Source organism: Salvelinus fontinalis, chromosome 20 (genome assembly GCF_029448725.1).
Source record: "Salvelinus fontinalis isolate EN_2023a chromosome 20, ASM2944872v1, whole genome shotgun sequence".
Taxonomy (NCBI): domain Eukaryota; kingdom Metazoa; phylum Chordata; class Actinopteri; order Salmoniformes; family Salmonidae; genus Salvelinus; species Salvelinus fontinalis.
The window spans coordinates 34,713,930-34,785,046 of NC_074684.1; the positions used below are offsets into that span (position 1 = coordinate 34,713,930).

General features: G+C 47.3%; 1 protein-coding gene across 1 annotated transcript; it reads left to right on the forward strand.

The window, feature by feature from the left end:
- Nucleotides 1-26,445: 26,445 nt before the first annotated feature.
- On the forward strand, nucleotides 26,446-47,429 carry LOC129817771 (thrombospondin-1-like). The gene is made up of 22 exons (XM_055873317.1): nucleotides 26,446-26,667; nucleotides 26,957-27,038; nucleotides 27,292-27,851; nucleotides 28,137-28,212; nucleotides 29,436-29,528; nucleotides 29,721-29,830; nucleotides 30,230-30,355; nucleotides 31,006-31,102; nucleotides 32,381-32,554; nucleotides 32,855-33,031; nucleotides 33,359-33,532; nucleotides 33,838-34,118; nucleotides 34,422-34,640; nucleotides 34,890-34,997; nucleotides 35,996-36,155; nucleotides 36,413-36,531; nucleotides 43,224-43,458; nucleotides 43,610-43,837; nucleotides 43,989-44,260; nucleotides 44,349-44,446; nucleotides 44,560-44,699; nucleotides 44,857-47,429. The coding sequence occupies exons 2-22, from the start codon at nucleotides 26,975-26,977 to the stop codon at nucleotides 44,862-44,864; spliced, it is 3,519 nt and encodes a 1,172-aa protein (XP_055729292.1). The 5' UTR covers nucleotides 26,446-26,667; nucleotides 26,957-26,974; the 3' UTR covers nucleotides 44,865-47,429.
- The last annotated feature ends 23,688 nt before the right edge of the window (nucleotides 47,430-71,117 follow it).

Consider the following 71,117-nt stretch of genomic DNA (forward strand, 5'->3'; position numbering starts at 1 on the left):
GGCTGTTAGAGGGGCCAGTTGTACTGTTAGAGGGGCCAGTTGTACTGTTAGAGGGGCCAGTTGTACTGTTAGAGAGGCCAGTTGTACTGTTAGAGGGGCTGTTAGAGGGGCCAGTTGTACTGTTAGAGGGGCCAGTTGTACTGTTAGAGGGGCTGTTAGAGGGGCCAGTTGTACTGTTAGAGTGGCCAGTTGTACTGTTAGAGGGGCCAGTTGTACTGTTAGAGAGGCCAGTTGTACTGTTAGAGAGGCCAGTTGTACTGTTAGAGGGGCCAGTTGTACTGTTAGAGAGGGGGCCAGTTGTACTGTTAGAGGGGGGGCCAGTTGTACTGTTAGAGGGGGGGGCAGTTGTACTGTTAGAGGGGGGGGGCAGTTGTACTGTTAGAGGGGCCAGTTGTACTGTTAGAGGGGCCAGTTGTACTGTTAGAGAGGCCAGTTGTACTGTTAGAGGGGCCAGTTGTACTGTTAGAGGGGCAGGTTGTACTGTTAGAGGGGCCAGTTGTACTGTTAGAGGGGCCAGTTGTACTGTTAGAGGGGCCAGTTGTACTGTTAGAGAGGCCAGTTGTACTGTTAGAGAGGCCAGTTGTACTGTTAGAGAGGCCAGTTGTACTGTTAGAGAGGCCAGTTGTACTGTTAGAGGGGCCAGTTGTACTGTTAGAGGGGCCAGTTGTACTGTTAGAGGGGCTGTTAGAGGGGCCAGTTGTTCTGTTAGAGGGGCCAGTTGTACTGTTAGAGAGGCCAGTTGTACTGTTAGAGGGGCTGTTACAGACGCCAGTTGTACTGTTAGAGGGGCCAGTTGTACTGTTAGAGGGGCCAGTTGTATTGTTAGAGAGGCCAGTTGTACTGTTAGAGGGGCCAGTTGTACTGTTAGAGGGGCCCAGTTGTACTGCTAGAGGGGCCCAGTTGTACTGTTAGAGAGGCCAGTTGTACTGTTAGAGAGGCCAGTTGTACTGTTAGAGGGGCCAGTTGTACTGTTAGAGGGGCTGTTAGAGAGCCCAGTTGTACTGTTAGAGGGGCCAGTTGTACTGTTAGAGGGGCCAGTTGTACTGTTAGAGAGGCCAGTTGTACTGTTAGAGGGGCCAGTTGTACTGTTAGAGGGGCCAGTTGTACTGTTAGAGGGGCCAGTTGTACTGTTAGAGGGGCCAGTTGTACTGTTAGAGGGGCCAGTTGTACTGTTAGAGGGGCCAGTTGTACTGTTAAAGGGGCTGTTAGAGGGGCCAGTTGTACTGTTAGAGGGGCTGTTAGAGAGGCCAGTTGTACTGTTAGAGGGGCCAGTTGTACTGTTAGAGAGGCCAGTTTTACTGTTAGAGGGGCCAGTTGTACTGTTAGAGGGGCCAGTTGTACTGTTAGAGGGGCCAGTTGAACTGTTAGAGGGGCCAGTTGTACTGTTAGAGGGGCTGTTAGAGGGGCTGTTAGAGGGGCTGTTAGAGAGGCCAGTTGTACTGTTAGAGGGGCCAGTTGTACTGTTAGATGTGCTGTTAGAGGGGCTGTTAGAGGGGCTGTTAGAGGGGCTGTTAGAGAGGCCAGTTGTACTGTTAGAGGGGCCAGTTGTACTGTTAGAGGGGCCAGTTGTACTGTTAGAGGGGCCAGTTGTATTGTTAGAGAGGCCAGTTGTACTGTTAGAGGGGCCAGTTGTACTTTTAGAGGGGCCAGTTGTACTGTTAGAGGGGCCAGTTGTACTGTTAGAGAGGCCAGTTGTACTGTTAGAGGGGCTGTTACAGAGGCCAGTTGTACTGTTAGAGGGGCCAGTTGTACTGTTAGAGGGGCCAGTTGTACTGTTAGAGGGGCCAGTTGTACTGTTAGAGGGGCCAGTTGTACTGTTAGAGGGGCCCAGTTGTACTGTTAGAGGGGCCCAGTTGTACTGTTAGAGAGGCCAGTTGTACTGTTAGAGAGGCCAGTTGTACTGTTAGATGGGCCAGTTGTACTGTTAGAGGGGCCAGTTGTACTGTTAGAGGGGCCAGTTGTACTGTTAGAGGGGCTGTTAGAGGGGCCGGTTGTACTGTTAGAGGGGCCAGTTGTACTGTTAGAGGGGCTGTTAGAGGGGCCCGTTGTACTGTTAGAGGGGCCAGTTGTACTGTTAGAGGGGCTGTTAGAGGGGCCAATTGTACTGTTAGAGGGGCCAGTTGTACTGTTAGAGAGGCCAGTTGTACTGTTAGAGGGGCTGTTAGAGGGGCCAGTTGTACTGTTAGAGGGGCCAGTTGTACTGCTAGAGGGGCCCGTTGTACTGTTAGAGGGGCCAGTTGTACTCTCAGAGGGGCCAGTTGTACTGTTAGAGGGGCTGTTAGAGGGGCCAGTTGTACTGTTAGAGGGGCCAGTTGTACTGTTAGAGGGGCCCGTTGTACTGTTAGAGGGGCCAGTTGTACTCTCAGAGGGGCCAGTTGTACTGTTAGAGGGGCTGTTAGAGGGGCCAGTTGTACTGTTAGAGGGGCCAGTTGTACTGTTAGAGGGGCTGTTAGAGGGGCCAGTTGTACTGTTAGAGGGGCCAGTTGTACTGTTAGAGGGGCCAGTTGTACTGTTAGAGGGGCCAGTTGTACTGTTAGAGGGGCCAGTTGTACTGTTAGAGAGGCCAGTTGTACTGTTAGATGGGCCAGTTGTACTGTTAGAGGGGCCAGTTGTACTGTTAGAGAGGCCAGTTGTACTGTTAGAGGGGCCAGTTGTACTGTTAGAGGGGCTGTTAGAGAGGCCAGTTGTACTGTTAGAGGGGCCAGTTGTACTGTTAGAGAGGCCAGTTGTACTGTTAGAGGGGCCAGTTGTACTGTTAGAGGGGCCAGTTGTACTGTTAGAGGGGCTGTTAGAGGGGCTGTTAGAGGGGCTGTTAGAGAGGCCAGTTGTACTGTTAGAGGGGCCAGTTGTACTGTTAGAGGGGCTGTTAGAGGGGCTGTTAGAGGGGCTGTTAGAGAGGCCAGTTGTACTGTTAGAGGGGCCAGTTGTACTGTTAGAGGGGCCAGTTGTACTGTTAGAGGGGCCAGTTGTATTGTTAGAGAGGCCAGTTGTACTGTTAGAGGGGCCAGTTGTACTGTTAGAGGGGCCAGTTGTACTGTTAGAGGGGCCAGTTGTACTGTTAGAGGGGCCCAGTTGTACTGTTAGAGGGGCCCAGTTGTACTGTTAGAGAGGCCAGTTGTACTGTTAGAGAGGCCAGTTGTACTGTTAGATGGGCCAGTTGTACTGTTAGAGGGGCCAGTTGTACTGTTAGAGGGGCCAGTTGTACTGTTAGAGGGGCCAGTTGTACTGTTAGAGGGGCTGTTAGAGGGGCCGGTTGTACTGTTAGAGGGGCCAGTTGTACTGTTAGAGGGGCTGTTAGAGGGGCCCGTTGTACTGTTAGAGGGGCCAGTTGTACTGTTAGAGGGGCTGTTAGAGGGGCCAATTGTACTGTTAGAGGGGCCAGTTGTACTGTTAGAGAGGCCAGTTGTACTGTTAGAGGGGCTGTTAGAGGGGCCAGTTGTACTGTTAGAGGGGCCAGTTGTACTCTCAGAGGGGCCAGTTGTACTGTTAGAGGGGCTGTTAGAGGGGCCAGTTGTACTGTTAGAGGGGCCAGTTGTACTGTTAGAGGGGCCCGTTGTAATGTTAGAGGGGCCAGTTGTACTCTCAGAGGGGCCAGTTGTACTGTTAGAGGGGCTGTTAGAGGGGCCAGTTGTACTGTTAGAGGGGCCAGTTGTACTGTTAGAGGGGCTGTTAGAGGGGCCAGTTGTACTGTTAGAGGGGCCAGTTGTACTGTTAGAGGGGCCAGTTGTACTGTTAGAGGGGCCAGTTGTACTGTTAGAGGGGCCAGTTGTACTGTTAGAGAGGCCAGTTGTACTGTTAGATGGGCCAGTTGTACTGTTAGAGGGGCCAGTTGTACTGTTAGAGAGGCCAGTTGTGCTGTTAGAGGGGCCAGTTGTACTGTTACAGAGGCCAGTTGTACTGTTAGAGGGGCTGTTAGAGGGGCCAGTTGTACTGTTAGAGGGGCCAGTTGTACTGTTAGAGGGGCCAGTTGTACTGTTAGAGAGGCCAGTTGTACTGTTAGAGGGGCTGTTAGAGGGGCCAGTTGTACTGTTAGAGGGGCCAGTTGTACTGTTAGAGGGGCCAGTTGTACTGTTAGAGGGGCCAGTTGTACTGTTAGAGGGGCCACTTGTACTGTTAGAGGGGCCAGTTGTACTGTTAGAGAGGACAGTTGTACTGTTAGAGGGGCCCGTTGTACTGTTAGAGGGGCCAGTTGTACTGTTAGAGGGGCCAGTTGTACTGTTAGAGGGGCCAGTTGTACTGTTAGAACGGCCAGTTGTACTGTTAGAGGGGCCAGTTGTACTGTTAGATGGGCCAGTTGTACTGTTAGAGGGGCCAGTTGTACTGTTAGAGGGGCCAGTTGTACTGTTAGAGGGGCCAGCTGTACTGTTAGAGGGGCTGTTAGAGGGGCCGGTTGTACTGTTAGAGGGGCCAGTTGTACTGTTAGAGGGGCTGTTAGAGGGGCCCGTTGTACTGTTAGAGGGGCCAGTTGTACTGTTAGAGGGGCTGTTAGAGGGGCCAATTGTACTGTTAGAGGGGCCAGTTGTACTGTTAGAGAGGCCAGTTGTACTGTTAGAGGGGCTGTTAGAGGGGCCAGTTGTACTGTTAGAGGGGCCAGTTGTACTCTCAGAGGGGCCAGTTGTACTGTTAGAGGGGCTGTTAGAGGGGCCAGTTGTACTGTTAGAGGGGCCAGTTGTACTGTTAGAGGGGCCCGTTGTAATGTTAGAGGGGCCAGTTGTACTCTCAGAGGGGCCAGTTGTACTGTTAGAGGGGCTGTTAGAGGGGCCAGTTGTACTGTTAGAGGGGCCAGTTGTACTGTTAGAGGGGCTGTTAGAGGGGCCAGTTGTACTGTTAGAGGGGCCAGTTGTACTGTTAGAGGGGCCAGTTGTACTGTTAGAGGGGCCAGTTGTACTGTTAGAGGGGCCAGTTGTACTGTTAGAGAGGCCAGTTGTACTGTTAGATGGGCCAGTTGTACTGTTAGAGGGGCCAGTTGTACTGTTAGAGAGGCCAGTTGTGCTGTTAGAGGGGCCAGTTGTACTGTTACAGAGGCCAGTTGTACTGTTAGAGGGGCTGTTAGAGGGGCCAGTTGTACTGTTAGAGGGGCCAGTTGTACTGTTAGAGGGGCCAGTTGTACTGTTAGAGAGGACAGTTGTACTGTTAGAGGGGCCCGTTGTACTGTTAGAGGGGCCAGTTGTACTGTTAGAGGGGCCAGTTGTACTGTTAGAGGGGCCAGTTGTACTGTTAGAACGGCCAGTTGTACTGTTAGAGGGGCCAGTTGTACTGTTAGATGGGCCAGTTGTACTGTTAGAGGGGCCAGTTGTACTGTTAGAGGGGCCAGTTGTACTGTTAGAGGGGCCAGCTGTACTGTTAGAGGGGCTGTTAGAGGGGCCGGTTGTACTGTTAGAGGGGCCAGTTGTACTGTTAGAGGGGCTGTTAGAGGGGCCCGTTGTACTGTTAGAGGGGCCAGTTGTACTGTTAGAGGGGCTGTTAGAGGGGCCAATTGTACTGTTAGAGGGGCCAGTTGTACTGTTAGAGAGGCCAGTTGTACTGTTAGAGGGGCTGTTAGAGGGGCCAGTTGTACTGTTAGAGGGGCCAGTTGTACTCTCAGAGGGGCCAGTTGTACTGTTAGAGGGGCTGTTAGAGGGGCCAGTTGTACTGTTAGAGGGGCCAGTTGTACTGTTAGAGGGGCCCGTTGTAATGTTAGAGGGGCCAGTTGTACTCTCAGGGGGCCAGTTGTACTGTTAGAGGGGCTGTTAGAGGGGCCAGTTGTACTGTTAGAGGGGCCAGTTGTACTGTTTGAGGGGCTGTTAGAGGGGCCAGTTGTACTGTTAGAGGGGCCAGTTGTACTGTTAGAGGGGCCAGTTGTACTGTTAGAGGGGCCAGTTGTACTGTTAGAGGGGCCAGTTGTACTGTTAGAGAGGCCAGTTGTACTGTTAGATGGGCCAGTTGTACTGTTAGAGGGGCCAGTTGTACTGTTAGAGAGGCCAGTTGTGCTGTTAGAGGGGCCAGTTGTACTGTTACAGAGGCCAGTTGTACTGTTAGAGGGGCTGTTAGAGGGGCCAGTTGTACTGTTAGAGGGGCCAGTTGTACTGTTAGAGGGGCCAGTTGTACTGTTAGAGAGGCCAGTTGTACTGTTAGAGGGGCTGTTAGAGGGGCCAGTTGTACTGTTAGAGGGGCCAGTTGTACTGTTAGAGGGGCCAGTTGTACTGTTAGAGGGGCCAGTTGTACTGTTAGAGGGGCCACTTGTACTGTTAGAGGGGCCAGTTGTACTGTTAGAGAGGACAGTTGTACTGTTAGAGGGGCCCGTTGTACTGTTAGAGGGGCCAGTTGTACTGTTAGAGGGGCCAGTTGTACTGTTAGAGGGGCCAGTTGTACTGTTAGAACGGCCAGTTGTACTGTTAGAGGGGCCAGTTGTACTGTTAGAGGGGCTGTTACAGGGGCCAGTTGTACTGTTAGAGAGGCCAGTTGTACTGTTAGAGGGGCTGTTAGAGGGGCCAGTTGTACTGTTAGAGAGGCCAGTTGTACTGTTAGAGGGGCCAGTTGTACTGTTAGAGGGGCTGTTAGAGGGGCCAGTTGTACTGTTAGAGGGGCCAGTTGTACTGTTAGAGGGGCCAGTTGTACTGTTAGAGAGGCCAGTTGTACTGTTAGAGAGGCCAGTTGTACTGTTAGAGGGGCCAGTTGTACTGTTAGAGAGGCCAGTTGTACTGTTAGAGGGGGGGCCAGTTGTAATGTTAGAGGGGGGGGCAGTTGTACTGTTAGAGGGGGGGCCAGTTGTACTGTTAGAGGGGCCAGTTGTACTGTTAGAGGGGCCCAGTTGTACTGTTAGAGAGGCCAGTTGTACTGTTAGAGGGGCCAGTTGTACTGTTAGAGAGGCCAGTTGTACTGTTAGAGGGGCCAGTTGTACTGTTAGAGGGGCAGGTTGTACTGTTAGAGGGGCCAGTTGTACTGTTAGAGGGGCCAGTTGTACTGTTAGAGGGGCCAGTTGTACTGTTAGAGAGGCCAGTTGTACTGTTAGAGAGGCCAGTTGTACTGTTAGAGAGGCCAGTTGTACTGTTAGAGGGGCCAGTTGTACTGTTAGAGGGGCCAGTTGTACTGTTAGAGGGGCCAGTTGTACTGTTAGAGGGGCTGTTAGAGGGGCTAGTTGTACTGTTAGAGGGGCCAGTTGTACTGTTAGAGGGGCCAGTTGTACTGTTAGAGGGGCCAGTTGTACTGTTAGAGGGGCCAGTTGTACTGTTAGAGGGGCCAGTTGTACTGTTAGAGGGGCTGTTAGAGGGGCCAATTGTACTGTTAGAGGGGCCAGTTGTACTGTTAGAGAGGCCAGTTGTACTGTTAGAGGGGCTGTTAGAGGGGCCAGTTGTACTGTTAGAGGGGCCAGTTGTACTGCTAGAGGGGCCCGTTGTACTGTTAGAGGGGCCAGTTGTACTCTCAGAGGGGCCAGTTGTACTGTTAGAGGGGCTGTTAGAGGGGCCAGTTGTACTGTTAGAGGGGCCAGTTGTACTGTTAGAGGGGCCCGTTGTACTGTTAGAGGGGCCAGTTGTACTCTCAGAGGGGCCAGTTGTACTGTTAGAGGGGCTGTTAGAGGGGCCAGTTGTACTGTTAGAGGGGCCAGTTGTACTGTTAGAGGGGCCAGTTGTACTGTTAGAGGGGCCAGTTGTACTGTTAGAGGGGCCAGTTGTACTGTTAGAGGGGCCAGTTGTACTGTTAGAGGGGCCAGTTGTACTGTTAGAGAGGCCAGTTGTACTGTTAGATGGGCCAGTTGTACTGTTAGAGGGGCCAGTTGTACTGTTAGAGAGGCCAGTTGTACTGTTAGAGGGGCCAGTTGTACTGTTAGAGGGGCTGTTAGAGAGGCCAGTTGTACTGTTAGAGGGGCCAGTTGTACTGTTAGAGAGGCCAGTTGTACTGTTAGAGGGGCCAGTTGTACTGTTAGAGGGGCCAGTTGTACTGTTAGAGGGGCCAGTTGAACTGTTAGAGGGGCCAGTTGAACTGTTAGAGGGGCCAGTTGTACTGTTAGAGGGGCTGTTAGAGGGGCTGTTAGAGGGGCTGTTAGAGAGGCCAGTTGTACTGTTAGAGGGGCCAGTTGTACTGTTAGAGGGGCTGTTAGAGGGGCTGTTAGAGGGGCTGTTAGAGAGGCCAGTTGTACTGTTAGAGGGGCCAGTTGTACTGTTAGAGGGGCCAGTTGTACTGTTAGAGGGGCCAGTTGTATTGTTAGAGAGGCCAGTTGTACTGTTAGAGGGGCCAGTTGTACTGTTAGAGGGGCCAGTTGTACTGTTAGAGGGGCCAGTTGTACTGTTAGAGGGGCCCAGTTGTACTGTTAGAGGGGCCCAGTTGTACTGTTAGAGAGGCCAGTTGTACTGTTAGAGAGGCCAGTTGTACTGTTAGATGGGCCAGTTGTACTGTTAGAGGGGCCAGTTGTACTGTTAGAGGGGCCAGTTGTACTGTTAGAGGGGCCAGTTGTACTGTTAGAGGGGCTGTTAGAGGGGCCGGTTGTACTGTTAGAGGGGCCAGTTGTACTGTTAGAGGGGCTGTTAGAGGGGCCCGTTGTACTGTTAGAGGGGCCAGTTGTACTGTTAGAGGGGCCAGTTGTACTGTTAGAGGGGCTGTTAGAGGGGCCAATTGTACTGTTAGAGGGGCCAGTTGTACTGTTAGAGAGGCCAGTTGTACTGTTAGAGGGGCTGTTAGAGGGGGCAGTTGTACTGTTAGAGGGGCCAGTTGTACTGCTAGAGGGGCCCGTTGTACTGTTAGAGGGGCCAGTTGTACTCTCAGAGGGGCCAGTTGTACTGTTAGAGGGGCTGTTAGAGGGGCCAGTTGTACTGTTAGAGGGGCCAGTTGTACTGTTAGAGGGGCCCATTGTAATGTTAGAGGGGCCAGTTGTACTCTCAGAGGGGCCAGTTGTACTGTTAGAGGGGCTGTTAGAGGGGCCAGTTGTACTGTTAGAGGGGCCAGTTGTACTGTTAGAGGGGCTGTTAGAGGGGCCAGTTGTACTGTTAGAGGGGCCAGTTGTACTGTTAGAGGGGCCAGTTGTACTGTTAGAGGGGCCAGTTGTACTGTTAGAGGGGCCAGTTGTACTGTTAGAGAGGCCAGTTGTACTGTTAGATGGGCCAGTTGTACTGTTAGAGGGGCCAGTTGTACTGTTAGAGAGGCCAGTTGTACTGTTAGAGGGGCCAGTTGTACTGTTACAGAGGCCAGTTGTACTGTTAGAGGGGCTGTTAGAGGGGCCAGTTGTACTGTTAGAGGGGCCAGTTGTACTGTTAGAGGGGCCAGTTGTACTGTTAGAGAGGCCAGTTGTACTGTTAGAGGGGCTGTTAGAGGGGCCAGTTGTACTGTTAGAGGGGCCAGTTGTACTGTTAGAGGGGCCAGTTGTACTGTTAGAGGGGCCAGTTGTACTGTTAGAGGGGCCACTTGTACTGTTAGAGGGGCCAGTTGTACTGTTAGAGAGGACAGTTGTACTGTTAGAGGGGCCCGTTGTACTGTTAGAGGGGCCAGTTGTACTGTTAGAGGGGCCAGTTGTACTGTTAGAGGGGCCAGTTGTACTGTTAGAACGGCCAGTTGTACTGTTAGAGGGGCCAGTTGTACTGTTAGAGGGGCTGTTACAGGGGCCAGTTGTACTGTTAGAGAGGCCAGTTGTACTGTTAGAGGGGCCAGTTGTACTGTTAGAGGGGCTGTTACAGGGGCCAGTTGTACTGTTAGAGAGGCCAGTTGTACTGTTAGAGGGGCCAGTTGTACTGTTAGAGGGGCTGTTAGAGGGGCCAGTTGTACTGTTAGAGGGGCCAGTTGTACTGTTAGAGGGGCCAGTTGTACTGTTAGAGAGGCCAGTTGTACTGTTAGAGAGGCCAGTTGTACTGTTAGAGGGGCCAGTTGTACTGTTAGAGAGGCCAGTTGTACTGTTAGAGGGGGGGCCAGTTGTACTGTTAGAGGGGGGGGCAGTTGTACTGTTAGAGGGGGGGCCAGTTGTACTGTTAGAGGGGCCAGTTGTACTGTTAGAGGGGCCCAGTTGTACTGTTAGAGAGGCCAGTTGTACTGTTAGAGGGGCCAGTTGTACTGTTAGAGAAGCCAGTTGTACTGTTAGAGGGGCCAGTTGTACTGTTAGAGGGGCAGGTTGTACTGTTAGAGGGGCCAGTTGTACTGTTAGAGGGGCCAGTTGTACTGTTAGAGGGGCCAGTTGTACTGTTAGAGAGGCCAGTTGTACTGTTAGAGAGGCCAGTTGTACTGTTAGAGGGGCCAGTTGTACTGTTCGAGGGGCCAGTTGTACTGTTAGAGGGGCCAGTTTTACTGTTAGAGGGGCCAGTTGTACTTTTAGAGGGGCCAGTTGTACTTTTAGAGGGGCCAGTTGTACTGTTAGAGGGGCTGTTAGAGGGGCCAGTTGTAATGTTAGAGGGGCCCAGTTGTACTGTTAGAGGGGCCCAGTTGTACTGTTAGAGGGGCCAGTTGTACTGTTAGAGGGGCCAGTTGTACTGTTAGAGAGGCCAGTTGTACTGTTAGAGGGGCCAGTTGTACTGTTAGAGGGGCCAGTTGTACTGTTAGAGGGGCCAGTTGTACTGTTAGAGAGGCCAGTTGTACTGTTAGATGGGCCAGTTGTACTGTTAGAGGGGCCAGTTGTACTGTTAGAGGGGCCAGTTGTACTGTTAGAGGGGCAAGTTGTACTGTTAGAGGGGCCAGTTGTACTGTTAGAGAGGCCAGTTGTACTGTTAGAGGGGCTGTTACAGAGGCCAGTTGTACTGTTAGAGGGGCCAGTTGTACTGTTAGAGGGGCCAGTTGTACTGTTAGAGGGGCCAGTTGTACTGTTAGAGGGGCCAGTTGTACTGTTAGAGGGGCCCAGTTGTACTGTTAGAGGGGCCCAGTTGTACTGTTAGAGAGGCCAGTTGTACTGTTAGAGAGGCCAGTTGTACTGTTAGAGGGGCCAGTTGTACTGTTAGAGGGGCTGTTAGAGGGGCCAGTTGTACTGTTAGAGGGGCTGTTAGAGAGGCCAGTTGTACTGTTAGAGGGGCCAGTTGTACTGTTAGAGGGGCCAGTTGTACTGTTAGAGAGGCCAGTTGTACTGTTAGAGGGGCCAGTTGTACTGTTAGAGGGGCCAGTTGTACTGTTAGAGGGGCCAGTTGTACTGTTAGAGGGGCCAGTTGTACTGTTAGAGAGGCCAGTTGTACTGTTAGAGAGGCCAGTTGTACTGTTAGAGGGGCCAGTTGTACTGTTAGAGGGGCCAGTTGTACTGTTAGAGGGGCCAGTTGTACTGTTAGAGGGGCCAGTTGTACTGTTAGAGGGGCTGTTAGAGGGGCCAGTTGTACTGTTAGAGGGGCTGGTAGAGAGGCCAGTTGTACTGTTAGAGGGGCCAGTTGTACTGTTAGAGAGGCCAGTTGTACTGTTAGAGGGGCCAGTTGTACTGTTAGAGGGGCCAGTTGTACTGTTAGAGGGGCCAGTTGAACTGTTAGAGGGGCCAGTTGTACTGTTAGAGGGGCTGTTAGAAGGGCTGTTAGAGGGGCTGTTAGAGAGGCCAGTTGTACTGTTAGAGGGGCTGTTAGAGGGGCTGTTAGAGGGGCTGTTAGAGAGGCCAGTTGTACTGTTAGAGGGGCCAGTTGTACTGTTAGAGGGGCCAGTTGTACTGTTAGAGGGGCCAGTTGTACTGTTAGAGAGGCCAGTTGTACTGTTAGAGGGGCCAGTTGTACTTTTAGAGGGGCCAGTTGTACTGTTAGAGGGGCCAGTTGTACTGTTAGAGAGGCCAGTTGTACTGTCAGAGGGGCCAGTTGTACTGTTCGAGGGGCCAGTTGTACTGTTAGAGAGGCCAGTTGTACTGTTAGAGGGGCCAGTTTTACTGTTAGAGGGGCCAGTTGTACTGTTAGAGGGGCCAGTTGTACTGTTAGAGGGGCTGTTAGAGGGGCCAGTTGTAATGTTAGAGGGGCCCAGTTGTACTGTTAGAGGGGCCCAGTTGTACTGTTAGAGGGGCCAGTTGTACTGTTAGAGGGGCCAGTTGTACTGTTAGAGAGGCCAGTTGTACTGTTAGAGGGGCCAGTTGTACTGTTAGAGGGGCCAGTTGTACTGTTAGAGGGGCCAGTTGTACTGTTAGAGGGGCCAGTTGTACTGTTAGAGAGGCCAGTTGTACTGTTAGATGGGCCAGTTGTACTGTTAGAGGGGCCAGTTGTACTGTTAGAGAGGCCAGTTGTACTGTTAGAGGGGCCAGTTGTACTGTTAGAGGGGCCAGGTGTACTGTTAGAAAGGCCAGTTGTACTGTTAGAGGGGCCAGTTGTACTGTTAGAGGGGCCAGTTGTACTGTTAGAGGGGCCAGTTGTACTGTTAGAGGGGCTGTTAGAGGGGCCAGTTGTACTGTTAGAGAGGCCAGTTGTACTGTTAGAGGGGCCAGTTGTACTGTTAGAGGGGCCAGTTGTACTGTTAGAGGGGCCAGTTGTACTGTTAGAGGGGCCAGTTGTACTGTTAGAGGGGGCAGTTGTACTGTTAGAGGGGCCAGTTGTACTGTTAGAGGGGCCAGTTGTACTGTTAGAGGGGCTGTTAGAGGGGCCAGTTGTACTGTTAGAGAGGCCAGTTGTACTGTTAGAGGGGCTGTTAGAGGGGCCAGTTGTACTGTTAGAGAGGCCAGTTGTACTGTTAGAGGGGCCAGTTGTACTGTTAGAGGGGCCAGTTGTACTGTTAGAGAGGCCAGTTATACTGTTAGAGAGGCCAGTTGTACTGTTAGAGAGGCCAGTTGTACTGTTAGAGAGGCCAGTTGTACTGTTAGAGGGGGGGCCAGTTGTACTGTTAGAGGGGGGGCCAGTTGTACTGTTAGAGGGGGGGGGGCAGTTGTACTGTTAGAGGGGCCAGTTGTACTGTTAGAGGGGCCCAGTTGTACTGTTAGAGAGGCCAGTTGTACTGTTAGAGGGGCCAGTTGTACTGTTAGAGAGGCCAGTTGTACTGTTAGAGGGGCCAGTTGTACTGTTAGAGGGGCCAGTTGTACTGCTAGAGGGGCCAGTTGTACTGTTAGAGAGGCCAGTTGTACTGTTAGAGGGGCCAGTTGTACTGTTAGAGAGGCCAGTTGTACTGTTAGAGAGGCCAGTTGTACTGTTAGAGAGGCCAGTTGTACTGTTAGAGGGGCCAATTGTACTGTAAAAGGGGCCAGTTGTACTGTTAGAGGGGCCAGTTGTACTGTTAGAGAGGCCAGTTGTACTGTTAGAGAGGCCAGTTGTACTGTTAGAGGGGCCAGTTGTACTGTTAGAGGGGCCAGTTGTACTGTTAGATGGGCCAGTTGTACTGTTAGAGGGGCTGTTAGAGGGGCCAGTTGTACTGTTAGAGGGGCCAGTTGTACTGTTAGAGGGGCTGTTAGAGGGGCCAGTTGTACTGTTAGAGGGGCCAGTTGTACTGTTAGAGGGGCCAGTTGTACTGTTAGAGAGGCCAGTTGTACTGTTAGAGGGGCAAGTTGTACTGTTAGAGGGGCCAGTTGTACTGTTAGAGAGGCCAGTTGTACTGTTAGAGGGGCTGTTACAGAGGCCAGTTGTACTGTTAGAGGGGCCAGTTGTACTGTTAGAGGGGCCAGTTGTACTGTTAGAGGGGCCAGTTGTACTGTTAGAGGGGCCAGTTGTACTGTTAGAGGGGCCCAGTTGTACTGTTAGAGGGGCCCAGTTGTACTGTTAGAGAGGCCAGTTGTACTGTTAGAGAGGCCAGTTGTACTGTTAGAGGGGCCAGTTGTACTGTTAGAGGGGCTGTTAGAGGGGCCAGTTGTACTGTTAGAGGGGCTGTTAGAGAGGCCAGTTGTACTGTTAGAGGGGCCAGTTGTACTGTTAGAGGGGCCAGTTGTACTGTTAGAGAGGCCAGTTGTACTGTTAGAGGGGCCAGTTGTACTGTTAGAGGGGCCAGTTGTACTGTTAGAGGGGCCAGTTGTACTGTTAGAGGGGCCAGTTGTACTGTTAGAGAGGCCAGTTGTACTGTTAGAGAGGCCAGTTGTACTGTTAGAGGGGCCAGTTGTACTGTTAGAGGGGCCAGTTGTACTGTTAGAGGGGCCAGTTGTACTGTTAGAGGGGCCAGTTGTACTGTTAGAGGGGCTGTTAGAGGGGCCAGTTGTACTGTTAGAGGGGCTGGTAGAGAGGCCAGTTGTACTGTTAGAGGGGCCAGTTGTACTGTTAGAGAGGCCAGTTGTACTGTTAGAGGGGCCAGTTGTACTGTTAGAGGGGCCAGTTGTACTGTTAGAGGGGCCAGTTGAACTGTTAGAGGGGCCAGTTGTACTGTTAGAGGGGCTGTTAGAAGGGCTGTTAGAGGGGCTGTTAGAGAGGCCAGTTGTACTGTTAGAGGGGCCAGTTGTACTGTTAGAGGGGCTGTTAGAGGGGCTGTTAGAGGGGCTGTTAGAGAGGCCAGTTGTACTGTTAGAGGGGCCAGTTGTACTGTTAGAGGGGCCAGTTGTACTGTTAGAGGGGCCAGTTGTACTGTTAGAGAGGCCAGTTGTACTGTTAGAGGGGCCAGTTGTACTTTTAGAGGGGCCAGTTGTACTGTTAGAGGGGCCAGTTGTACTGTTAGAGAGGCCAGTTGTACTGTCAGAGGGGCCAGTTGTACTGTTCGAGGGGCCAGTTGTACTGTTAGAGAGGCCAGTTGTACTGTTAGAGGGGCCAGTTTTACTGTTAGAGGGGCCAGTTGTACTGTTAGAGGGGCCAGTTGTACTGTTAGAGGGGCTGTTAGAGGGGCCAGTTGTAATGTTAGAGGGGCCCAGTTGTACTGTTAGAGGGGCCCAGTTGTACTGTTAGAGGGGCCAGTTGTACTGTTAGAGGGGCCAGTTGTACTGTTAGAGAGGCCAGTTGTACTGTTAGAGGGGCCAGTTGTACTGTTAGAGGGGCCAGTTGTACTGTTAGAGGGGCCAGTTGTACTGTTAGAGGGGCCAGTTGTACTGTTAGAGGGGCCAGTTGTACTGTTAGAGAGGCCAGTTGTACTGTTAGATGGGCCAGTTGTACTGTTAGAGGGGCCAGTTGTACTGTTAGAGAGGCCAGTTGTACTGTTAGAGGGGCCAGTTGTACTGTTAGAGGGGCCAGGTGTACTGTTAGAAAGGCCAGTTGTACTGTTAGAGGGGCCAGTTGTACTGTTAGAGGGGCCAGTTGTACTGTTAGAGGGGCCAGTTGTACTGTTAGAGGGGCTGTTAGAGGGGCCAGTTGTACTGTTAGAGAGGCCAGTTGTACTGTTAGAGGGGCCAGTTGTACTGTTAGAGGGGCCAGTTGTACTGTTAGAGGGGCCAGTTGTACTGTTAGAGGGGCCAGTTGTACTGTTAGAGGGGGCAGTTGTACTGTTAGAGGGGCCAGTTGTACTGTTAGAGGGGCCAGTTGTACTGTTAGAGGGGCTGTTAGAGGGGCCAGTTGTACTGTTAGAGAGGCCAGTTGTACTGTTAGAGGGGCTGTTAGAGGGGCCAGTTGTACTGTTAGAGAGGCCAGTTGTACTGTTAGAGGGGCCAGTTGTACTGTTAGAGGGGCCAGTTGTACTGTTAGAGAGGCCAGTTATACTGTTAGAGAGGCCAGTTGTACTGTTAGAGAGGCCAGTTGTACTGTTAGAGAGGCCAGTTGTACTGTTAGAGGGGGGGCCAGTTGTACTGTTAGAGGGGGGGCCAGTTGTACTGTTAGAGGGGGGGGGGCAGTTGTACTGTTAGAGGGGCCAGTTGTACTGTTAGAGGGGCCCAGTTGTACTGTTAGAGAGGCCAGTTGTACTGTTAGAGGGGCCAGTTGTACTGTTAGAGAGGCCAGTTGTACTGTTAGAGGGGCCAGTTGTACTGTTAGAGGGGCCAGTTGTACTGCTAGAGGGGCCAGGTGTACTGTTAGAGAGGCCAGTTGTACTGTTAGAGGGGCCAGTTGTACTGTTAGAGAGGCCAGTTGTACTGTTAGAGAGGCCAGTTGTACTGTTAGAGAGGCCAGTTGTACTGTTAGAGGGGCCAATTGTACTGTAAAAGGGGCCAGTTGTACTGTTAGAGGGGCCAGTTGTACTGTTAGAGAGGCCAGTTGTACTGTTAGAGAGGCCAGTTGTACTGTTAGAGAGGCCAGTTGTACTGTTAGAGGGGCCAGTTGTACTGTTAGAGGGGCCAGTTGTACTGTTAGATGGGCCAGTTGTACTGTTAGAGGGGCTGTTAGAGGGGCCAGTTGTACTGTTAGAGGGGCCAGTTGTACTGTTAGAGGGGCTGTTAGAGGGGCCAGTTGTACTGTTAGAGGGGCCAGTTGTACTGTTAGAGGGGCCAGTTGTACTGTTAGAGGGGCCAGTTGTACTGTTAGAGAGGCCAGTTGTACTGTTAGAGGGGCTTTTAGAGGGGCCAGTTGTACTGTTAGAGGGGCCAGTTGTACTGTTAGAGGGGCCAGTTGTACTGTTAGAGGGGCCAGTTGTACTGTTAGAGGGGCCAGTTGTACTGTTAGAGGGGCCCAGTTGTACTGTTAGAGGGGCCCAGTTGTACTGTTAGAGAGGCCAGTTGTACTGTTAGAGAGGCCAGTTGTACTGTTAGAGGGGCCAGTTGTACTGTTAGAGGGTCTGTTAGAGGGGCCAGTTGTACTGTTAGAGGGGCCAGTTTTACTGTTAGAGGGGCCAGTTGTACTGTTAGAGGGGCCAGTTGTACTGTTAGAGGGGCTGTTAGAGGGGCCAGTTGTAATGTTAGAGGGGCCCAGTTGTACTGTTAGAGGGGCCCAGTTGTACTGTTAGAGGGGCCAGTTGTACTGTTAGAGGGGCCAGTTGTACTGTTAGAGGGGCCAGCTGTACTGTTAGAGGGGCCAGTTGTACTGTTAGAGGGGCCAGTTGTACTGTTAGAGGGGCCAGTTGTACTGTTAGAGAGGCCAGTTGTACTGTTAGATGGGCCAGTTGTACTGTTAGAGAGGCCAGTTGTACTGTTAGAGAGGCCAGTTGTACTGTTAGAGGGGCTGTTAGAGGGGCCAGTTGTACTGTTAGAGAGGCCAGTTGTACTGTTAGAGGGGACAGTTGTACTGTTAGAGGGGCCAGTTGTACTGTTAGAGGGGCCAGTTGTACTGTTAGAGGGGCCAGTTGTACTGTTAGAGGGGCCAGTTGTACTGTTAGAGAGGCCAGTTGTACTGTTAGAGGGGCCAGTTTTACTGTTAGAGGGGCCAGTTGTACTGTTAGAGGGGCCAGTTGTACTGTTAGAGAGGCCAGTTGTACTGTTAGATGGGCCAGTTGTACTGTTAGAGAGGCCAGTTGTACTGTTAGAGAGGCCAGTTGTACTGTTAGAGGGGCTGTTAGAGGGGCCAGTTGTACTGTTAGAGAGGCCAGTTGTACTGTTAGAGGGGCCAGTTGTACTTTTAGAGGGGCCAGTTGTACTGTTAGAGAGGCCAGTTGTACTGTCAGAGGGGCCAGTTGTACTGTTAGAGGGGCCAGTTGTACTGTTAGAGAGGCCAGTTGTACTGTTAGAGGGGCCAGTTTTACTGTTAGAGGGGCCAGTTGTACTGTTAGAGGGGCCAGTTGTACTGTTAGAGGGGCTGTTAGAGGGGCCACTTGTAATGTTAGAGGGGCCCAGTTGTACTGTTAGAGGGGCCCAGTTGTACTGTTAGAGGGGCCAGTTGTACTGTTAGAGGGGCCAGTTGTACTGTTAGAGGGGCCAGCTGTACTGTTAGAGGGGCCAGTTGTACTGTTAGAGGGGCCAGTTGTACTGTTAGAGGGGCCAGTTGTACTGTTAGAGAGGCCAGTTGTACTGTTAGATGGGCCAGTTGTACTGTTAGAGAGGCCAGTTGTACTGTTAGAGAGGCCAGTTGTACTGTTAGAGGGGCTGTTAGAGGGGCCAGTTGTACTGTTAGAGAGGCCAGTTGTACTGTTAGAGGGGACAGTTGTACTGTTAGAGGGGCCAGTTGTACTGTTAGAGGGGCCAGTTGTACTGTTAGAGGGGCCAGTTGTACTGTTAGAGGGGCCAGTTGTACTGTTAGAGAGGCCAGTTGTACTGTTAGAGGGGCCAGTTGTACTGTTAGAGAGGCCAGTTGTACTGTTAGAGGGGCTGTTAGAGGGGCTGTTAGAGGGGCTGTTAGAGGGGCCAGTTGTACTGTTAGAGGGGCCAGTTGTACTGCTAGAGGGGCCAGTTACATTAATAACGGATGTAAAAAATAAAATAAAAAGAACGATAGCAAAAATTTGGTATGTACAAATTATTTCATGCTCCACATTTAGGGGGACCACAAGGGGTTCCAAAATTGTTGTCACAGGGGCACTGCCCCCCCCCCCCCTCCCCCCAGAACCGCTAGTGTTGAGACATGGATGGTGTATGTGTGCCATTCAGAAGGTGAATGGGAAAGACAAAATATTGATTTAAGTGCCTTTGAATGCACACCGGTTTGAGTGTGTCAAGAACTGAAACACTGCTGGGGTTTCCCGTGTATCAAGAATGGGGGGGTGGGGAGGGGGGGGGGCAACTCAATATTAGGAAGGTGTTGAAAACGACACATATTTCAGCTTGTGATTTTGATAACTGAGCTGGACGCTGTATAAAAACATGACTTTAGCCAAGACTCAGGGAGCAGTCTGGTGAAGGAGAGACTCAGGGAGCAGTCTGGTGAAGGAGAGCCAAGACTCAGGGAGCCGTCTGGTGAAGGAGAGACTCAGGGAGCCGTCTGGTGAAGGAGAGCCAAGACTCAGGGAGCAGTCTGGTGAAGGAGAGCCAAGACTCAGGGAGCAGTCTGGTGAAGGAGAGTCAAGACTCAGGGAGCAGTCTGGTGAAGGAGAGTCAAGACTCAGGGAGCAGTCTGGTGAAGGAGAGCCAAGACTCAGGGAGCAGTCTGGTGAAGGAGAGCCAAGACTCAGGGAGCAGTCTGGTGAAGGAGAGTCAAGACTCAGGGAGCAGTCTGGTGAAGGAGAGCCAAGACTCAGGGAGCAGTCTGGTGAAGGAGAGCCAAGACTCAGGGAGCCGTCTGGTGAAGGAGAGCCAAGACTCAGGGAGCAGTCTGGTGAAGGAGAGACTCAGGGAGCAGTCTGGTGAAGGAGAGCCAAGACTCAGGGAGCCGTCTGGTGAAGGAGAGACTCAGGGAGCCGTCTGGTGAAGGAGAGCCAAGACTCAGGGAGCAGTCTGGTGAAGGAGAGCCAAGACTCAGGGAGCAGTCTGGTGAAGGAGAGCCAAGACTCAGGGAGCCGTCTGGTGAAGGAGAGCCAAGACTCAGGGAGCAGTCTGGTGAAGGAGAGTCAAGACTCAGGGAGCAGTCTGGTGAAGGAGAGCCAAGACTCAGGGAGCAGTCTGGTGAAGGAGAGCCAAGACTCAGGGAGCAGTCTGGTGAAGGAGAGCCAAGACTCAGGGAGCAGTCTGGTGAAGGAGAGTCAAGACTCAGGGAGCAGTCTGGTGAAGGAGAGCCAAGACTCAGGGAGCAGTCTGGTGAAGGAGAACCAAGACTCAGGGAGCGGTCTGGTGAAGGAGAGCCAAGACTCAGGGAGCAGTCTGGTGAAGGAGAGCCAAGACTCAGGGAGCAGTCTGGTGAAGGAGAGTCAAGACTCAGGGAGCAGTCTGGTGAAGGAGAGCCAAGACTCAGGGAGCAGTCTGGTGAAGGAGAACCAAGACTCAGGGAGCAGTCTGGTGAAGGAGAGCCAAGATAATGAGACCTGGGGGCTAGTGAGGATGCCACACACAGACATGCACCAACATTAACAAACACACACACACACATGTTGCGAGTGTAACCGATGTGAAATGGCTAGCTAGTTAGCGGTGGTGCGCGCTAATAGCGTTTCAATCAGTGATGTCACTCGCTCTGAGACCTATAAGTAGTTGTTCCCCTTGCTCTGCAAGGGCCGTGGCTTTTGTGGTGCGATTTTTTAACGATGCTTCGAGGGTTAGGGTTAGGTAACCCTGTTAGATAACCCTAACCCATCTGGTTCAGACATGATGTGGTAGGGAGGAAGGGCTGGGTCAGACATGTGGTGGGAGGGAGGAAGGGCTGGGTCAGACATGTGGTGGGAGGGAGGAAGGGCTGGGTCAGACATGTGGTGGGAGGAAGGAAGGGCTGGGTCAGACATGTGGTGGTAGGAAGGGCTGGGTCAGACATGTGGTGGGAGGAAGGGCTGGGTCAGACATGTGGTGGGAGGAAGGGCTGGGTCAGACATGTGGTGGTAGGGAGGAAGGGCTGGGTCAGACATGTGGTGGAAGGAATGGCTGGGTCAGACATGTGGTGGGAGGAAGGGCTGGGTCAGACATGTGGTGGTAGGAAGGGCTGGGTCAGACATGTGGTGGAAGGAAGGGCTGGGTCAGACATGTGGTGGGAGGAAGGGCTGGGTCAGACATGTGGTGGGAGGAAGGGCTGGGTCAGACATGTGGTGGGAGGAAGGGCTGGGTCAGACATGTGGTGGGAGGAAGGGCTGGGTCAGACATGTGGTGGGAGGAAGGAAGGGCTGGGTCAGACATGTGGTGGGAGGAAGGAAGGGCTGGGTCAGACATGTGGTGGGAGGAAGGGCTGGGTCAGACATGTGGTGGGAGGAAGGAAGGGCTGGGTCAGACATGTGGTGGAAGGAAGGGCTGGGTCAGACATGTGGTGGGAGGAAGGAAGGGCTGGGTCAGACATGTGGTGGGAGGAAGGGCTGGGTCAGACATGTGGTGGAAGGAAGGGCTGGGTCAGACATGTGGTGGAAGGAAGGGCTGGGTCAGACATGTGGTGGGAGGAAGGAAGGGCTGGGTCAGACATGTGGTGGGAGGAAGGGCTGGGTCAGACATGTGGGGAGGAAGGAAGGGCTGGGTCAGACATGTGGTGGGAGGAAGGGCTGGGTCAGACATGTGGTGGGAGGAAGGGCTGCGTCAGACATGTGGTGGTAGGTAGGAAGGGCTGGGTCAGACATGTGGTGGGAGGAAGGAAGGGCTGGGTCAGACATGTGGTGGGAGGAAGGAAGGGCTGGGTCAGACATGTGGTGGGAGGAAGGGCTGGGTCAGACATGTGGTGGGAGGAAGGGCTGGGTCAGACATGTGGTGGGAGGAAGGGCTGGGTCAGACATGTGGGGAGGAAGGAAGGGCTGGGTCAGACATGTGGGGAGGAAGGAAGGGCTGGGTCAGACATGTGGTGGGAGGAAGGAAGGGCTGGGTCAGACATGTGGTGGGAGGAAGGGCTGGGTCAGACATGTGGTGGGAGGAAGGAAGAGCCTGGGTCAGACATGTGGTGGGAGGAAGGAAGGGCTGGGTCAGACATGTGGTGGGAGGAAGGGCTGGGTCAGACATGTGGTGGGAGGAAGGGCTGGGTCAGACATGTGGTGGGAGGAAGGGCTGGGTCAGACATGTGGTGGGAGGAAGGGCTGGGTCAGACATGTGGTGGGAGGAAGGGCTGGGTCAGACATGTGGTGGGAGGAAGGGCTGGGTCAGACATGTGGTGGGAGGAAGGGCTGGGTCAGACATGTGGTGGGAGGAAGGGCTGGGTCAGACATGTGGTGGGAGGAAGGGCTGGGTCAGACATGTGGTGGGAGGAAGGGCTGGGTCAGACATGTGGTGGGAGGAAGGGCTGGGTCAGACATGTGGTGGGAGGAAGGGCTGGGTCAGACATGTGGTGGTAGGGAGGAAGGGCTGGGTCAGACATGTGGTGGGAGGAAGGAAGGGCTGGGTCAGACATGTGGTGGGAGGAAGGGCTGGGTCAGACATGTGGTGGGTCGGAGGAAGGGCTGGGTCAGACATGTGGTGGTAGGGAGGAAGGGCTGGGTCAGACATGTGGTGGGAGGAAGGGCTGGGTCAGACATGTGGGGAGGAAGGGCTGGGTCAGACATGTGGGGAGGAAGGGCTGGGTCAGACATGTGGGGAGGAAGGGCTGGGTCAGACATGTGGTGGGAGGGAGGAAGGGCTGGGTCAGACATGTGGTGGGAGGTAGGAAGGGCTGGGTCAGACATGTGGTGGGAGGGAGGAAGGGCTGGGTCAGACATGTGGGGAGGAAGGGCTGGGTCAGACATGTGGTGGGAGGGAGGAAGGGCTGGGTCAGACATGTGGTGGGAGGAAGGGCTGGGTCAGACATGTGGGGAGGAAGGGCTGGGTCAGACATGTGGTGGGAGGGAGGAAGGGCTGGGTCAGACATGTGGGGAGGAAGGGCTGGGTCAGACATGTGGGGAGGAAGGGCTGGGTCAGACATGTGGGGAGGAAGGGCTGGGTCAGACATGTGGTGGGAGGGAGGAAGGGCTGGGTCAGACATGTGGGGAGGAAGGGCTGGGTCAGACATGTGGTGGTAGGGAGGAAGGGCTGGGTCAGACATGTGGTGGGAGAAAGGGCTGGGTCAGACATGTGGTGGGAGGAAGGGCTGCGTCAGACATGTGGTGGGAGGAAGGGCTGCGTCAGACATGTGGTGGGAGGAAGGGCTGGGTCAGACATGTGGTGGGAGGAAGGGCTGGGTCAGACATGTGGGGAGGAAGGGCTGGGTCAGACATGTGGTGGGAGGAAGGGCTGGGTCAGACATGTGGTGGGAGGAAGGAAGGGCTGGGTCAGACATGTGGTGGGAGGGAGGAAGGGCTTGGTCAGACATGTGGTGGGAGGAAGGGCTGGGTCAGACATGTGGTGGGAGGAAGGAAGGGCTGGGTCAGACATGTGGTGGGAGGGAGGAAGGGCTGGGTCAGACATGTGGTGGGAGGGAGGAAGGGCTGGGTCAGACATGTGGTGGTAGGGAGGAAGGGCTGGGTCAGACATGTGGTGGGAGGGAGGAAGGGCTGGGTCAGACATGTGGTGGGAGGGAGGAAGGGCTGGGTCAGACATGTGGTGGTAGGGAGGAAGGGCTGGGTCAGACATGTGGTGGGAGGAAGGGCTGGGTCAGACATGTGGGGAGGAAGGGCTGGGTCAGACATGTGGTGGTAGGAAGGGCTGGGTCAGACATGTGGTGGGAGGAAGGGCTGGGTCAGACATGTGGTGGGAGGAAGGGCTGGGTCAGACATGTGGTGGGAGGAAGGGCTGGGTCAGACATGTGGTGGTAGGGAGGAAGGGCTGGGTCAGACATGTGGTGGTAGGGAGGAAGGGCTGGGTCAGACATGTGGTGGGAGGAAGGGCTGGGTCAGACATGTGGGGAGGAAGGGCTGGGTCAGACATGTGGTGGTAGGAAGGGCTGGGTCAGACATGTGGTGGGAGGAAGGGCTGGGTCAGACATGTGGTGGGAGGAAGGGCTGGGTCAGACATGTGGTGGTAGGGAGGAAGGGCTGGGTCAGACATGTGGTGGGAGGAAGGGCTGGGTCAGACATGTGGTGGGAGGAAGGAAGGGCTGGGTCAGACATGTGGTGGGAGGAAGGGCTGGGTCAGACATGTGGTGGGAGGAAGGGCTGGGTCAGACATGTGGTGGTAGGGAGGAAGGGCTGGGTCAGACATGTGGTGGGAGGAAGGGCTGGGTCAGACATGTGGGGGGAGGAAGGGCTGGGTCAGACATGTGGTGGTAGGGAGGAAGGGCTGGGTCAGACATGTGGTGGGAGGAAGGGCTGGGTCAGACATGTGGGGGGAGGAAGGGCTGGGTCAGACATGTGGTGGTAGGGAGGAAGGGCTGGGTCAGACATGTGGTGGGAGGAAGGGCTGGGTCAGACATGTGGTGGGAGGAAGGGCTGGGTCAGACATGTGGTGGTAGGTAGGAAGGGCTGGGTCAGACATGTGGTGGGAGGAAGGAAGGGCTGGGTCAGACATGTGGTGGGAGGAAGGGCTGGGTCAGACATGTGGTGGTAGGGAGGAAGGGCTGGGTCAGACATGTGGTGGGAGGAAGGGCTGGGTCAGACATGTGGTGGGAGGAAGGGCTGGGTCAGACATGTGGTGGTAGGTAGGAAGGGCTGGGTCAGACATGTGGTGGTAGGTAGGAAGGGCTGGGTCAGTCGTGATGATGTGGTAGGTAGCAAGGTCTGGTTCAGTCGTGATGATGTGGTAGGTAGTATAGTATAACAAAGACATCAGCTGACATTCTCATCCTGGGGTTTTCACAGTCACAGCAAGGGGGTACTGCTGGCGTGTGTGTGTGTGTGTGTGTGTGTGTGTGTGTGTGTGTGTGTGTGTGTGTGTGTGTGTGTGTGTGTGTGTGTGTGTGTGTGTGTGTGTGTGTGTGTGTGTGTGTGTGTGTGTGTGTGTGTGTGTGTGTGTGTGTGTGTGTGTTTGTGTGAGTGCTTGCTTGCTTGCTTGCTTGCTTGCTCATGTAACAGTATGGCTTCCGTGACTCTCCTCGCCCCAACCTGGACTCGAACCAGGGACCCTCTTCCTAACAACCAAATCATGTCTGACCCAGACCTTCCTAACGACCACATCATCATGTCTGACCCAGACCTCCCTAACAACCACATCATGTCTGACCCAGACCTTCCTAACGACCACATCATGTCTGACCCAGACCTTCCTAACGACCACATCATCATGTCTGACCCAGTCCTTCCTAACGACCACATCATGTCTGACCCAGACCTCCCTAACAACCACATCATGTCTGACCCAGACCTCCCTAACAACCACATCATGTCTGACCCAGACCTCCCTAACAACCACATCATGTCTGACCCAGACCTTCCTAACAACCACATCATGTCTGACCCAGACCTCCCTAACAACCACATCATGTCTGACCCAGACCTCCCTAACAACCACATCATGTCTGACCCTGACCTTCTTAACGACCACATCATGTCTGACCCAGACCTCCCTAACAACCACATCATGTCTGACCCAGACCTTCCTAACAACCACATCATGTCTGACCCAGACCTTCCTAACGACCAGATCATGTCTGACCCAGACCTTCCTAACAACCACATCATGTCTGACCCAGACCTTCCTAACAACCACATCATGTCTGACCCAGACCTCCCTAACAACCACATCATGTCTGACCCAGACCTTCTTAACGACCACATCATGTCTGACCCAGACCTCCCTAACAACCACATCATGTCTGACCCAGACCTTCCTAACAACCACATAATGTCTGACCCAGACCTTCCTAACAACCACATCATGTCTGATCCAGACCTTCCTAACGACCACATCATGTCTGACCCAGACCTCCCTAACAACCACATCATGTCTGACCCAGACCTTCCTAACAACCACATCATGTCTGACCCAGACCTTCCTAACAACCACATCATGTCTGACCCAGACCTTCCTAACAACCACATCATGTCTGACCCAGACCTTCCTAACAACCACATCATGTCTGACCCAGACCTCCCTAACAACCACATCATGTCTGACCCAGACCTTCTTAACGACCACATCATGTCTGACCCAGACCTCCCTAACAACCACATCATGTCTGACCCAGACCTTCCTAACAACCACATCATGTCTGACCCAGACCTTCCTAACAACCACATCATGTCTGACCCAGACCTTCCTAACAACCACATCATGTCTGACCCAGACCTCCCTAACGACCACATCATGTCTGACCCAGACCTTCCTAACAACCACATCATGTCTGACCCAGACCTTCCTAACGACCACATCATGTCTGACCCAGACCTTCCTAACAACCACATCATGTCTGACCCAGACCTTCCTAACAACCACATCATGTCTGACCCAGACCTCCCTAACAACCACATCATGTCTGACCCAGACCTTCCTAACAACCACATCATGTCTGACCCAGACCTCCCTAACAACCACATCATCTGTCTGACCCAGATGTGTCATAGTCAATGATAGTTCACCTGCACCAATACACAGACATATTCATCATGTCCCTTTTTGCATACACACTCGTCTTTACTTTCAGAGAATGTTAAGGAGTTGAATGAAATAAATTGCATTGATTGGCGAGTACTCACAATGGTCTTCTGCAACTAAACTAAAGTTATATTCATTTTCACATATAGTTCGAACTATAGTCAATGTTGGCTATACAAGTACAAAAATAGTGACCCCGAACCACAGATATCCTATAAATGACTATGCCCAGAACATCCACAAATGCATTTAGGCCATAGGTCACATGGAATATAATTGTATTATATGACCTGATAAAAATAACAACCGGTAATAGTACATCACATCTGTGTGTGTGGATTGTATGGAAATCCACGTGTTCTCATCCGTATCGTTGCAGGATGGCCCTCGGCGCATCTCTAGTGAGCTCACAACGACTCCTAGCGGACAAACCTGGAACAGCAGTAGGGAATAAAATCCCTTCCGTTGCCTGATTGAGCATCCTCTACCAAGTCTCTGAAGCGCAGTCGGGGAAACAAATAAGGACCCGTTTCTATTCGATTTTTAATAGCACCTCTATTTTCATTAAACTTTTCACATAGATGTACAGCAGTCTGGTGATAAAGACATGTGCATGACTTGCCACTTGGCCAGAAAACTTGATTGATAATGACAATCCTGGGATTGAGAATTGAAACAAAATGTATCAAACATGCGCAAAAGGTTCAAAGATGGAGAGGTGGATTTTTGTTATAAACCGAGAACATTTCAGACTGGTGTGTGAGACAATAACCGGAAACGATGGTCTATTAAGTATGTATCCAGTCATGGAATTTGGCCTCTGGAATGTGGCGCTTTTTTTCTCCCCCCTCTCACCATAAGCTCGTCCCTTTTTCCTTCCACCATCTGATTGGGCGAGACTCGTTCTTAGGAATGTCATGAAACTATTTAAATAGCACTTTGTCCCCTGGTTTACAGTTAGGTTCTAGCGTCCGATACCGGAGAGAATTACCATTAAATTAAAGCAACAAAAGAAACAACACATTTCTGCGTCTTAAATCGGACCGCAATTCGGTTAAAAAAAGATCAAGAAACGCTTGAATCTTGTGGATTATTATTGGATTTCTATTTGGATTTTACTGTTTCTCTCTGCTGTTTTCATTCAACAGGTGGGTGAGCAATATTTCGATTTTCTTTCAAGGAATCAATCCAAATATATATATTTTTATTATATTCTATTATATTTGATTATAAATAAATAATGTGACATAATAAAGTGTGAAATAATGTGTTTTGATGATTGTTTATTTAGATATTTAAATTATTTAATGTATAAATATTAATATAATATATGACATTTAGCAGACGCTTTTATCCAAAGCGACTTGCAATCATGCGTGCATACATTAACTTTTGTGAAAAGTGAACCTTTGACGTTTCTATGTTTCTTTCTCATAGGTAAAAACCAGTTTCACCATGAAGTTGACAGGAATATTTCTGCTATTGATGCTTTGGACCTGCGAGAGCGTACGAGTTGCAGGTGAAATCATTTGCCTGATGTGTCTACACTAGATTGAAAGGAGTTTGTGCTTCGATTTGAACATTAAACTATAGAAAAACATCAAGATTTTTCAATGTATTATTAAATCCTCTTAATGTATTGATTTACCCTGACAATGGTTTAACATAGAGATAATTTTAGGGTTTATTCCTCACAACAACAATAATCCATTCCAAAGACATGTAGTCAAAGACTAACTGTTTACGCTCATTCCCCGGTCTCCTGCATACAGAGAGCCGAGACGACAATAGCGTGTACGACCTGTTCGAGCTGGTCCAAATCCCCAAGAAAAACCACGGAGTGACCCTAGTGAAGGGCGACGACCCATACAGTCCCGCCTACAAGATCCTCAACCCGGACCTGATCCCCGAGCTCCCCGAGAGCTCCTTCAGGGACCTCATTGATTCCATCCACGCCGAGAGGGGATTCCTTCTCCTCCTCAACTTCAAGCAGTTCAAGCGGACCAGGGGCTCCCTCTTGACGGTGGAGAAGCGGGACGGTTCCGGAGCCGTGTTCGAGATCGTCTCCAACGGGAAAGCGAACACTCTGGATGTGGTTTTCTCCACCGTTACTAAGCAACAGGTGGTGTCGATAGAAGATGTGGACTTGGCAACAGGCCACTGGAAGAATATTACGCTGTTTGTGCAGGAGGACCGGGCGCAGCTGTATGTTGGCTGTGAGGAGGTGAACACGGCGGAACTGGACGCTCCCATCCAGAGCATCCTCACTCAGGAGACTCCCATCACAGCGCGTCTCAGAATCGGGAAGGGAGCGGTGAAGGACCGGTTCATGGTAAGTGAAGCTCACATGCAGAGCCCACGCGACGACGCATGATGGACCCAGATAATATACGTTGTCCAGTTGTTTTAGATGTTTAGTAATTGTTGAATATAGGATTGTGTGACACGTACATGCGTAAATATTACCGTGCGTAAAACATATAGATCTATGCGTAAAAGTTATACGCTGTATTGAAAACCCATGTAAGTGATCCATAAAGACCAATATGTGTTGCATAAAGTAGAGTGATAGTAACTGTGCAGTACTAGAGGTCAAATGTACCAATGATTCTTGCAGGGGGTGCTCCAAAACGTTCGCTTTGTCTTTGGAACCAGTTTAGAAGCGATACTGCGCAACAAAGGATGCCAAAACTGTAAGTAGCATAATCATTAACAGAAAGCATATGTGTGTGTTTATCCGTACATCACTGGTTGTTATGCTAATGCCAGCAAGCCATTCCTAAGAATATGCATGACTGTTTAAAAGCCTCATGGGGAAGTTGAGAAGGGAAAAAAAATCACATTTATATTGCTATGGGAAAGCTGGGAAGTTAACAAGCAATTCAATGCCTCCTCGGAGCTGGGCACATTAACTCATTAACTTCATTGGTGATTCAAGATAGTATGATGCTGCAATGTTCTGTAATACCCTGAGTGTAGTTACGTATTCCCAACTGTAGTTATGTCACCAATGTGCCCTGGGGACACTGTGTCTGTTGTGGTCTGATGGGTATTACCATTACAGTCTACAGTGTGTCTGTTGTGGTCTGATGTGGTCTAGTGGGTATTAGCATTACAGTCTACAGTGTGTCTGTTGTGGTCTAGTGGGTATTAGCATTACAGTCTACAGTGTGTCTGTTGTGGTCTAGTGGGTATTAGCATTACAGTCTACAGTGTGTCTGTTGTGGTCTAGTGGGTATTAGCATTACAGTCTACAGTGTGTCTGTTGTGGTCTAGTGGGTATTAGCATTACAGTCTACAGTGTGTCTGTTGTGGTCTGGTGTGGTCTAGTGGGTATTAGCATTACAGTCTACAGTGTGTCTGTTGTGGTCTGGTGTGGTCTAGTGGGTATTAGCATTACAGTCTACAGTGCTCTAACTGTCTCTCTGTGTGTTCTTACTCCCTCCCTCTTTCTCCACACCTCCTCTCTATCCCTTTTTCCCTCCCTCCCAACCCTCTCCCACTCCATCTCATTTATCTCTCTCCCCTCCCTCCCTCTCTCATACTCTCTCCCTCTCTCTCCCATCCTCCTGTATCCCTCCTTCTCCCCTGTTTCTCACTCTCCCCTCCCTCTCCCTCTCTGTCTCCCCCCTCATTCCCCCCTCTCTGTCTCTCCCCTCCCTCTCCCTCTCTGTCTCCCCCCTCACTCCCCCCTCTCTGTCTCTCTCCTCCCTCTCCCTCTCTGTCTCCCCCCTCACTCCCCCCTCTCTGTCTCTCCCCTCCCTCTCCCTCTCTGTCTCCCCCCTCACTCCCCCTCTCTGTCTCCCCCCTCCCTCTCCCTCTCTGTCTCCCCCCTCACTCTCCCCTCTCTGTCTCCCCCCTCCCTCTCCGTCTATGTCTAACTTCTTCTCCCCTCATGTCCTTCCCCCCCCCTCAGCTGTTCTGACTGATAGAATCCTCATTATGGACAACCCCATCAATGGGTCCAGCCCTGCCATTAGGACTGACTACACTGGCCACAAAACTAAAGGTAAACGCAACAGATCTGCTGGTCTCCATATAAAACCCTGTTAAAGTCTCCTCAATAAGAATAGTACAGCACAGATCTGTTAGAAAACAGTGAAAGCTATTCTATTATACTGTCAACAGTTGTCTGTAGCTGTAGGGAGTTGAAAGTAAGTCTGCAATGAATGTATCTCCATGGTGTTTTGCCTCCCTCCAGACCTGCAGATGATCTGTGGGTTCTCCTGTGAGGACCTGGCTGGCATGTTCAAGGAGCTGAAGGGGTTGGGAGTGGTGGTGAAGGAGCTGTCTAACGAGCTGCGCAAAGTGGTGAGGAAACACACCTGTCTGTCTGTCTGTCTGTCTGTCTGTCTGTGGCATGAGACTCTGCAACAACCAGTTGTTCTGCCACTGCATGTGTATCTTGCTTAGCATACTGGTCTCCCAGCACCAGCTAGTCTGACAAACTGCATTTTAATTCATTCATTACATCAAATTAGGTCCATCTTTTCTTAATTTACTCTCACTTGGAAGACTTCTTAATGATAAACTAGTATGAGATGCTGACAGACATTCTCAAACACCTGAGTCTCCTCCAAACCACTCAGGCTATCAAGAAATGAAGAGTGAAACAGTGTGTGGATCTGAAACCCTGAACCCTTGAGGGACTGAGCACTCTGCTCACGTCGTATTCATACTGAATGTCTCACATCTGCCTGCTGTTTTCAGACGGATGAGAACAAGCTGTTGATGAACAGAGTGGGGATCCACAGTGGAGTCTGTCTGCACAACGGCATCGTCCACAAGAACAAGGCCGAGTGGACCGTCGACGACTGCACCGAGTGCACTTGTCAGGCAAGGACCGAAGTCGAGAGACTGTGTGTGTGTGTGTGGGGGGGGGGGTTCAAGCCTGTGTGTTTGCACTTGCAGACAGCCACTTGCAAACACACACCCATCCCCCACTCAGCAAGCGCCTTCTCACTACATCTGGCCAGTAATTGGGTAGGAGGAGGAGGCTTGAATCAGGCCAATAAGCCAACAGTGGGTCTGTAATGATCTGAGCATGGCCCAGGCCTACCACTGCAGTGAACAGACAGAGCCTGAACAGGAGGGATGTTCCTCTCAGCACACACACAAACACACACAAACATACATACATACGCCCCTAACACCTATTACCATGCCCCGTTCAAAGGCACTTAATAAATATTTTGTCTTGCCCATTCACCCTCTGAATGGCACTCATACACAATCCGTGTCTCAATATTATCAAGCCTTAAAAATCTGTAACCTGTCTCCTCCCCTTCGTCATGGAAAGAGCAGGTGTTCATGTTTTGTACACTCAGTGTATACAGTGCTGTTGTCATAGTGTGGCTGCTAATGTAAAAAGCTCTTTAGAAAATACATTTGATAGATTCTTTTTTTACCACCTACCTGAGTGACTACATGCTCTTCAAGTTCAGGAAATGACCTAGTCCTTTGTCACTGTCTCCGCCCCTCCGTAGAACTCTGCCACAGTATGCCGCAAGATCTCCTGCCCGCTGATCCCCTGTGCCAACGCCACCGTGTCCGATGGAGAGTGTTGTCCGCGCTGTGGAACACGTAAGTTCCTCTATTCTCCAATGTTCCAACCCTAGAATTAGAATGAATGGTTCTGATTCTAGGGTTCCATTTCTGTCTTTCCAACTTCCAACAAAACTATTCACCTCTCAGGAAGTAACATAAAACATACAAACAAAGGTTTGCAGTATACCACTGTATTATAAACCCAAAGCTTGTTCTGTTTCACTGAAAATCTATGAATGGCCTGAGTTGTCCTAAGGGTTAATGTCTCTAAGACCATTTCAAACAACACTCCATTTACTGTTAGCTATTTGGACCTGCTTCACTAAATAAAGCATGAAACCACAACAACTTTTCTGGATGTAAAGGTTTCTATTCAAGAAAACCAAATTCATTTTAAGGGTGATTTAAGTTCCCTAGCTCGTCAACGTATGAGTGTGTCGGAACATTGGCGCGTTGTCCACCCCCAAAATATCTTTGAATCTTCAACTTTTAATGGCTATAATTTGGCCAAATTGGTTGAAGTGGGATGGAAAATTGGTGGGCTGTTCAGCGCTGCCATCCTACACTCAAGAACAAGTGACATTTTCCACATACCTAAGACAGCAGTGGCCCCTGAAATCTAAAGACACATGGAGAACCTCTACCTCGGTCACTCAAACGTTTTGACATGATCAAGAACCCTGCTATGAGCAAATGCAATTGGCTCTTTAAAGTAACAACAGTCAATGGGGGATCCCAGTCATATTCCTAGAAGGACTTATCCACTCCCACTGGCTTCCCTTTGGGATTTCTCCTGCCCCTGAAATCCCTGGAGTGGGCCATCACTCTGACTCTACACGCACGCACGCACGCACACACACACACACACACACACCCCGGGGCTAAACTCAGTACATTAGACTGGAGCTTTAAGAACTTTAAGAGCTTATAACCCTCATTTTCTGCTTGGGGACTCTGCAGTCCAATAGCTCTCTCATTGTCTCCCTCTCTGTCCTCCCCCTCCCTCCCTCCCTCCCTCCCTCCCTCCCTCCCTCCCTCCCTCCCTCCCTCCCTTCCTTCCTTCCTTCCTTCCTTCCTTCCTTCCTCCTCCCTCCTCTCCCTCCTCTACCTCCCTCCTCTCCCTCCCCTCCCCTCCTCTCCCTCCTCTCCCTCCCTCCTATCCCTCCTCTCCTCTCCCTCCCTCCTATCCCTCCTATCCCTCCTCTCCCTCCCCTCCCTCCCTCTTCCTCCTCTCCCTCCCCTTCCATCCTTCCTCGCTCTTTCTCACTCCTCCCCTCCCTCCTCCCCTCCCTCCTTCTCTCTCTGTCTCCATAGTGAGTGACTATGCGGAGGACGGCTGGTCCCTCTGGTCTGAATGGACACGCTGTTCCGTGTCTTGTGGGCGGGGCATCCAGCAGAGAGGCCGCTCCTGCGATCGCATTAACAACAACTGCGAAGGAACCTCCGTCCAAACCAGGGACTGCTACCTTCAGGAGTGTGACAAACGCTGTGAGTTCAGTGTTCACATGACAAACGACCAAACAAATCACATTCATCAATCGTCACACAGGGAAACTTGTATCACAGATTTGTATCCATGGTGACAGAAACGATAGACCTGCACCCATATCTAAGTATCCATCCACAGATCAGCCACCTGTGACTCCACAGAGCAACAACTCACTGCCATAACTTATTTTACCCTGTTTTGACTGGACAATGGCCTATATAGCATGACAATGACCCATAACCAAGTTTCTTATTGACCCCTGACCTTCAACCTCTGACCTCTACTCTGTGTCCCTCCAGTCAAGCAGGACGGTGCCTGGAGCCACTGGTCCCCCTGGTCTTCCTGCTCGGTCACCTGTGGGGCGGGTGTCATCACCCGTATCCGTCTCTGCAACTCCCCCACACCCCAGCTGGGAGGCAAGGACTGCCAAGGAGATGGAAGACAGACTGAGAAGTGCACCAAGTCACCCTGCCCCAGTGAGTACCATTAGTCACAGGCTTTTATGCACAAGACCTGGGTCAAATACATATGCTATCATCTCCTTTTTTATGCACACCACACCGTGAGATGTTTCTAGTCAAATACATCATCTCAATCCTCATCTTATCTCTACATAGTGAGTTTCCAGAGCAGATTGTCACTGTTTCTTGTTTGGCAAGTCAACAAACAAGAATTTGTCTAAAGAAAAAGAAAAACTGCCACCCGGACTACTTGTCATTGTGCCTATTTAATACAACACAGACCCTACTAGGGACATCACGTACACCTGTACTGACCTCTACCTGTCTCTTCTTCTCTCTCAGTCAACGGTAACTGGGGACCCTGGTCGCTATGGGATACCTGCTCTTCCACCTGTGGAGGAGGAGCCCAGACACGTAAACGTCTCTGCAATGACCCCGCCCCCAAATATGGTGGTAAGGAGTGTCAGGGTGACTCCAAGGCCACTCAGCTGTGCAACAAGAACGCCTGTCCCGTCGGTGAGTAGCACTGGATGAGTTCCAAATGGCACCCAATGTCTCAAATGGCACCCAATGTCTCAAATGGCACCCAATGTCTCAAATGGCACCCAATGTCTCAAATGGCAGCTGACGTTTCTTATAACTCCTACATGCTGTGAATTAGTTGCTAAAATTGTAGTTTTTAGACAGTTTAGTTAGTACAGTAACACTTTCAAAATATGACTTTTAATTATTTTAGGGCTTTATAAACGCCATAAGAGTCTACTTAAACACAGACCGCAGTTAGTACTTAAAAACAGTCAGTAATCAGTCTCTCCCCTCAGATGGCTGTCTGTCTAACCCCTGCTTTCCTGGGGCCAAGTGCACCAGCTTTCCCGATGGAACATGGAGTTGTGGGAAATGTCCCACTGGTTACTCTGGTGACGGCATCAAGTGCAAGGACGTTGACGAGTGTAAAGAGGTTCCTGACGCTTGCTTCGTGTTCAACGGAGTGCACCACTGTGAGAACACTGACCCTGGCTACAACTGTCTGCCCTGTCCCACACGCTACTCTGGACCTCAGCCCTTCGGCAGGGGAGTGGAGGAGGCCGCCGCCAAGAAACAGGTTGGTAGCATCACCTGGTGCTGTGGACTAGTGTTGTGATGATAGTCCTGTCATACTGTATATCTGTCCTCAGTTGATTTAGAACTTTAGAAATATGGAATTTAGAATTAAGAATTTAGAATTAAGAATTTGGAATTTACAAGATCAAAGATCGCTTTACAAAAGCCTAGCTTTTCTTTGTCCAGATCACACTGCCAACTCTGTTACATGGCGGTCAGCAGATTGTGCCCTTTGAAAACAAAGACAGGTAGCCACAATATTCCCTGGCTTGTCTGACCACCTCTTCCATTCCGTTTACTCCAGGTGTGTACACCACGTAACCCCTGCTTGGATGGGAGCCACGACTGCAACAAGAACGCCCGATGTAACTACCTGGGACACTTTGCCGACCCCATGTACCGCTGTGAGTGTAAGCCTGGCTATGCTGGGAACGGACACATCTGTGGTGAGGACACGGACCTGGACGGATGGCCCAACCAAGACCTGGTCTGTGTGGAGAACGCCACCTACCACTGCAAAAAGGTATGCACTTCCTGACTCGTATAGATCCCTGAATAGGTCCAGCTTGCTGTTTAACTAGTAAAAACCACACATCCCTTTTGAGTGATGTGCCAATGCTGACTGCAATTAGAAAGAACAATTATTTTTTGAAAGAAAAACAAAAACTGGTACATTTAATGTCTTAAAGGACTGTTACTATAGTTCAATATAATATTCGTGCTTGTTGACTACATCGTTGTAAACGTATGACGTCACCTTTCCTTTTTGTAGGACAACTGCCCCAACCTTCCCAACTCAGGCCAAGAAGACTATGACAAGGATGGTGTTGGTGACGCGTGTGACAACGATGATGACAATGATGCCATTCTCGACGACAGGGTAAGTGAAGAATTAATCATTGATTCACTCATTGAAGGTCTGAAGTCCTACCCCTTACTGAGAGAAATGAATCCAGGTTATGCTACCGCTTTGGTAGTCAGTGTGTGTACGAGCGAGTGTGTGTGTGTGTATGTGTTCAGTTTTGGCAGTGAGACATAAATGTGGTTTTACATTCATCATTCATGCTGTGAAATAAGGGGAAGGAAAACAAAAAAGAAAAACACATTTTTTTTTTGCCTTCAGAGACAAATCTCAAATCCCAACACAGAGGTCCCACTCTGAACGAGCCGCGGTGTAATCTGCTAGTCCTAACATTATATTTGGGACAGGGCCTAAATAGGAAACAGGCTTTCATCCCTCCTCTCTCTATATAGGTTACACAGACCACAGCAAGTTAAAAGCACAGTATCTGAAATGAATATATCATGTCAGAGATGTTTTCCTAAGCAAGGTAGTGGACACTGGACTGATTCTTCTGGCGGTTCTGAGGCTGGACTAATTGAACAGTGCTCTCTCTCTCTCCCTCCCCCTCTCTCTCCCTCCCCTCTCTCTATCTCTCCCTCCAATCTGTCCCTCCCCCTCTCTCTATCTCTCCCTCCCCCTCTCTCTCTCTTTCCCCCTCTATCTCTCCCTCCAATCTCTCCCTCCCCCTCTCCCCTCTCTCTCTCTCTTTCCAACCTCCGTCTCTCTGCCTCGCTCTCCCCTCCTCTCCCTCCACCTCTCGCCCTCGCCCTCACTCTCCTCTCCCCCTCTCCCCCTCTCTCTCTCCCCTCCCTCTCTCTCTCTCTCCCCCCTCAATTTCTCTCCTCTGTCTCTCTCTCTCTCCCCATCTCCCCCCTCTCTCTCCCTCCCCCCTCAATTTCTCTGCTCTGTTTCTCTCTCTCCCCCTCCCTCTCTCGCTCCCCATCTACCCTTCTTTCTCTCAACCCCTCACCCCCCTCTCTCTCTCGCTCTCCCTCCCCCTATCCCCCCCCTTCCTCTCTCTCCCCTCTCTACAGGATAACTGTCCGTTTGTGTACAACCCCAGGCAATATGACTATGACAGAGATGATGTTGGAGATCTTTGTGATAACTGTCCTTACAACAGCAACCCTGACCAGACCGACACAGACAACAACGGGGAAGGAGACGCCTGCTCTGTGGACATTGACGGAGATGGTGAGACTCTAAACCTGCTTAGTGGAGAGACTCTAACCTTGCTTATCTGTCCCTATTTAGGACCTATACGATATAATGTACATGCTGTAGATTGGTGTTGAATGGAGGCCCCACACCGGTCAATGAGAGCGCTTTGAAACCAAGTGCAAATTGACTGTATGCACAAGCATGCATTCCATTACTAACTCAACTACAAGTCATTTTACTCACCTTCCTCCTCTTCCCCTGAATAACAACTACTGTGATTGGTCCAACAGGTATTCTGAATGAGAAAGATAACTGCCCGTACGTCTACAACGTGGACCAGCGAGACACTGACCTGGACGGTGTGGGAGACATGTGTGACAACTGTCCTCTGGAACACAACCCTGACCAGGTGTGTGTACATACACTTACAACCTATTCTACACACACACACACACACACACACACACACACACACACACACACACACACACACACACACACACACACACACACACACACACACACACACATACACATACATACACACATGTGCAGTCAGAGATGTATGCACGTAGGGGTACACACGCATGCCACTATCACAAACACTGTCTGTCATTCTAGAAGAACTCTCTCTGTTGTGTGAGAGTTGCACTGGGTCGCTGTACTGGGTCGCTGTACTGGGTCGCTGTAATGGGTCGCTGTACTGGGTCGCTGTACTGGGTCGCTGTACTGGGTTGCTGTACGGGGTCGCTGTACGGGGTCGCTGCACTGGGTAGATGTAATGGGTCACTGTACTGGGTCACTGTACTGGGTCGCTGTACTGGGTCGTTGCACTGGGTCGCTGCACTGGATCGCTGCACTGAGTCGCTGTACTGGGTTGCTGTACTGGGTCACTGTACTGGGTCACTGTACTGGGTCGTTGCACTGGGTCGTTGCACTGGGTCGCTGCACTGGGTCGCTGTACTGGGTCGCTGTACTGGGTCGCTGTACTGGGTAGATGTACTGGGTCGCTGCACTGGGTCGCTGCACGGGGTCGCTGTACGGGGTCGCTGCACTGGGTCGCTGTACTGGGTCGCTGTACTGGGTAGATGTACTGGGTAGATGTACTGGGTAGATGCACTGGGTCGCTGTACTGAGTCGCTGTACTGAGTCGCTGTACTGGGTAGATGTAATGGGTAGATGTACTGGGTAGATGTACTGGGTAGATGTACTGGGTCACTGCACTGGGTAGATGTACTGGTTCACTGTACTGGGTAGATGTACTGGGTCGCTGTACTGGGTAGATGTACTGGGTCACTGTACTGGGTCGCTGTACTGGGTAGATGTACTGGGTAGATGTACTGGGTAGATGCACTGGGTCGCTGTACTGGGTCGCTGTACTGGGTCGCTGTACTGGGTCGATGTACTGGGTAGATGTACTGGGTCGCTGTACGGGGTCGCTGCACTGGGTCGCTGTACTGGGTCCCTGTACTGGTAGATGTACTGGGTCGCTGTACGGGGTCGCTGCACTGGGTTGCTGTACTGGGTCGCTGTACTGGGTCACTGTACTGGGTAGATGTACTGGGTAGATGTAATGGGTCGCTGTACTGGGTAGATGTACTGGGTCGCTGCACTGGGTCGATGTACTGGGTAGATGTAAGTCTAGGCTGTATCGTGCCATGTTAAGGTGGAGTTAAATCCTCTGCAGCTCAGGGGCATATACAGCATGCATGGGGAGCCAGGCTTTTCAATGGGGCATTGACATTGACTTTGTCTGCTCAGAAGGAAAGGTGGAGTGATGGAGGGGTAGAGGCCAGGGTGGGGCTCCGGGCTTTTTGTTATTACCCAGGAATGGGCTCGCCCCTGGCTGTATGCGTGCCCCGTCGGGCGTCGGCACACACACAAGCCCCGTGTGGATCCCACCTGTGCCATGCTAGACTGACGACCAGGAATGTGTTCGGAACAACAGGACTCAGTTAGGGGGGAAATGGGCGGAATTCACACCAATCCAATCCTTCCCCCTCTCCCTCCCTCGCCTCGTGTGAGGCAATGAAATCTGTGTGTAGTCTTGCCAAGCAGCAGGCACAGGAGATTCATGCAGGGATATGGCTAGCATGCTTCTGTCTGTGGAAAGACCTGCCTACTGGTGCTAGTGGAGCAGATGGGAGGGAAGGAGGAGGAGAGAAGGGAAGGGAAGAAGGGAGGGAAGGGGGAGGAGAGAAGGGAAGGAAGGAGGGAAGGAGGGGGAGAGAGGGAAGAATGGAGGGAAGGGGGAGGAGAGAAGGAGGAGGAGAGAAGGAGGAGGAGAGAGGGAAGGAGGAGAGAGGGAAGGAGGAGAGAGGGAAGGAGGAGGAGAGAAGGGAGGATGGAGGGAAGGAGGGGGAGAGAGGGAAGGAGGAGGCGGAGAGAAGGGAGGATGGAGGGAAGGAGGAGGAGAGAAGGAAGGATGGAGGAGAGAAGGAGGAGGAGAGAAGGAAAATGGAGGGAAGGAGGAGGAGAGAAGGGAGGGAAGGAGGAGGAGAGAAGGGAGGGAAGAATGGAGGGAAGGAGGAGGAGAGAAGGGGGAGGAGAGAAGGAAGGATGGAGGGAAGGAGGAGGAGGGAAGAATGGAGGAGGAGAGAAGGAAGAATGGAGGGAAGGAGGAGGAGAGAAGGAAGGAGGAGGAGAGAAGGAAGGAAGGAAGGAAGGAGGGAAGAAGGAAGAGAGAAGGGGTGTGTTTATAGGGTACAGGGTTTATAGGGTACAGGGTTTATAGGGTATAGGGTTTATAGGGTACAGGGTTTATAGGGTATAGGGTTGATAGGGTACAGGGTTTATAGGGTATAGGGTATAGGGTTGATAGGGTATAGGGTTTATAGGGTACAGGGTTTATAGGATATAGGGTTGATAGGGTACAGGGTTTATAGGGTATAGGGTTGATAGGGTACAGGTTTTATAGGGTACAAGGTTTATAGGGTACAGGGTTGATAGGGTATAGGGTTTATAGGGTACAGGGTTGATAGGGTACAGGGTTTATAGGGTACAGGGTTTATAGGGTTGATGGGGTACAGGGTTTATAGGGTACAGGGTTTATAGGGTACAGGGTTTATAGGGTATAGGGTTTATAGGGTATAGGGTTGATAGGGTATATAAGGTATAGGGTTTATAGGATATAGGGTTGATAGGGTATAGGGTTTATAGGGTATAGGGTTTATAGGGTACAGGGTTGATAGGGTACAGGGTTGATAGGGTACAGGGTTTATAGGGTACCGGGTTGATAGGGTACAGGGTTGATAGGGTACAGGGTTTATAGGGTACCGGGTTTATAGAATACTTTGATTGTCAGCAGATGAAAAGCTCCACCAGAAGACAAATTGATCTTGGTAGGTTTAGAGAGGGGAGAGTGAACAGAGCCTGGGAATGGTCCATTATGAGAGGAGGGGAGAGTGAACAGAGCCTGGGGATGGTCCATTATGAGAGGAGGGGAGAGTGAACAGAGCCTGGGGATGGTCCATTATGAGAGGAGGGGAGAGTGAACAGAGCCTGGGGATGGTCCATTATGAGAGGAGGGGAGAGTTAACAGAGCCTGGGGATGGTCCATTATGAGAGGAGGAGAAGAGGAGGAGATTAAACAGATGAACAGAGCCTGGGGATGGTCCATTATGAGAGGAGGGGAGAGTGAACAGAGCCTGGGGATGGTCCATTATGAGAGGAGGGGAGGAGAAGAGGAGGAGATATTAAACAGATGAACAGAGCCTGGGGATGGTCCATTATGAGAGGAGGGGAGGAGAAGAGGAGGAGATATTAAACAGATGAACAGAGCCTGGGGATGGTCCATTATGAGAGGAGGGGAGGAGAAGAGGAGGAGATATTAAACAGATGAACAGAGCCTGGGGATGGTCCATTATGAGAGGAGGGGAGGAGAAGAGGAGGAGATATTAAACAGATGAACAGAGCCTGGGGATGGTCCATTATGAGAGGAGGGGAGGAGAAGAGGAGGAGATATTAAACAGATGAACGGAGCCTGGGGATGGTCCATTATGAGAGGAGGGGAGGAGAAGAGGAGGAGATATTAAACAGATGAACAGAGCCTGGGGATGGTCCATTATGAGAGGAGGGGAGGAGAAGAGGAGGAGACATTAAACAGATAAACAGAGCCTGGGGATGGTCCATTATGAGAGGAGAGATATTAGGAAATGAGAGGTTGAACGAATGGTACAGCTGGAAATCAAATCAGCATCAGGTGTCATTCTCTGTTAGTTGTCCCTAGGTACAGTTAAAGGATCAGCTCACCTTCCCCATGTTCTACACCTTATCTGTAGGAAGGAAACACAAAACAGACCCCAGATCAGTGTCAAAGGAGATCTACAGTAGGAATCTAGGAGAGGAGCACAATATTTACCTCACATCGGTGTCTCAGGGCAACTCACAGTATGTTATATAATCTCCACCAACTCACGATATGTTAAATAATCTCCACCAACGCACAATAAGTTAAATAATCTCCGCCAACTCACAATATGTTAAATAATCTCCGCCAACTCACAATATGTTATATAATCTCCACCAACTCACAATAGGTTAAATAATCTCCACCAACTCACAATATGTTAAATAATCTCCGCCAACTCACAATATGTTATATAATCTCCACCAACTCACAATAGGTTAAATAATCTCCACCAACGCACAATATGTTAAATAATCTCCACCAACTCACAATATGTTAAATAATCTCCTCCAACTCACAATATGTTAAATAATCTCCGTCAACGCACAATATGTTAAATAATCTCCACCAACTCACAATATGTTAAATAATCTCCACCAACTCACAATATGTTAAATAATCTCTGCCAACTCACAATAGGTTAAATAATCTCCACCAATTTACAATATGTTAAATAATCTCCACCAACTCACAATAGGTTAAATAATCTCCACCAACTCACAATATGTTAAATAATCTCCACCAACTCACAATAGGTTAAATAATCTCCACCAACTCACAATTTTTTTACATTTTATTTTTATTTCACCTTTATTTAACCAGGTAGGCAAATTGAGAACAAGTTCTCATTTGCAACTGCGACCTGGCCAAGATAAAGCAAAGCAGTTCGACACATACAACAACACAGAGTTACACATGGGGTAAAACAAACATACAGTCAATAATACAGTAGAAAAATAAGTCTATATACAATGTGAGCAAATGAGGTGAGATAAGGGAGGTAAAGGCAATAAATAGGCCATGGTGGCGAAGTAAATACATATAGCAAGTAAAACACTGGAATGGTAGATTTGCAGTGGATGAATATGCAAAGTAGAAATCCTGGGGTGCAAAGGAGCAAAATAAATAAATACAGTAGGGGAAGAGGTAGTTGTTTGGGCTAAATATAGATGTGCTATGTACAGGTGCAGTAATCTATGAGCTGCTCTGACAGCTGCTGCTTAATAAAGCCAGTGAGGAAGATAAGTGTTTCCAGTTTCAGAGATTTTTGTAGTTCGTTCCAGTCATTGGCAGCAGAGAACTGGAAGGAGAGGCGGCCAAAGGAGGAATTGGCTTTGGGGGTGACCAGTGAGATATACCTGCTGGAGCGCGTGCTACGGGTGGGTGCTGCTATGGTGACCAGCGAGCTGAGATAAGGGGGCACTTTATCTAGCAGGGTCTTGTAGATGACCTGGAGCCAGTGGGTTTGGCGACGAGTATGAAGCGAGGGCCAGCCAACGAGAGCGTACAGGTCGCAGTGGTGGGTAGTATATGGGGCTTTGGTGACAAAACGGATGGCACTGTGATAGACTGCATCCAATTTATTGAGTAGGGTATTGGAGGCTATTTTGTAAATGACATCACCGAAGTCGAAGATCGGTAGGATGGTCAGTTTTACAAGGGTATGTTTGACAGCATGAGTGAAGGATGCTTTGTTGCAAAATAGGAAGCCAATTCTAGATTTAACTTTGGATTGGAGATGTTTGATGTGAGTCTGGAAGGAGAGTTTACAGTCTAACCAGACACTTAGAATATGTGGACAACTACAAATACCTAAATCAGAACTGTCCAGAGTAGTGACGCTGGACGGGCGGGCAGGTGCAGGCAGCGATCGGTTGAAGAGCATGCATTTAGTTTTACTTGTATTTAAGAGCAGTTGGAGGCCACGGAAGGAGAGTTGTATGGCATTGAAGCTCGTCTGGAGGGTTGTTAACACAGTGTCCAAAGAAGGGCCAGAAGTATACAGAATGGTGTCGTCTGCGTAGAGGTGGATCAGAGACTCAATAATCTCTACCAACTCACAATATGGTAAATAATCTCCACCAACTCACAATATGGTAAATAATCTCCACCAACTCACAATATGGTAAATAATCTCCACCAACTCACAATATGTTAAATAATCTCCACCAACTCACAATAGGTTAAATAATCTCCGTCAACGCACAATATGTTAAGTAATCTCCACCAACTCACAATATGGTAAATAATCTCCACCAACGCACAATATGGTAAATAATCTCCACCAACTCACAATATGGTAAATAATCTCCACCAACGCACAATATGTTAAGTAATCTCCACCAACTCACAATATGTTAAATAATCTCCACCAACTCACAATATGTTAAATAATCTCCGTCAACGCACAATATGTTAAATAATCTCCACCAACTCACAATAGGTTAAATAATCTCCGCCAACTCACAATATGTTAAATAATCTCCACCAACTCACAATATGTTAAATAATCTCCACCAACTCACAATATATTAAATAATCTCCACCAACTCACAATATGTTAAATAATCTCCACCAACTCACAATATGGTAAATAATCTCCACCAACTCACAATATGGTAAGTAATCTCCACCAACTCACAATATGTTAAATAATCTCCTCCAACTCACAATATGTTAAATCATCTCCACCAACTCACAATATGGAAAGTAATCTCCACCAACTCACAATATGGTAAGTAATCTCCACCAACTCACAATATGGTAAGTAATCTCCACCAACTCACAATATGGTAAGTAATCTCCACCAACTCACAATATGGTAAATAATCTTCACCAACAGGTGTATCTACTGTGTTGCAACCCCTAACATTAGCTAGCATGCTAATGTAAATGTCCATTTACCTCTACAGGTTGACTCTGATGACGACCGTGTGGGAGACAAGTGTGACAGTAACCAGGACATCGATGAGGACGGCCACCAGAATAACCTGGACAACTGCCCCTACATCCCCAACGCTAACCAGGCCGACCATGACAAAGACGGCAAGGGAGACGCCTGCGACCACGATGATGACAACGACGGGATCCCTGACGAGAAAGACAACTGCAGACTGGCCTTCAACCCTGACCAGCTCGACTCTGATGGTGAGTTAGATGAAGAATAGGAGAGATACGAGATAAAATTGGAGTTCAATTTCTTATTCAACTAATAAAGTTCGACATTAGTTAACGGATAAGTTCATTAGCTGCTTCATCCTAAAACATGTTATTTACTGAACTTTCAATCTTCTTCCAGGTGATGGTCGCGGAGATGTTTGCAAAGACGACTTTGACCAAGACAACGTCCCTGACATCTACGACGTGTGTCCGGAGAACTTTGACATCAGCGAGACGGACTTCAGGAAGTTCCAGATGGTTCCCCTGGACCCCAAGGGAACTTCCCAGATCGATCCCAACTGGGTGGTCAGACATCAAGGCAAAGAGCTGGTCCAGACCGTCAACTGTGACCCTGGCATTGCTGTTGGTGAGTGGATTGGTTGGGAGGTGGGAGGTTGGTTGATTGGTGGGTGGCTTGATTGATTGATTCTAGACTTTGGGATATCTCAAAATAACCCAAGCCTAACTAAAAAAACACCATCCTCTCACTGACATCTTCTCTGTTTCTCCATTCCCAGGTTTTGATGAGTTCAACTCCGTGGACTTCAGTGGAACCTTCTTCATCAATACAGAGAGAGATGATGACTACGCCGGCTTTGTGTTTGGCTACCAGTCCAGCTCTAGGTTCTACGTGGTGATGTGGAAGCAGATCACACAGACTTACTGGAGCAACAAACCAACCAAAGCTCAGGGATACTCAGGACTGTCCATCAAGGTGGTCAACTCTACTACTGGACCTGGAGAGCACCTCAGGAATGCTCTCTGGCACACAGGAAACACCCCAGGACAGGTAAGATGGACAAACACACAAACACACACTGGAAAAACCTCAGGACAACACCACCTAACTCTCCCTATATTACTCCTTTCTTCTCTAGGTGAGGACTCTGTGGCACGACCCTAAGAAAGTTGGCTGGAAAGACTTCACAGCCTACAGATGGCACCTGATCCACAGACCAAGAACAGGACACATCAGGTAAGCACTGGAGACTCATTGGCCTGGTGGAGAGTTATGAGGCTTTCCATAATGCCAGTATTTACTGTATGTCCTCTGATGGTTTGTCTCAAGAGTGTTGTTTCTAATTTCAGAGTGGTCATGTACGAGGGGAAGAAGATCATGAAGGATTCTGGGAGCATATACGACAAGACGTATGCAGGCGGAAGACTAGGTCTCTTTGTCTTCTCGCAAGAGATGGTATACTTCTCAGACCTCAAGTATGAATGCAGAGGTAAGCAACAAGGACATTTCTACATCTTACTATGACTCCAACAACAATTGTTTAGTGGAATCTCTTTCACAATAGACTTATGTGAAATACCAAACCACGTAACGTAACGCTTTGTTCTAAGTTAATGCTTGACTTTTGTCCTTTGGTTTTTTTTCAGATGCATAATTGCACGGAGCAGGAAGCTCTTGGAACAATGCACCTTTCTGTATAAATATGAACAATATGTATTCCAATAGAAAAGTCCAGGGACTGTTTTTTCTACTACTCTTTTCTTCTGTGGCACTCACACTGAAGGGAGCGAGGGTGGAAGGCCTGTTGTGGTCAGCCTCGGGGTAAATTGTTTCTGGTTTGGACAGAGAACCATCCGGGTGACTGCCAGTCGAAGATCAGAGAAGCCACTCCTAACCCACCCAGAGCAGGTAGAGCCGGAAAAAAACCAGCCCGTTTGCTTTGCCTGAGTGAAATCTCCCGATGTTCCCAACCGACCGGCCGATCTCTCTCTGATCTGAAAGACCTCATTCATCCCAGTGCGGGAAAGTCTCCCGATAGACGACTATGCACTTCCAAACCTTTACATCTCTCTCGCTATCCCTCTTTCTATCCATCTCTTTTTTTCTTCTGGAATGGACGTCCCAAAGAAAGACCATGTAATGTTCCGTTTATATAAAAACAAATCTAGGCGGATATAGGTTCTGAACGATACAACTCTGATGAGGTTTTTTTGGCTCAGTGGTTGAAGAATGCAATAAGACTTTTTTTACTTTAAGTTTTGTCAGGAAAGGGCTTGTAGCCCTTGAAAGTCAGTTGCGTAACAACAAGATATGGAGGATGGTGTATGTATGATGTATATACGAATGTTTATGTGTGTAAATAAGAAGACATATAACGCTTGCTTTTACCCCTCTATAAATCTTCCCTTGGAAGACAAAAAGAAAACAAACCAAAATTAAAACGGGCCAAAATACTTTTTGTCAAATACGTGATTGCTTGTAGGCTTTGTGGCTGGCATTAGATTGATATAGACCAGTCGAAACGGAACATAGTGATACTCAGGGTAAGATGGGAGCAGCCATCTTAGCATATCAAACCATTGCAAAAAATGACAAGGGAGGGCCAATTAAAAAAGGGCATTGCCTGTGCCAGTAAGTCAAAGCCATTCTGTCTATTTAAGACACTTTCCATTTCGAACATTAAATGTTAAAAATATTCTGTTTTATATTTATTTTACAAATGTAAAAAGATAAAATTAGAAACATCTTTACAAGCTAAAAAAAATTGAAATTTTGTTTGACGGTTGAGTTGAAGTAGTTAAGGTAGCCTAATGTGATTAGCATGAGGTTGTAAGTAACAAGAACATTTCCCAGGACATAGACATATCTGATATTGGAAGAAAGCTTAAATTCCAATTTACAGTAGCTATTACAGTGAAATAATACCATGCTACTGTTTGAAGAAAGTGCACAGTTATGAACTTGAAAATGTATTAATAAACCACATTTGGGCAGTCTTGACATAACATTTTGAACAGAAATGCAATGGTTCATTGGATCCCTCTAAAATTTTGCACAAACACTGCTGCCATCTAGTGGCCAAAATCTAAATGGCGCCTGGGCTTTAATAATACATTATGGTTTTCTTTTGCATTTCAAAGATGATGGTACAAAAAAATACAATTAAAACACGTTTTTTTCTTTGTATTATCTTTTACCAGATCTAATGTGTTATATTCTCCTACATCAATTTAACATTTCCACAAACCTCAAAGTGTTTCCTTTCAAATGGTATCAAGAATATGCATATCCTTGCTTCAGGTCCTGAGCTACAGGCAGTTAGATTTGGGTATGTCATTTTAGGTGAACATTTGAGAGGGGAAAAAAAGGGGCGGATCCTTAAAGGTTAACTTTTGCCTACGCTGTAGGTACCAAACAATTCAAATACTTTGAGGAAGTAAAGACTATTCCCCAGTGTTCAAAGTGTAAACTGATCCAGAGTCGGTCAGACTGGTGCCTTTGGTGTCAGAAGTGGGATCCTACTCTTATCCCATTATAGCCATGGTTAGAAGTAAGGCATCTCACTCAGAATGTGTATGTGACCAATGTATCCTTTTATTCTGAGATTAAAAACAAAGGAACCTTTGATGTGCACATAATACCTCACTGCTGTTGTATAATTAATTTGATTAAAAAAAAAAAGTGATTTTTTTATTGTACGCTTACAGAATACAAATGGATCAACATCTTATTGCTACTGTACCGTGAATCTGTAAATATTGTTACTTTTCTTTTCAAAACAGACCCCCCCCCCATCCAACACCCCCCTACAGTAAAAAAAAAAGTTGTTTTTAAATAAATATTTTATTTTTGCTTTTATGTGTCCTTTGTCCAGTGCTCTTTTAATGGATAAATGACTGTTCTGTTTTGCTTTGTCTTTGCTGTTCTGTGTGTGAGAGATCGATTTGTGTAGATAAATGCTATTTAAATAATTTATCAGGATTCGCTGCCTGAGGAAGGGGGCGTGTCCGTATGTATAAACGGTTTGCACACTGACATGAGGATGTTCTGTTTATCGTTTAGATTTTAATTTTTACCGTTATTTTTGTACAATTTAGTGAGGCCTGTTGTCTGTAAACATTTTTACTTAGTTGTGCAATGTAAAAAAATATATATGTTTTTATCCATAGCAATTATTTTGTTATATACTTCAGAAACAATAAATAGTTGTTGAAATCCATTCTCTGTCCGTATTCACGTCTTTTCACAAACACAATGCATACATTCCATTATTTTCATATTGAACTGATCATTTTGTCTTAGTTTTGTCTAATACTGACTGCATAAAGTCTAAATATAGTGCATGGATTTGCAGCTGAGCCGAGTACAATAACATCCAGTGCTAAAGGTCCACGTAGAACACATTCAGTCACCATCATCAACATGAGCCCAGCTATCCGTCTCAAAGTCAGTGTTAGGCCCCTATTCAAAGAGCCTAATGGGGCTGTGTCCATAGACCCTCTTCTTTGTCCCTGTTAAAGACACACATGCCTTCCTCCGGGGCTCATGGGGAATGTAGCATGGTACCTTGAGCTGTCTAACCCTCCGAGAAAAGGGTTAAAGAACATTGAAAGTCAATGTAAGATCGGATACCATCATGTCGTCACTCTTTGTGATGCTGAGAGATCAATTATGTACAAACATATTACTCGAATGGAAGATATCCCCTGTACAGACATTGTTGTAACTTCTGCATGCATAATGTCAATGTTGGGGTGGAAAATAGCTTTCCCGAGACTAATAGGTTGAAGAACAGCCTTAGCCCCCTCAGCCATGGGCTGTCCCAAATGGCAACCTATTCCCCATATGGCTCTGGTCAAATATAGAGCACTATATAGGGTATAGGGTGCTTTTTGGGTCCAAGCCATGGTCCATGTTTGTTCAGACCCCCATTCTACTGGTCCTGCGATAGAGGAAGCACTACCATGTAGCCTACACAGATGATACATCAACCTCATTGCTCGGAAGAGAAATACACTACATGACCGAAAGTACATGGGCACCTGCTCGTCGAACATCTCATTCCAAAATCATGGGCATTAATAAGGAGTTGGTCCTGTCCTTTGCTGTTATAACAGCCTTCACTCTTCTGGAAAGGCTTTTCACTAGATGTTGGAACAGGGTTCTGTGCATGACAGTCAAGTTCTTCCACACCGATCTCGAGAAACCATTTTGTATGAACCTTGCTTTGTGCACGGGGGCATTGTCATGCTGAAACAGGAAAGGACCTTCCCCAAACTGTTACCACAAACTTGAAAGCACAGAATTGTCTAGAATGTCATTGTATGCTGTAGAGTTAAGATTTCCCTTCACTGGAACTAAGAGGCATGATCCATGAAAAACAGCCTCAGACCATTATTCCTCCACCAAACTTTACAGTTACCACTATGCATTGGGGCAGGTAGCGTTCTCCTGGCATCTGCCATACTCAGATTCGTCTCTTGGACTGCCAGATGGTGAAGCGTGATTCATCACTCCAGAGAACATGTTTCCACTGCTCCAGAGTCCAATGGCGCCAACCTTTACACCACTCCAACCAACGCCTGGCATTGGTAATCTTAGGCTTGTGTGCGACTGCTCGGTCATGGAAACCCATTTCAGTAAGCTCCCAACGAACAGTTATTGTTCTGACGTTGCTTCCAGAGGCAGTTTGGAACTCGGTAGCGTGTGTTGCAACTGAGGACGGACAATTATTATTTTTTTCGTTCTGTGAACTTATGAGCCATTGTTGCTCCTAGACTTTTCCACTTCACAATAACAGCACTTACAGTTGACCGGGGAAGTTCTAGCAGGGCAGAAATTTGACAAACTGACTTGTTGGAAAGGTGGCATCCTATGACGGTGCCACGTTTAAAATCACTGAGCTCTTCAGTAAAGCCATTCTACTGCCAATGTTTGTCTATGGAGATTGCATAGCTGTGTGCTCAATTTTAAGCACCTGTCAGCAACGGGTGTCGCTGAAATAGCCAAATCCACTCATTTGAAAGGGTGTCCACATACTTTTGTATACAGTATATAGTGTGTATGCATAGTCAGGATGGGGTGAATCCTGGCTTCTGCATCAGTAGATTTCACAGAATTTCCAATTGACATCAATATAGTAGGGGGCGGCAGATAGCCTAGTGGTTAGAGTGTTGGGCCAGTAACAAAAGGTTGATGGATATCCTTCCTGTTTATCCCTGTCCGGGGGTATCATCGGATGGGGCCACAGTGTCTCCTGACCCCTCCTGTCCCAGCCTCCAGTATTTATGCTTCAGTAGTTTATGTGTCGGGAGGCTAGGGTCAGTTTGTTATATCTGGAGTACTTCTCCTGTCTTATCCGGTGTCCTGTGTGAATTTAAGTATGCTCTCTCTAATTCTCTCTTTCTCTCTTTCTTTCTCTCTCTCGGAGGACCTGAGCCCTAGGACCATGCCTCAGGACTACCTGGCATGATGAGTCCTTGCTGTCCCCAGTCCACCTGGCCGTGCTGCTGCTCCAGTTTCAACTGTTCTGCCTGCGGCTATGGAAACCTGACCTGTTCACCGGACGTACTACCTGTCCCAGACCTGCTGTTTTCAACTCACGAGAGACAGCAGGAGCGGTAGAGATACTCTTAATGATCGGCTATGAAAAGCCAACTGACATTTACTCCTGAGGTGCTGACTTGCTGCACCCTCGACAACTACTGTGATTATTATTATTTGACCATGCTGGTCATTTATGAACATTTGAACATCTTGGCCATGTTCTGTTATATTCTCCACCCGGCACAGCCAGAAGAGGACTGGCCACCCCTCATAGCCTGGTTCCTCTCTAGGTTTCTCCCTAGGTTTTGGCCTTTCTAGGGAGTTTTTCCTAGCCACCTTGCTTCTACACCTGCATTGCTTTCTGTTTGGGGTTTTAGGCTGGGTTTTTGTACAGCACTTTGAAATATCAGCTGATGTAAGAAGGGCTATATAAATACATTTTATTTTATTTGATTGGATCAAGTCCCTGAGCTGACAAGTAAGAAAATCTGTCGCTCTGCCCCTGAACAAGACAATTAACCCACTGTTCCCTTGAACAAGGCAATTAACCCACTGTTCATTGTAAATAAGAATGTGTTCTTAACTGACTTTTCTAGTTAAATAAAGGTTACATTTTATAAATACATAGAAACTTGGCCAGCAGGAAAAGTAGCCTGTATGATTTTTGAGATACAGAGGCGGTATAGGGTGAATCCCTACTTGAGATACAATACTCACCCGTAATCATTTTTCACCAAAGTTTTTGCCAAATCTCCCATTGACATCCATGCATAACATACACACAAAGTAATGATTTGACACCTCTGTGAGGGGAGATTTGTTCAGAAAAACATCCCAAGTCATCGTGGTCATTACCCTTACAAAAAAAGATTGTAGTTTTTAAACTGCAGTAAAAGTGCAGTAACTGCAGTCGACTGTGATATTTTGGACCCAGTAATTGCAGAATAACTGCAGTTATTCTGCAATTACTGGGTAATTGCTAATTGACGTGAATACTGTCCGTATTCACGTCTTTTCACAAACACAATGCATACATTCCATTATTTTCATATTGAACTGATCATTTTGTCTTAGTTTTGTCTAATACTGACTGCATAAAGTCTAAATATAGTGCATGGATTTGCAGCTGAGCCGAGTACAATAACATCCAGTGCTAAAGGTCCACGTAGAACACATTCAGTCACCATCATCAACATGAGCCCAGCTATCCGTCTCAAAGTCAGTGTTAGGCCCCTATTCAAAGAGCCTAACTGCAGTTATTCTGCAATTACTGGGTCCAAAATATCACAGTCGACTGCAGTTACTGCAGTATAAAAAAATAAAATAATTTAGACGCAGTATTTGCAGCATACTGTAGTTATACTGCAGTTATACTGCAATCTTTTTTTCCCCTAACGGGTAGGGTATAGTGTGGTGGCAAACCACACGATTTTGGTCAGAGGAACTGTCCCATTATCACAGTTATCTTCACAGGTCTGTAAATTAGACTCCTTTCAAGTCCCAAACTGTAAGTATAAGAACCGGGAATCAACAAATGGGCCTAAACCGGGGGTCTAAATTTGGCTACTAGATCAAAGGTCTTTCACACTAGAATTACTGGAACGTCTATAGCTCTCTGGTTGGTTTATCCTGTTGTGGGGGTGAAGAAGTGCACTCCCTTAATGATGACTACTACTCGCCAAGCCCTCAATGTCCCTCAACAACCACTGTACTGTCTCTACAGTAAATCATATATACAGTACTGTATCTACTGTAAAGCATATATACAGTACTGTATCTACTGTAAATCATATATACAGTACTGTATCTACTGTAAAGCATATATACAGTACTGTATCTACTGTAAATCATATATACAGTACTGTATCTACTGTAAAGCATATATACAGTACTGTATCTACTGTAAATCATATATTGTCACGTTCCTGACCTGTTTTCCATTGTTTTTGTATGTGTTTAGTTGGTCAGGGCGTGAGTTGGGGTGGGCATTCTATGTTATGTGTTTCTATGTTGGGTTAAATGTGTTGCCTGATATGGTTCTCAATTAGAGGCAGGTGTTTGACGTTTCCTCTGATTGAGAACCATATTAAGGTTGGCTGTTCTCACTGTTTGTTTGTGGGTGATTGTCTTCCGTGTCTGTGTCTGTCGTACCACAGGGGACTGTTTCGTGTTCGTTCGTTTGGTTAGTCTGTTCCTGTTCTTCGTGTTATATTGTAAATTCTCAAGTTCAGGTCTGTCTACGTCGTTTGTTATTTTGTAATCATTTCAGCTGTTCTTCGTGTTTCGTCTTGTCTTTAATAAATATCAATTATGTCTGCATACAACGCTGCGTTTTGGTCCAACCCTTACTCCTTCTCCTCGTCATCCGGGGAGGAGGAATTAGACAGCCGTTACATATATACAGTACTGTATCTAATGTAAAGCATATATACAGTACTGTATCTACAGTAAATAATATATACAGTACGGTATCTACAGTAAATAATATATGCTGTATATACCAAACATTAGGAACACCTTCCTAATATTGAGTTTCCCTCAGAACCGCCTCAATTCGTTGCAACATGGACTCTACAAGCGTCCCAAAGGGATGCGGGTACATGTTGACTCAATTGCTTCTCACAGTTGTGTCAAGTTGGCTGGATGTCCTTTGGGTGGTGGACTATTCTTGATACACACGTGAAACTGTTGAGCTTGAAAAACTTAGCAGTATTGCAGTTCAGGCACCTACTACCATACCATGTTCAAAGGCACCGTCTCTCATTCCTAGTCGATCACCAAACATTGCTGTAGAAAGCCAACGATAAAGGCATATAAAGGCTTGCACCACTTTTTTCCCGTTTTGCGCTCTTTCCGGTAGGTGCACTTGATTCATAAGCCCTGCGCACCGGGTAGGCAAAGTGTTCCCAATTTTGAACATTTCATTTGTCTTAAAAATCTAACTCCGCAAACCCGGAGGACCGGGAGATCTGTGGCTAAATTGAGTCGGTCTACTGCGCTGGGCAAGCGGATAGCTCAAATCACCGTGCCTAGCTACAGCTAAGTTTGATACTAGCCTACGTAAGATGTCATAACTTTTAAAACCATGACCAGAGAGAGGCTGCCAAATAATACAGAAAAGAGCATCTGTTTTAATGAGTGAGTTCATGTCTAAGTTTATTTCAGCACTGTCAACACTGTTTTTATTCAACACTATTATAAAACTTCCACTCGCGCTGCAGCTGCAATGAATGAGTAGCCAAGTGTATCTATAACCCTGAGTTGTATCATTATTAGCAGCTTGTCTTGTCTATTTTAATATCGAGGAGTATTTCACTTTCTCTGGTCATAGAAACAACATGAATTTGTGTCTGAGGCAGATGCTGTGTGACTCGAGGTTCACCATCTGGTGGAAGACTGTCTGTCCCGTCTACGGTCAGTCTCACCGGAGGAACGGAAAACGAGAGGCGGACCCACTGCTGCTCTCTCCCTCCCTCGGCTGAGACGAATGTCGTGTTCATGACCACTGGGAACTCGAAAAAAGAAAAAAAAAAGCATTTTGAACGGTCATCCATCTCGGGAAGTGAGGCATCTCTCCAACCTGAAGTTTGCCGAGGTCATGATTTGACCTCGTTTTTTTCAGATTCCCACTTGTCTTGAAAGCACCATGACCATCAGATGCAGGTACAGTAGGATCAGACCAGTAAATAAAAAAGCTAATTATTTGCAAATGATTTCAATTGATGCTCAGCTGTGCCTCGCAAGTGTTACACCAACTGATCTATTTTGTTATCAAAACTCAAGTTCAAATATAATCTGGTCTGAGAATAACAATATTGGCAGAACATGCATATAGCCAATATGCTGTGAAAATATATTAGACCAGGCATATAGCCACTATACTGTGAAAATATATTAGACCTGCTGCACAAACCTAATTTCTACAGAACTGTTTTTATTAGGGCTCCCGAGTGGCGCAGCGATCTAAGGCACTGCAGCTTCACTACAACCACCCTGGTTTGAATCCAGGCTGTATCACAACAGGCCGTGATTGGGAGTCTCATAGGGCAGCAAACAATTGGCCCAGCGATGTCTGGGTTTGGCCTTCATTGTAAATAATTATTCTTTCTTAACTGACTTGCATAGTTAAATAAACGTTACAAAATGAATAATAATAATTAAGTTAATGTTACATTTCAGTAATGTTTTTTTTTTTTTTAATCTGAGCGCTAGATCTTGGCTTGCTTTTTGACTGAGAAACTGATCTTGACTCAGAAAAGATTGGTGACCACTGATGTACACGGATTGAAGTGGATTTAACAAGTAACATCAATAAGGTATCATAGCTTTCACCTGGATTCACCTGGTCAGTCTATGTCATGGAAAGAGCAGGTGTTCTTAATGTTTTGAGACAGGAGGGGAGGCTATTTCTGATGATTTGTCCAAGGTCCAATTTCCTCTCATGTGGAATCTCCAATTTTAATTGATGTTTTATATACTGTAGACACAGTACTTTATATCATTTACTGTAGATACAGTAATGTACAGTGCATTCAGAAAGTATTCAGACCCCTTGAATTTTTACACATTTTGTTATGTTACAGCCTTATTCTAAACTGGATTAAATTGGGGGGGGTTTCATCATCAATCGACACACAATACCCCATAATGACAAAGCAAAAACAGTTTTAGACATTTTTGCTAATTTATAAAAAAATTAAAAACTGAAATGTCACATTTACATAAGTATTCAGACCCTTTACTCAGTACTTTGTTGAAGCACCTTTGGCAGTGATTACAGCATCAAGTCTTCTTGGGTATGACGCTACAAGCTTGGCACGCATGTATTTGAGTTTCTCCCATTCTTCTCTGCAGATTCTCTCGAGCTCTGTCAGGCTGGATGGGGAGTATTGCTGCACAGCTATTTTCAGGTCTCTCTAGAGATGTTCGATCGGGTTCAAGTCCGGGCTCTGGCTGGGCCACTCAAGGACATTCAGAGACTTGTACTCCACTCCTGCATTCACTCCTGCATTGTCTTGGCTGTGTACTTAGGGTCGTTGTCCTGTTGGAAGGTGAACCTTCGCCCCAGTCTGAGGTCCTGAGTGCTCTGGAGCAGGTTTTCATCAAGAATCTCTCTGTACTTTGCTCCGTTCATCTTTCCCTCGATCCTGACTAGTCTCCCAGTTCCTGCAGCTGAAAAACATCCCCACAACATGATGCTGCACAATACCCATTATGGGGTATTGTATGTAGATTGCAGAGATTTTTTAAATATATGTAATACATTTTAGAATAAGGCTGTAACGTAACAAAATATGGAAAAGGTCAAGGGATCTGAATACTTTCCAAAGGCACTGTACAGTACTGTATCTACAGTAAATACTATATGAAGTAAATTGGTGATTCCACGAGAGGAAGTTGGACCTCAGACAAATCATCAAACATTACCTCCCCTCCTGTCTCAACACTCATTATAGTGCCATCAGAAAGTATTCACACCACTTGAAATGTTGTTGTGTTACAGCCTGAATATGTATTCATATGTATTAAACATACATTTTGTGTCACTGGCAAAGTGGAATTATGCTTTTTTCCCCATAAATTAATCAAAGAAATTAAGCTGAAATGAGTCAATAAATATTGAACACCTTTGTTATGACACGCCTAAATAAGTTCAGGAGTAAAAATGTGCTTAACAAGTGGCATAATAAGTTGCATGGACTCGTGTTTAGTGTTTAACATTTTGAACGCCTACCTCATCTCTGTACCCCACACATTACAATTATCTGTAAGGTCCCTCAGTCGGGTAGTGAATTTCAAACACAGATTCAACCACAAACACCAGGGAGGTTTTTCAATGTCTCTCAAAGAAGGGCACCTATTTGTAGACGGGTAAACAAAAAAGCAGACATTGAATATCCCTTTGAGCATGGTGAAGTTATTAATTACAGTTTAGACCCAGCCACTACAAAGATACAGGCTTCCTTCCTAATTCGCTCTGGGATTTCACCATGAGGCCAATGGTGACTTTATTAAAACAGTTACAGAGTTTAATGGCTGTGATAAGAGAAAACAGAGGATTGATCAACAACATTGTAGTGACTCCACAACATTAATCTAAATGAGTGAAAAGAAGGAAGACTACATTTTTTTTTATTCCAAAAGATGCATCCTGTTTGCAATAAGGCACTGAAGTAAAACTGCAAAAAATGTGGCAATGTCCTGAATACAAAGTGTAATATTTGGGACAAATCCAACACATCACTGAGTACCACTCTTCTTGAGTTGCTTTCCAAGACAATATTGAATGTTCCTGAGTGGCCTTGTTACAGTTTTCACTTATATCGACATGAGACTTTAAAATGGGTGTCTAGCAATGATCAACAACCAGAGCATTAATATTTTTTTTAAGAATAATGTGCAAATATTGTACAATCCAGGTGTGCTAAGCTCTTAGAGACTTACCCAGAAAACAGAAAGACTCACAGCTGTAATCACTGCCAAAGGGGATTCTAACATGTATTGACTCAGGGGGTTGAATATTTATGTACTCAAGATATATTAGTTTATTTTTATTATATATATATATATGTATATGTATTCTTTTTTTTACAAACATTAGAATGTTTCTTCCACTTTGACAATGACAACAATTTTATCAATTTTAATCCCACCTTGTAACACAACATAATGTGAAAAAAGTTAAGGGGTGTGAATACTTTCTGAAGGCACTGTACATTATTACAACACAGTAATAAGCACTATATAAAGATGGGAGACCTCCCTCCCCACCCTCCCCCATTGGATCCCACTTCCTTTATCTCCACGGAGTTTTATGTCCTAGGGATATCATCTGTTTGTGGTTGTAAGTGACCCATTTCATTCATCCAATTTAGAGTAACATTTAGGATACTATTTTCTTTATATAAAAAGAGGTCTGGATGGTCTGGTCTGGCTATTATTTTCCTAGATTATGGTGGGATTGAAATATAAAAAATGTATGATCTGTAGAGAACAGAGAGTGGGAAAACGTGTCTGCAAGTTTCACATTTTTATTGTCAGGTGCACTAGTACAGTGAAATGTTTTTTTTGCTCTTTCCCAACAATGTAGTAATCAATATCAGTAGATATTGTTTTATACAATAAAACATTTAAAGTCAAGTAGAACAAAAACACATGAGAAATGGACATAAGAAAAACACGTTATAAGTTATATACAAGGTCAGTTCCAGGGTCAGTAGTTATATACAGGGTCAGTAGTTATATACAGGGTCAGTAGTTATATACAGGGTCAGTAGTTATATACAGGGTCAGTAGTTATATACAGGGTCAGTAGTTATATACAAGGTCAGTTCCAGGGTCAGTAGTTATATACAGGGTCAGTTCCAAGGTCAGTAGCTATATACAGGGACAGTTCCAAGGTCAGTAGTTATATACAGGGTCAGTTCCAGGGTCAGTAGTTATATACAGGGTCAGTAGTTATATACAGGGTCAGTAGTTATATACAGGGTCAGTAGTTATATACAGGGTCAGTAGTTATATACAGGGTCAGTAGCTATATACAGGGTCAGTAGTCATATACAGGGTCAGTCCCAGGGTCAGTAGCTATATGCAGGGTCAGTAGTTATATACAGGGTCAGTTGTTATATACAGGGACAGTTCCAGGGTCAGTAGTTATATACAGGGACAGTTCCAGGGTCAGTAGTTATATACAGGGTCAGTAGTTATATACAGGGTCAGTAGTTATATACAGGGTCAGTAGTTATATACAGGGTCAGTTCCAGGGTCAGTAGTTATATACAGGGTCAGTAGTTATATACAGGGTCAGTAGTTATATACAGGGTCAGTAGTTATATACAAGGTCAGTTCCAGGGTCTGTATTTATGTACAGGGTCAGTAGTTATATACAAGGTCAGTTCCAGGGTCAGTAGTTATATACAAGGTCAGTTCCAGGGTCTGTATTTACATACAGGGTCAGTAGTTATATACAGGGTCAGTTCCAGGGTCAGTAGTTATATACAAGGTCAGTTCCAGGGTCTGTATTTATGTACAGGGTCAGTAGTTATATACAGGGTCAGTTCCAGGGTCAGTAGTTATATACAGGGTCAGTAGTTATATACAGGGTCAGTAGTTATATACAGGGTCAGTAGTTATATACAGGGACAGTTCCAGGGTCAGTAGTTATATACAGGGTCAGTTCCAGGGTCAGTTGTTATATACAGAGTCAGTAGTTATATACAGGGTCAGTAGTTATATACAGGGTCAGTAGTTATATACAGGGTCAGTAGTTATATACAGGGACAGTTCCAGGGTCAGTAGTTATATACAGGGTCAGTAGTTATATACAGGGTCAGTAGTTATATACAGGGTCAGTAGTTATATACAGGGACAGTTCCAGGGTCAGTAGTTATATACAGGGTCAGTAGTTATATACAGGGTCAGTAGTTATATACAGGGTCAGTAGTTATATACAGGGTCAGTAGTTATATACAGGGTCAGTTCCAGGGTCAGTAGTTATATACAGGGTCAGTAGTTATATACAGGGTCAGTTGTTATATACAGGGTCAGTAGTTATATACAGGGTCAGTTCCAGGGTCAGTAGCTATATACAGGGTCGGTTCCAGGGTCAGTAGCTATATACAGGGACAGTAGTTATATACAGGGACAGTTCCAGGGTCAGTAGTTATATACAGGGTCAGTAGTTATATACAGGGTCAGTTGTTATATACAGGGTCAGTAGTTATATACAGGGTCAGTTCCAGGGTCAGTAGCTATATACAGGGTCAGTAGTTATATACAGGGTCAGTTCCAGGGTCAGTAGTTATATACAGGGTCAGTAGTTATATACAGGGTCAGTAGTTATATACAGGGTCAGTTCCAGGGTCAGTAGCTATATACAGGGTCAGTAGTTATATACAGGGTCAGTAGTTATATACAGGGTCAGTAGTTATATACAGGGTCAGTTCCAGGGTCAGTAGTTATATACAGGGTCAGTAGTTATATACAGGGTCAGTAGCTATATACAGGGTCAGTAGTTATATACAGGGTCAGTAGTTATATACAGGGTCAGTAGCTATATACAGGGTCAGTAGTTATATACAGGGTCAGTAGTTACATACAGGGTCTGTATTTATGTACAGGGTCAGTTGTTATATACAGGGACAGTTCCAGGGTCAGTAGTTATATACAGGGTCAGTTCCAGGGTCAGTAGCTATATACAGGGACAGTAGTTATATACAGGGACAGTTCCAGGGTCAGTAGTTATATACAGGGACAGTTCCAGGGTCAGTAGTTATATACAGGGTCAGTTCCAAGGTCAGTAGCTATATACATGGTCAGTTCCAGGGTCAGTAGTTATATACAAGGTCAGTTCCAGGGTCAGTAGTTATATACATGGTCAGTTCCAGGGTCAGTAGTTATATACAGGGACAGTAGCTATATACAGGGTCAGTAGTTATGTACAGGGTCAGTAGTTATATACAGGGTCAGTTCCAGGGTCAGTAGTTATATACAGGGTCAGTAGTTATATACAGGGTCAGTTCCAGGGTCAGTAGTTATGTACAGGGTCAGTAGTTATATACAGGGTCAGTAGTTATGTACAGGGTCAGTAGTTATATACAGGGTCAGTTCCAGGGTCAGTAGTTATATACAGGGTCAGTTCCAGGGTCAGTAGTTATGTACAGGGTCAGTAGTTATATACAGGGTCAGTTCCAGGGTCAGTAGTTATATACATGGTCAGTTCCAGGGTCAGTAGTTATATACAGGGTCAGTTCCAGGGTCAGTAGTTATATACATGGTCAGTTCCAGGGTCAGTAGTTATATACATGGTCAGTTCCAGGGTCAGTAGTTATATACATGGTCAGTTCCAGGGTCAGTTCTATGGTTAGTGCCATTTTTAAAATGTGGTGGAATACTGGAGATGTAAGGGTATATACTGTATGTATAAGGGTAAGGTGACTAGACATCAAGATATATGATAAACAAAGGAAGCTTTACTGTGAGTTTTGGCCAATAAGAAGGCTTTACTGTAGTTGCGTACCAAATGGACCCTGCTCTGTTTATATCAAATGCTGTAGTCTACTCCCCTGGTCAAAAGTAGCGCACTGCATAGGGAATAGGGGGCCATTTGGGAACCTCTACTGTTACATTGTGTCACGATCGTGTGGAGAGACGGACCGAGGAGTTCCACATCTTTATTTTAGTGAAACTTAAAACAAACAACGACCGTGAAGTACTGAGGTGCAACATGCACTCACTCAAAAACAATATCCCACAAAGCTGGCGGGAACAGGGAACCCTTAAGGATGATCCCCAATTAGAGACAACGAACCTCAGCTGCCTCTAATTGGGAACCATACCAAGAGCACCAACATAGAAATATATAACCTAGAACACCCCCTAGGCGTGACACGTTGGCCTCCATCCAGTGTAGCAACACAACACGTTCCAATTCAAGACAGGGAGATGGAGAATCTACATGTTTTTTGGACCTGCTGCCACTACAGAATGTTTGATCCTATACCTTTGGAAAATTACAGTTGACATTAACATTCGTTTTGTTTTCGATTTTGAAAGACTCCTCCCTGGAGAGAAAGGATCAGGTTCCTTAATGATTTTATTCCCATGAATCCCCAATGAAACATAATGTACACAGTTTATCAATACATCAGGGTCTTCTAACATACATCTCAGGTCGAGCTCAACTGTGTCAACAGCCTCTCGAGTGAACACGTTGTGGGCTGTGTGTTATTTTAGAATCATGTTCTAAGAGTTCTATTGAGGAAGACAAAGAAAGGACAAAAATATGTCCTACATATTTCCTCATCGTCTACAGTAGACACAGTTCCCACGGGGAAATCTGTAGGAATTCCAGTGGAAGTTGAAAGTATGAAGTGTTCAAGAAGCCAAGGCACCATATCAGTCAAAGCCTAGATCTAATAAACAATGGCCTTTAATTTCATAAGTGGGTGACCGGTAGCCTAACTGTTAAAAGCGTTTGTCCGGTAACCCGAAAGGTTGCTGGTTTGAATCCCTGAGCCGACTAGGTGAAACAATCTGTCCAATGTGCCTTTGAGCAAGTCACTTAACCCTAATAACTTCTGTAGGTCGCTCTGGATAAGAGCGTCTGCTAAAGGACTAAAATGTAAAAATGTAGCCAAACAGCAGCCTCTTGAACTCTCACAGACCCTCTTTGGCGTGTGGACATTTGTTTACACTATCATTATAAGGAGACAACTGAAGCAGGGAAAGCATTTTTTGAATACCTCACACCAGTGTTTCTAAGACAACGCTGCAAATGACCACAAAGGCAGCTCAGCATGTCGGATGGTTGACGATGATGCTGGTTGTGGAACTAATTTGTAGTTTTCTTTGAGAGGTAAGCCAGACGCCTGCTAGACCTCTACTTTTTCAAAATGATAAACACGTGTATGGACTTCTATTTATACCATCTAATGCAGGACCTTCAGAACCTAGCTACGTACTCAAGGAGTGGTTCTTCACGACACAGAAATGCCAACTAGCTGACTTTTCAACGTGTTGCATTTAGAATCACAAAGTGGTGTTGGGCAAGGTGTGTCTCTAGACCACACAGTCACTAAGTATAGAGACCACTTCCACCACATCAGTTTGTAGCAGTACAAACTGGATCCAGATACCCAAACAAATGTGGTCTATTTAAATTCATATATATATATATATATATATATATATATATATATATATATATATATATACACACAGTGCCTTTGGAAAGTATTCAGACCCCTTGACTTTTTCAAATCAAATCAAAGTTTATTTGTCACGTGCGCTGAATACAACAGGTGTAGACCTTACAGTGAAATGCTTACTTACAGGCTCTAACCAATAGTGTAAAAAAGGTGTTAGGTGAACAATATGTAAGTAAAGAAATAAAACAACAGTAAAAAGACAGGCTATGTACAGTAGCGGGGCTATAAAAGTAGCGAGGCTACATACAGACACACGTTAGTCAGGCTGATTGAGGTAGTATGTACACGTAGATATAGTTAAAGTGACTATGCATATATGATGAACAGAGAGTAGCAGTAGCGTAAAGAGGGGTTGGCGGGTGGTGGGTGGCGGGACACAATGCAGATAACTCGGTTAGCCAATGTGCGGGAGCACTGGTTGGTCGGCCCAATTGAGGTAGAATGTACATGAATGTATAGTTAAAGTGACTATGCATATATGATAAACAGAGAGTAGCAGCAGCAATAAAAGAGGAGTTGAGGGGGGCTAGGCATTTGATTACCTGTTCAGGAATCTTATGGCTTGGGGGTAAAAACTGTTGAGAAGCCTTTTTGTCCTAGACTTGGCAATCCGGTACCGCTTGCCATGCGGTAGTAGAGAGAACAGTCTATGACTGGGGTGGCTGGGGTCTTTGACAATTTTTAGGGCCTTCCTCTGATGTACTGGGCCGCACATACTACCCTCTGAGTGCCTTGCGGTCGGAGGCCGAGCAGTTGCCGTACCAGGCAGTGATGCAACCAGTCAGGATGCTCTCGATGTTGCAGCTGTAGAACCTTTTGAGGATCTCAGGACCCATGCCAAATCTTTTTAGTTTCCTGAGGGGGAATAGGTTTTGTCGTGCCCTCTTCACGACTGTCTTGGTGTGTTTGGACCATTCTAGTTTGTTGTTGATGTGGACACCAAGGAACTTGAAGCTCTCAACCTGCTCCACTACAGCCTCGTCGATGAGAATGGGGATGTGCTCGGTCCTCCTTTTCCTGTAGTCCACAATCATCTCCTTAGTCTTGGTTACGTTGAGGGATAGGTTGTTATTCTGGCACCACCCGGCCAGGTCTCTGACCTCCTCCCTATAGGCTGTCTCATCCTTGTCGGTGATCAGGCTGTTGACACTGTTGACACTGTCTCTTGACACAGATGACACTGTTGTGTCATCTGCAAACTTAATGATGGTGTTGGAGTCGTGCCTGGCCATGCAGTCGTGGGTGAACAGGGAGTAGAGGAGGGACTGAGCACGCACCCCTGGGGAGCTCCAGTGTTGAAGATCAGTGTGGCAGATCTATTGCTACCTACCCTCACCACCTGGGGGCAGCCCGTCAGGAAGTCCAGGATCCAGTTGCAGAGGGAGATGTTTAGTCCCAGGATCCTTAGATTATTGATGAGCGTTGAGGGTTCCACATTTTGTTACGTTACAGCCTTATTCTAAAATTGATTTAAAAAAAGAAATCCCTCAATCTACACACAATACCCCATAATGGCAAAGTGAAGAGGTTTTTAGAACATTTTGCAAATGGTATAAAAATACAAAATATTTAAATATCACATTTACATAAGTATTCAGACCCTTTAATCAGTAATTTGTTGAAGCACCTTTGGCAGCGACTACAGTCTCGAGTGTCCTTAGGTATGATGCTATAAGCTTGTCAGACCTGGAAATTATTTGGGGAGTTTCTCCCATTCTTCGCTGCAGATCCTCTCAAGCGCTGTCAGGTGGGATGATGGGCCACTCAAGGTCATTAATAGACTTGTCCCAAAGCCACTTCTGCGTTTTCTTGGCTGTGTGCTTAGGTGTCTTTATTTTTTATTTCACCTTTTTTTAACCAGGTAGGCTAGTTGAGAACAAGTTCTCATTTACAACTGCGACCTGGCCAAGATAAAGCAAAGCAGTTCGACACATACAACAACACAGTTACACATGGAATAAACAACATACAGTCAATAATACAGTAGAAAAAAGCATATATACAGTGTGTGCAAATGAGATAAGATGAGGTAAGGCAATATATAGGTCATAGTTGCGAAGTAATTACATTATAGCAATTAAACACTGGAGTGATAGATGTGCAGAAGATGAATGTGCAAGTAGAGATACTGGGTTGAAAAGGAGCAAAATAAATAAATAAATACAGTATGGGGATGAGGTAGTTGGATGGGCTATTTACAGATAGCCTATGTACAGATGCAGTGATCTGTGAGCTGCTCTGACAGCTGGTGCTTAAAGTTAGTGAGGGAGATATGAGTCTCCAGATTCAGTGAATTTTGCAGTTCATTCCAGTCATTGGCAGCAGAGAACTGGAAGGAAAGGCAGCCAAAGGAGGAATTGGCTTTGGGGGTGACCAGTGAAAAATACCTGCTGGAGCGCGTGCTACGGTTGGGAGCTGCTATGGTGACCAGTGAGCTGAGATAAGGCAGGGCTTTACCTAGCAAAGACTTGTAGATAACCTGGAGCCAGTGGGTTTGGCAACGAATATGAAGCGAGGGCCAGCCAACGAGAGCATACAGGTCACAGTGGTGGGTGGTATATGGGGCTTCGATGACAAAACGGATGGCACTGTGATAGACTGCATCCAATTTATTGAGTAGGGTATTGGAGGCTATTTTGTAAATGACATCGCCAAAGTCGAGGATCGGTAGGATGGTCAGTTTTACGAGGGTATGTTTGGCAGCATGAGTGAAGGAGGCTTTGTTGCGAAATAGGAAGCCGATTCTAGATAACATTTTTGATTGGAGATGCCCTATTGTGAGTCTGGAAGGAGAGTGTACAGGTCTGTAGCAATTTGGGTCTAGAGTGTCTCCCCCTTTGAAGAGGGGGATGACCGCAGCAGCTTTCCAATCTTTGGGAATCTCAGACGATAGGAAAGAGAGGTTGAACAGGCTAGTATTAGGGGTTGCAACAATTTCGGCAGATAATTTTAGAAAGAGAGGGTCCAGATTGTCTAGCCAGGCTGATTTGTAGGGGTCCAGATTTTGCAGCTCTTTCAGAACATCAGTAATCTGGATTTGGGTGAAGGAGAAATGGGGGAGGCTTGGGCGAGTTGCTGTGGGGGGTGCAGGGCTGTTGACCGGGGTAGGGGTAGCCAGGTGGAAAGCATGGCCAGCCGTAGAAAAATGTTTATCGAAATTCTCAATTATCGTGGATTTATCGGTGGTGACAGTGTTTCCTAGCCTCAGTGCAGTGGGCAGCTGGGAGGAGGTGCTCTTATTCTCCATGGACTTTACAGTGTCCCAGAACTTTTTTGAGTTTGTGCTACAGGATGCAAATTTCTGTTTGAAAAAGCTAGCCTTAGCTTTCTTAACTGCCTGAGTATATTGGTTCCTAACTTCCCTGAAAAGTTGCATATCACAAGGGCTATTCGATGCTAATGCAGTACGCCACAGGATGTCAATTACAAAGGGCTGCTCGCTGAAGTGTTTTAGGGAGTGTTTGACAGTGATGAGGGGTGGTCGTTTGACCGCAGACCCATTACGGACGCAGGCAATGAGGCAATGATTGCTGAGATCTTGGGTGAAGACAGCAGAGGTGTATTTGGAGGGCAAGTTGGTTAGGATAATATTTATGAAGGTGCCCGTGTTTCAGGATTTGGGGTTGTACCTGGTAGGTTCAATGATCATTTGTGTGAGATTGAGGGCATCAAGCTTAGATTGTAGGATGGCCGGGGTGTTAAGCATGTTCTCTGAAGATAGATGGGGGGAAATAAATTCACATATGGTGTCCAGGGCACAGCTGGGGGCAGAGGGTGGTCTATAGCAAGCTGCAACGGTGAGAGACTTGTTTCTGGAAAGGTGGATTTTTAGAAGTAGAAGCTCGAATTGTTTGGGTACAGACCTGGATAGCATGACAGAACTCTGCAGGCTATTTCTGCAGTAGATTGCAACTCCGCCCTCTTTGGCAGTTCTATCTTGTCGGAAAATGTTATAATTAGGGATGGAAATTTCAGGGTTTTTGTGGTCTTCCTATGCCAGGATTTAGACATGGCTAGGACATCCGGGTTGGCAGAGTGTGCTAAAGCAGTGAATAAAACAAACTTAGGGAGGAGGCTTCTAATGTTAACATGCACGTGTAGCACAAAGTGCTGTACAGAAACTCAGCCTAAAACCCCAAACTGCAAGCAATGCAGATAGAAAAAGCACAGTGGATTGGAAAAACTCCCTAGAAAGGCAGGAACCTAGGAAGAAACCTAGAGAGGAACCAGGCTGGGCCGGGTGGAGATTATAACAGTACGAAAGCGTTCCACAGGGATGCTGGCCCATGTTGCCTCCAATGCTTCTCACAGTTGTGTCAAGTTGGCTGGATGTCCTTTGGGTGGTGGACCATTCTTGACACACCCGGGAAACTGTTGATCATGAAAAACCCAGCAGCGTTGCAGTTCTTAACACAAACCGGTGTTTCTGGCATCTACTACCATACCCTGTTCAAAGGCACTTAAGTCTTGTGTATTGCCCATTCACCCTCTGAATGGCACACACACAGAGTCCATGTCTCAATTGTCTCAAGGCTTAAAAATCCTTCTTTAACCTGTATTCTTCCCTTCATCTACACTGATTGAAGTGGATTTAACAAGTGACATCAATAAGGGACCATAGCTTTCACCTGGATTCACCTGGTCAGTCTGTCATGGAAAGAGCTTAATGTTTTGTACACTCAGTGTCTATAACGTCAAACTACAGGTTGTCTGCGTTGATAGCCTCAGTACCAAGGTGAGTGCCTTCATACAAACACAAGGGGAAGAAGGAAGTTGAAGACTAATAGTTTGCTATTCATTACTGGCAGCAGATGAGAGGGTATCGGGAGTCTGAAGGAAGTAGCTCCAGCTTTTAATTTCCTGAAAGGAGTACGCCCAGCTACAACCCAGATACTCACCTACAACCTCTGCTTAGAGAATGTCCTGTAAAAGGCTGTACTTCTCTCAGCCATGGTCCTATAGCCCTATAGCCTTTAACCTGGACTGAGTTAAAGAGGGTCTGAACCACACCAAAACGCCATACCAATACAATGTAGTATGCTTCATACCGAATCGTGAGCAGTGGACATGTTTGGTTATATTTAAAGACATTCGGGATTTAAAGGCTTTGCAAAATGTAACATATTGGGTTATAGATGTAGTAATTGAGTATTTGGCCAAGGGAACAAAATCACAGTAAAGCTTGTAAGGAAGGAGACGTGGGCCACACGTGAACTACTGCTGGGTAGATCAAACCGTCTGTCTCTGTGATACTGCCTGAGCCATTCCAGAGTCAGTAAAAGATTTGAAATGTCAGAACACACACAAGATGACTGACTGGTTCTGAACACTTGCACACACTCGTGCCCCCAGTGAAGGAAACCGGCAGCCGAGCTATGCTGCTCTGTGGTTTGCCACCATATCCACCACCCACAGTCCACAGGTACATGTTAAATATTAGAGACCCCTGTGATGTAGAGATCCCCACACTAGGCCGGAGTCTCCTATGAGTTTCCTATGAGTCTCCTATGAGTCTCCTATGAGTCTCCTATGCGTTTCCTATGAGTCTCCTATGAGTCTCCTATGCGTTTCCTATGAGTCTCCTATGCGTTTCCTATGAGTCTCCTATGAGTCTCCTATGCGTTTCCTATGAGTCTCCTATGAGTCTCCTATGAGTCTCCTATGAGTTTCCTATGAGTCTCCTATGAGTCTCCTATGTGTTTTCTATGCGTTTCAGTTTCCTATGAGTCTCCTAAGTCTCCTATGAGTTTCAGTTTCCTATGAGTCTCCTATGAGTTTCAGTTTCCTATGAGTCTCCTATGAGTTTCAGTTTCCTATGAGTCTCCTATGCGTTTCAGTTTCCTATGAGTCTCCTATGCGTTTCCTATGAGTCTCCTATGAGTCTCCTATGCGTTTCCTATGAGTCTCCTATGCGTTTCCTATGAGTCTCCTATGAGTCTCCTATGAGTCTCCTATGAGTCTCCTATGAGTCTCCTATGAGTCTCCTATGAGTTTCCTATGAGTCTCCTATGAGTCTCCTATGAGTCTCCTATGAGTTTCCTATGAGTCTCCTATGAGTCTCCTATGACTTTCAGTTTCCTATGAGTCTCCTATGAGTCTCCTATGTGTTTTCTATGCGTTTCAGTTTCCTATGAGTCTCCTAAGTCTCCTATGAGTTTCAGTTTCCTATGAGTCTCCTATGCATTTAGTTTCCTATGAGTCTCCTATGAGTCTCCTATGAGTCTCCTATGAGTTTCAGTTTCCTATGAGTCTCCTACGAGTCTCCTATGAGTTTCAGTTTCCTATGAGTCTCCTATGAGTTTCCTATGTCTCCTATGAGTCTCCTATGACTTTCAGTTTCCTATGAGTCTCCTATGAGTTTCCTGAGTCTCCCATGAGTCTCCTATGAGTTTCCTATGTCTCCTATGGCCTGTTGCGTGAGAAGTGGCAATATCGCACTTTGCGATAGAGATAGCGGCTGATCATTTTTCTGTATCCCTGGGAATGAAGTGCAACAGTTCCTCACGTTCATTTAATTGCCTTAAATTGTAAGTGAAGAGAGTGTGAAGCGGTAACACCTGGAGACCAGGTCACTGGTAAAAGATCCTTGTCCCATCGCGCTCTAGCGACTCCTGTGGCGGGCCGGGCGCAGTGCACGCTGACACGGACGCCAGGTGTACGGTGTTTCCTCCGACACATTGGTGCGGCTGACTTCCGGGTTAAGCAGGCAGTGTGTCAAGAAGCAGTGCAGCTTGGCAGGGTCGGGTTTCGGAGGACGCACGGCTCTCGACATTTGACCTCTTCCGAGTCCGTACGGGAGTTGCAGCGATGAGACAAGACTGTAACTACTAATTGAGGAGAAAAACAGGTAATTTGTTTTGAAATATATAAATAAAATAAAAAATATATAATTCCTCTGATCTTTCACAAAACCATGCAGAGACTAAAGATGACAGGGATTACTGAGAACAGGACGTACAGGAAGTGAAGCTAGTAGGAAGTCCAGACAGGGGGCTCGATCCTCCACTTCCTGCATCATGGCTGACCGATGTAGACCAGACCAGGGCCAGACCAGAGCCCGGCAAGGCCCAACCTGCCTTAGCCTTCCAGCCTGGAGGGAGTCCCAGGGCCTGTGCCATGCTAAGCCAGTCTGTGTGTCTGAGCTGAGAGGTGGATTGGCAGAGTTTCCCCTATGCAGAGACTGAGAGTGAGGTGCCAATCTGTCAGTGCCAACCGCAGGAAAGACACACACAGCTGAAATATGCTTTGAAGACGTTTCACGACACACAACAGTACAGTTAGTAGGGTATTGCCAGATTACTGAGATATAAAGTCTCTAAACAGCTCACATTTAAAGGTCTCTTAGTCTTTTTATTCAGAATACCACAGTGTTACAGAAGTCAAGGTGGTGAAACTCAATGCCAACGTCAACCTGGTTAGGGGGCCAGAACGTTAGCTTTGTGAATTCCCCTACTGCTGTGAGTAGCCCACGTTATCCACTCTCCCAGGCATTGAGCTACTTTAGTAGGAAGTATGCTCCTCACGTTACATGGGACAATGGCTTTGCTTTACTGGCCAACACACCTGGGACACAGGCAGAGTGGTTAACAGGAATTCATTATCAAAGGACATTTGATTTCAATACTGGCCCCAGAGCCATACGAAACATACTTTACGTATTTCTGAGCACCTGAGAATCAGATTACCTGGCCTCCACAATCACCATTGAGATGGTTTGGGATGAGTTGGACCGCAGAGTGAAGGAAAAGCAGCCAACAATTGCTCAGCCTATGTTGGAAAAGAATTGTTGGAAAAGAATTGGAAAAGAATTCCAGGTGAAGCTGGTTGAGAGAATGTCAAGAGTGTTCAAAGCTGTCATCAAGGTGAAGGGTGGCTGCTTTGAAGAATCTCAAATATAAAATATATATTTTGATTTGTTTAACCCTTTTTTGGTTACTACATGATTCCATATGTGTAATTTCATAGTTTTGATGTCTTCACTATTATTCTACAATGTAGAAAATATTTTAAAAAATAAAGAAAAAACCTTGAATGAGTAGGTGTGTCTAAACTTTTGACTGGTACTTTATGATACCTACTAATGGTCTAGTTACTGTAGAAACAAAAGTAAGGAGGTAGGTCGGGGAGGATGGGTGGACATAATCCTCTTCAGTTGAGTGTTTGTGTCGCGTTTGGGACAACTGTAGCATTTTAGCTAACCCTTATTCTAAACTTAACCCAATTTACCTAACTGGCTATGTACATTTATCTCAACTTTGTCATTAGTTCCCCTATCTGCCAATGTAAATTCTCCCCATAATTCTCATTTGCTGTTATGATGCAACAAGCAACCTGGTCTCAGAGAAAGAAGTATAGTACTATAAGTCCTCTAAGATTCCGAAGTTACATCATCCAGTTTGTATGCTACTGTACGAATGTGGATGACGTACGATACTTCCCTCCCCAATTTGTCTTATATTGTATGACTGCTATTCCATTCATAATGTAATCTAACATAACATAATATCTCATATTAAATGCGGTTTTGAGACTTACGTACAGAATTATATGCATTGCCCTGAGACCACGTTGATATATTTTAACATGTTGTGTGATTTAGAAGATCATTCTATTGAAGAATAAATACAGGTGTCATTCTAAAGGGCAATACTAAAGTCAATGCAATACTCCATTGGACAGCAATGGATGGGTATAGCCAAAGTAAAAAACGAATCAAAAAAAGTTTACAAAGTTCGAATCATTCTCCACAAAAACATTCGCTCTCTCTTCTCTGCCCTGTGGGCTAGAAACAGAAACATTGAAAGCAAGGCGCAGGGGCCGATGAGAAACGTGAGGGTGTGGTGTTGGGTTCCCTCCAGACCCCATTCTGTGTCCTCACTCGGTGGCGCAAGACAAAAGCCCCCACAGAAACCAAAGCCTGAGGTAGCACTGCTCTGCTGCTGAGACTCCAGAGAGGAGAAGAATGGGCTCCTTTCTCTGTCCTGCCAGCCGGGCCGGACTAACTGTACAGTACACCTCAGAGAGGCACTCAGAGGAGAGGGGAGATGGGTTACCCAGATAATGGACATGTACCTCTTCAGGATCTCATCTGGCAGCCAGAACGAGAGAGAGAGAGAGAGCGAGACTGTCCTGGCCGTTGTCTGAATCTTTTGTCTGTTTGGGTACTTTCCGGGCACCGACAGGCAGGAGAGAGTGAGAGCCGCAGTGGCATTCCAGTTTCATCTGACACCATGGCTTTTGTTGGAAACTGCAGTCCACCGGAGTGACTGTTATTGGGTTTGGTTTTCAGCGTGGGGGTAGCTAGCTATGAGGTCTGACACAAATACTTTGAGGGGATGTAACTAACCATTGCCAATTCACCCAAAAGTGTCTGTGTTCACACTCTGTCCTCACAGACAATGCCAGTGGAGGAGTATTCAGAGACATTGGGCACAACCATTGTTCCCACAGCAGAACATCATGAGCCGCAATGTCCTTTATGTCAAAACCTTCGTATATTACAAAGCTGTCAAAACAAAACGCATAGTCACTCTACATAAGCTACAGTACACAACAAATACTTCAGTTTTGATTGACAAGAGCCAAGTTCTCAGTAGGAAAAATAACAAAGTTTAAAAAAAAAAACCTAAGGAGTGTTTAGCTTCGCACTCTCA

Coding starts and splice junctions, on each gene's coding strand:
- LOC129817771 (XM_055873317.1), top strand. CDS start 26,975: ATGAAGTTGACAGGAATATTTCTGCTATTGATGCTTTGGACCTGCGAG. Junction 36,156..36,412: donor TGTGGACATTGACGGAGATG/GTGAGACTCTAA, acceptor TTGGTCCAACAG/GTATTCTGAATGAGAAAGAT. Junction 44,447..44,559: donor CCAAGAACAGGACACATCAG/GTAAGCACTGGA, acceptor TTCTAATTTCAG/AGTGGTCATGTACGAGGGGA.